Source organism: Marmota monax, unplaced genomic scaffold (genome assembly GCF_021218885.2).
Source record: "Marmota monax isolate L192 unplaced genomic scaffold, Marmota_monax_Labrador192_F-V1.1 WCK01_AAM20220418_F8-fsc00037, whole genome shotgun sequence".
Classification (NCBI taxonomy): Eukaryota; Metazoa; Chordata; class Mammalia; order Rodentia; family Sciuridae; genus Marmota; species Marmota monax.
In genome coordinates this window covers 10,828,999-10,901,087 of record NW_026693245.1, presented here as the reverse complement: position 1 = coordinate 10,901,087, position 72,089 = coordinate 10,828,999, and positions in this window count along the sequence as shown.

The window sequence follows — 72,089 nt, the reverse complement described above, 5'->3', positions numbered from 1 at the left end:
GAAATACAAATGAAAGTTTGTGGGTGCAACTTATCTGTAGCCTTTGTATAGTTCTGCTAGAGCAGGACTGGAATACATGAATGACTTTTCCTCAAATGAGGTCACAGCAGTCACGATGTGCCTCAGAAAGATTCCTTGGCAGGTAGGCTAAGCTGAAAGCAGATATCTAGAACAAGGAGGGTAAATGAAACTCACCAAGGAAGAATCATATGTTATGGAACTTCCCCAAGCACCTTCAAAACCTCCCAACTTCCCCATTACTTCTCCTGCAACCTTGTTTGTTTGGGTTTATTACTGTTTCCTAATCTGTTACAATACTCCTTTTCCTTTTCATTCTTCCATCCTGCTCATTGTCTGTGGCCAGATCATTTGTCCTGCTGCTTCTCTCATGTTATTCTCCTACTCAGAATTGAGTCTCTGTTCTCTACAAAAATTTCACCCACTAATCATTCTCTGTGAGGAAAACAAAGTCAAAGGAAATCTGCTATTGTTTCTAAGCTACAAGTTTGCTTCTTCATCTTCTTCTCCAGGATGCTCCTTGAATCATGAAAGGTAAACCCTGTTCACAACTAACTCACCCCTCTTCTTCCCCCTCCCCACTTTCTATTTTATCATTCTTCCCTACATTTTCTCATTCCCCTAAGTCTTCACATGCAGAAAAATCTCCCTAAGCTTGTAGATGGGAGGAATTTTCCACAGCCTGCTTTCTCCAGCTACCATGTAGAGTCCTCTTTCATTGCCACAATGCTGTGAACTCAACTATTCCATTCCTACTTCTCTTATTTGTCAACGCACTGGACTTTGTCTTTCATTATCAAGCCTCTTCTATAAAAGCTCTTCTTTTTTGCAACTGTCTCATCCTATATAGAGGAATCTCCAAAGTGGAGTGTCAGCACCCAAGAGATGAGCAACAATCAGTTGAAGGATGGGGAAAATGTTAGAATTTTAATTAATATATTTTATTCTGCAAGAATATTAAAGAAATTAGGCTGAGATATTTTATATAAAGATAATATCTGTACACAAAGTGCATATATATTTATTTACACACACATGTCCACATATTAAATGTGAAAGTGTTGGTGTGCAACTTATATGCTCATTTCCACCATACCAGAGATATCATAATTTGTGTGTCCATTAAAGTGGATCTGTAGATCATATAATCTGTTTTTAACATAACCTACTCTCACAAAAATGTAAGCACTCTATAAACACTCTTGATTAAAAAAAAGAAAGAAAAGAAAAAGCACAGATTGAAATGACACAGAAAACAAAATGAGTACTCAAGAAAATGGCAGTGAAAACATTACTATCTTTATTTCCAGCTCCTTTTCTATCAGGTTACAAATTAAAATGCATACCAAATAAGATCCTACAGGGAGTTAGATGAAAATATTATAATTAGGACTATTTGAAATGTGGATTGCTTTTAATCATTGTTAAAAATATTTGAATTTTATGTTTCAAAGGACAAATGTTTAAATTTTTTGATTTACTTATTTTTAAAAAAAATAATTGAAAATATAATTTTAATGTGTTTAAAGTCTTATGTAAAGAGTTTGTTTTATATACATATGTATTTATATGTATTTATACATAAAACATATATATTTACATATTTAGAATCCCATTTCATTAGAATACAAGAACAATTTATTGACAATTTTGTGGGTTGTTGGGGACAAAGTAAATCCACACAGTAAATATGAACAAAGAGCTTCTCTTAAAATTGGTAGACAAGATGGAAAAATCAGATGATTATTTATTTAGTGTACCATTAAAAATTATGTTTGATTTTTAATGTCTAAATTTTTTGTCAGTGCTGGGACTGAAACACACACACACTAAGCAAGCACTCTACCACTGAACTACATCCCAACCCCAATTCTTCTTATCTTTGTGATACAACTTTTACATCTGAACACCACTAAAATCAACTATCAAACTAAAGGAACCCAGGGCCATACTCTGGAATTACTATATCACTATGCAATTTATAAAGGTAAACCAAAATTAAAAATCTTGATTACACAAGACATTTGATAGTCTTGATATAAATAAACCCTCTGCTCTCATACTTGAATTATAAATAACAATGTGTATTCACAATTTATTTCTTTTTCTTTCAGACACACACATACACACACACACACACACACAGTTATAGCTTTTTCAAGTGAAAAGGGAAGCCTTCCCTGAATGGCAATTGTTCCTGCTTATCTAACCTCTCTTTAAAACCCTAAAGCATTTGTTATTTATTTATTTATTTACTTGGTATCAGGAATTGGACCCAGGGGCATTTAACCACTGAGCCACATTCCCAGCACTTTTTTGTATTTTTATTTAGAGACAGGCTGTCACTAAGTTGCTGAGGGCCTAGCTAAATTGCTGAGGCTGGCTTTGAACTTGTGATATACCTGACTCAGCCTCCCGAGCTGCTAGGATTCCAGGCATTTGCCACCATGCCCTGTACACTTATTCTTTTTTTTTTTTTAATTATTTTTGGTCATGCAATACCAGAATACACCCTGACATTATCACAAAAGCATGAAATACAATCCACTTCAATTTGGTTCCCAGCGCTCCCCGCCCCCCACTCCCCTCCCTCCTCTCCACCCATCCTTCTTTAATTCATTTACAGCTTACTAATTTTTAAAAAAATTAGTGTCCTGTGGATACACCCAATGCCAGGACCCGCTGTGTCACATCCATGCATGCCCATACAAAAGTTCAGTCAGATTCATTCTACTGATCTTCCCTTTTCCTGCTCCTTCTTTCTCCTCCTCAATCCTCTTCATCTACTCTACTGGTCTTTTCTCTACTTTGATGAAATTCCCTCTTGCTGTTTTTTTCCAAAGCATTTATTCTTTGTGCAACCATTTTCAAACTGAATGATAGATAAAAAGTATAATTGGTACAATTCTTTAATTTCATCATATTTGTATCATCAATTCCAAAGTGCAATATCACATAATTACTCAGGATGGAAAAGATATATGTGATATCAGAAAGGAAGCTTTGGTTCTCTTAAGTCATGGAGGCATCCATCAATTACATCTGTTCATACAACTGGCCACTTCCAATGCAGAAAATAACTACAATGAATTATGAGTCAAATGCTATGTAGAATGTCACTCTAGTCTCTTTATATGGCTTTTCATATATTATAAGAAAAAATGAGTTGGGAAGAGGATCCAGGTTGATCCATGTGACAGCCAGGTTTTACCATTTTATTAAAATGATCTGTGAGAGTAAATGGTGTGTACAAGTGAAGCATTATCCTGTCTCTTCCTGAGCAGCGTCCTCATCTGGAGTAATTTCCTTCCACTGACATGTGTCACCATTCACAGGAACATGAAGGGCATCACTTAAGTTAACTTCAAAATTTATTATCATTGCTTGAACATAATTAGAATCTTGATCAAATTTTATGATATTCTGTGGACCTTTCCAAAAGTTAATAGTTATTAGGATTTTCTTAACTTAGTATATAATTGAGAATTGTCTTGACATCAAGCATCTGGTTATGGCTAATAAGGAAAATGGTTTAAAATTCTTTTCCCAAAAAGTATACTCATAAAGTTCCAGAGGAATTTTCCCCAATAAAAACTATAAAAACAAAAGACCTTCTAAAACTTAAAACTGCAGTTTTCTAGGGCTGAGTTCATTTCTTTAAGAACAATTAGGGTTTCTCTTTCACAAGGTGTTACATTTCCTATTTATAATTTGATCTTTAAAAACATTTCCACATTAAACTACCAGGATCTAACTGGACTTCCTGTTAAAATGAAAGTATTATTCTCAGCTCTCTTCAATCACTCCTTCCCCTATCCTTATAACACCTCCAAGATACAGTCAGTCTCAGATTTTATTCATCTAAACTTAGCTTTTCATCATTGGATTCAGGAGTTCTCTAAGCCATGGGCTCTACGAGTTCGACTAGCATTAAGCATCTGCTCTCATTGGCATGACCCAATTCCAGGATAAAAAGGTATATGGGGATGGGTACCTTTCAGTTTGACTTTCAGTTTGCGGTTCCAGGGTTATCCCCTGACCTTGTGCCTTCCGAGAATGAAGCTCTATTTGCCACACAAACAGGCTGTCTGGTGGATAACTTGCAATTTCCCTTCTGTGTTTAGATTAAATTGTAGGCTCAAATCTCAGTCAGAGCTGTTGCCCCTGGATCTTGGGAGGATACAGTGAGTGGGATATAGGGAAGGAAAACACAAACTTGACTATTCCAGTCAAAATGATAACACAGTATGTGGATTATCTCAACAGTAAAAATCTGAAGGAATTACTTAGGAAAACAGTACAGTGATAAATGGATACCTTACCACAGAGTTCATCATGATATTCTACTAAATAATACACAATGGATAAAGTTAATCTTCAAGGTTTTAAAGGGTTAAGAAGATAATAGTAACATAATGATTCCTGTCCTGCCCTTCCATTCCAACTAGTAAACTATTACTTTTTTAAAAAATTTTACTTTGGCTTCTGTATTCAATCCAAACACACTCACACTATCTCATAGCTGGCAAGTCACTAGACTCTATCCCCCTACCCCCACCTCCAAAAAAATAACTCAAGTAAAAGTTAACTGGATAGGAAGTTTTTAACAGATAAATTTCTAGGGCTGACAAATGAATAGCTTTGGACAATAGAAAACTGTTATTTAGACTTTTGCCATCTGGCACGTAGACTTTCAGATTCATTTTCTCCCTGTTTTCACGGTGTGCCAAGCCAGCTCTCAGGCTGAACTGTTTTCAGGATGTTATCTTGCCTCCCCAGCACTATGACTCCTTATCTAACGTCTGCTTCTCTGCAAAAGAACGTGCTGAGGCTTTGTCACTAGGCTTGTTCCCCTCCAAGCAAAACGAAATGCTGTCTGCTAGGCATTTGGTTAGCACATTATGTACACATAATAAGATGCTGTTCACTCTACACAGATGTATAAAGCTAAAAAATAGCATTATCATAACATCTTCCAGTTCCGCTATTTTGAGGCCACTGCACTCCCATATTACAAAGCCTTGCTATTTATACAATCGTGCATATGGAAGATTCATCCCTCCTGTGAGATGTCAGCCTAATGTGAACAGAAGACAAAATTACAGGCCCCCAAACTTGAATATACACTCATCCTGGCTGCTTAGCTTCCTTAAATGCAAGCCAAGTTTATTAATAATTTTTAAGTCAGGAAGAAAACAAAATAATTTTAATTTGATACAAGAAAATAACATAAACAAGAAAATCAGCCAATCTCAACCCAGAAGGTGAACCTCCAGGGCAGCAGCAGGTGGGGAGGAAGCCAAGGTCTAAATGTGCTAATTCTGGCTGAACCACAGCTCACACATGCAAAGGGCTGTGTTCCTTTCTAGTCACTCACAAAAGCACAGTGGAGCAGAGGAAAAGTGCATCTCTACTGGTAGAAAAGTGTCTCCTAAGATCATTTAAGCAGTCTGTTAGAAAATCATGAACAAAATGCATTTAGTTGACTTCCCAGGTCAAATAAATGTGCAGAATTTATTTTCCAAATAAATTTAATATATAATCTTTCTCCAAATGTTTTAAGCCACAAGATTGCTGATGAGGTCCACTTTCAACAGTCCAGTGGTATCCAAAATATCAATGTTATCACTATATACCCCTCCAGAAATTACAAGACAGAGGGGTTGTGAGAACTATCATCCAAGTTAGCAAGTGCAGAAAAAATGGTAGGCAGTGAGGTCTCTGGCTTATTTATATGTATTTCACCAACAGACTCCAAAGGAATGACTATTTTTAAAGTGTGCCTTGACTATGATACCAGAGACAGGTGGGAACGCCATCTAACTGGGAGTCAAGGTTTTACCTGTGAGATGCATGGACTCTTTTTCACAGATGGCCCTCAAAAAGACAAGACAAGGAAAGAACACGATGAATTCTGGTTGTAGATTTCATATATAACCTAATCTCTGTTCTACAAACCATGTGGCTTCCCTGTCCAAAGCAAAAGTAAAAATCTCCTTTGACAGGTTAAGCCTGTCACTTAAACAAGATGAAATGTATCACTTATAGCTGAAAGGACACAGGCCTGGGTGTCATCCATGAATGGACCCAGCATGTGTGACCTTGACAGCAGGTCTCAACGTGCTTCTTCTGCCTCCTTTTTGCCATTGGCCACAGTCATCTACCACCTGTTCCAATTCATTCCACACCCCTAGATTTCCACCTCTTCTGGGACTGAACAGAAGACAAAATTACAGGCCCCCAAACTTGAACAGAAGTGATAGTGAGGAGACAGCACCCAAGGACTCCAGCTTGACTAGATTAGGGCACTTTCATGGCTCATAAAACACTAGCGAATAACCTCGGAGAGAGCACCAGATCATTACTTGTTATAGTTTGGATGTGAGGTGTCCCCTAGAAGCTCACAATGCAAGAAAGTTCAAAGGAGAAATGATTGGGTTATAAGAGTCTTAACCTAATCAGTGAATTAATCCCCTGATAGGGATTAACTGAGTGGTAACTGAAGTGGTGGGTGTGGCTGGAGGAGATGGCACTTGGGGCGTGGCTTTGGGGTATATATTTTGTATCTGGAGAGTGGGGACACCCTGTCTCTCTCTCTCTCTCTCTCTCTCTCTCTCTCTCTCTCTCTCTCTCTCTCTCTCTCTCTCTGTTTCTCTGCTTCCTGATCATCATGTGAGCCACTTCTCTCTGCCACACTCTTCCGCCATGATGTTCTGCCTCACCTCAAGCCCTAAGGAATGAAGCTGGTCTTCTATGGACTAGGACCTCTGAAACTGTGAGCCTCTAAATAACCCTTTCCTCCTTTACAGTTGTTCTGGTCAGGTCCTTCAGTCACAGCAGCAAAATGGCTGACAAAACACTACTTAACTACTCAAAGCATGTTCTAGAGTCAGATTTCTCCTCAAATTTCTGGCAAGAAAGAGAGACGCTATCCTGCTGGCTAGACTTGAGGAAGTAGGGACATGGGGATTCCACATCAGAGACTTGTATGTTGCTGTAACTGTTTTCCCCTTTAGCTGAGACATTTTTCTGGTATTTCTTTAGATGGAGAAACTACCTTTTCTCTGGTTACAAAAAAAAAAACAATTTATTCATGTCAAGGGCAAGATGGAAAAAAAATTACAGACTATCAAGATGTCAGAATTCAAAGTGTGTATGTGTGTGTGTGTGTGTGTGTGTATGAAAGAAGTAATCTTTCTTTGCGCTAATAAACTAGTCTCCCCAAAGTTGCAAAAGCTAGAATCATTTTTTTAAGTCATAAACTGTATTTTGCTATGCTTCACTAATAAGGATATCCTCTTTGCCCCATTTCCTTAATTTCTTGCAGGATGGGAAATGGAAGGAAATAAAGATAACCTTAAGATCAGTGAATCTGAATTGACTGCACATTAGAATCACTTGGAAGCTTTTAAAAATCCCTCAGTCAGGCTACATCCCAGACCAATTAAATCAGAAGCTCTGGGATGTGGGACAACAGCATCATATCAGGAGTCTTTAAAGCTTGCAAGGTCATTCCAACAGGCAGCTCATTTGGAGAGCCACTGCCTTAGGCACACCAAAGGCTTCTGTTCTATGTCTCACTTTGAAACCAAGATATGTGACTCAAAAACTAAAGAATGCATCTGACAAACATTTCTTGATACTACCTTGGCTGTTGAGTATTCTGCTTAAGGTAACTCACTAATATTTTTATTAAACAAAAACAATGCTTTTACTGGTATATAGCACACACTTTCCAAATTTAGTTTCACAATAAAAGAAATGACAATTGAATCATCAATGAGGGATTTCTTAATGTATTTCTATGTAAGTGCTGGTTTTATGTGTTTTGCTTTGTTTACTATAAATTTTATTCTTCACATCTATTTTGTTAATGGAAAAACTTTGTCATTTCTTTTACTTTATTCTTTAAATGCCATCCATGGTATTTGACTTTGTTTCAGTGTGTCACACTCCTTTTTAAAATTAAAGTATTCCTTGTAGTAAATATGAATAGTGAAATTACAAATTAAATAAACAAGAAATAGTATTTTCCACTCAAATGGATAAAAATTTTAAAAGACTACTAGGTATCAAAGTTGGGGAGATCATTGAGAATTTGAGATTCTCAAATACTGTAAATGGGGTTATTAACTTCTGCAGTCTTTTGAGAACATAGTCATGAGAAATGGGCAATCCTTTAATTCCATCCTGATGCTGTTAATGTAGCCAGGAGAAATAAAGCACCTGGATCCACAGATACACGCAGGACCATGTGTGTAAATAAGAGAGCTAAAGACAAACTGAACGTTTATCAATCAGAAAATGATTTAATAAAACTAAAGTGCATTTATAAATTGGAATACCATACCAATTTCAAAAATACAAAAGGGGATTTATATCTATTGATCTAGAAAGATATTCAGATGTTTATACTCTTTTTCAAAAAACAACATATAAGAGAATATGTATAATATTATGCTAGTTTTATTTTGAAATTTTGCCTACATATATATATTTACAAAAGGAAAATGGGAGAAGCTATCTTCCAAAGCATTTGTATTGGGACATGGGGCAAAGTTTATTGGGGCCTGAATTAACAAAAGAAAAGAGACGAGTCAGTTTTATGTTCTTATTATTGAAACTTTTGAAATACATATGTATTATTCTATAATTGAAATAACATACTTTGTTAAGAGTAAGGAGAAAACCTTTCCTCCCTTGTTAGCTTGCCTGACTGGCAGGCAAATTCCAATAAGGATTTGTTTACATCCCAAATCTCATTTAAATAGATGAATTCCTTCTGCAAATGTGAACAATGAATCAAAATGCATTTTGTTATCATTTATACCTAATTAAGATAAATAAATAAATTTTAAAAGGAATAAATAGATGAATTTCTTATTGTTTTGGTATATATGCTGAACCCCTTATGCATGTGTATACATAAACACGCACCTACATATATATTAAAAAAAACAGCAAAAGGATGTTTATTCTGTTAAAGCACAGTGTTACTGATTGGTGATATCTTATCTGACTGTAATCAATTTGTAGAAAAGGTTTCAAAACACAAGTAGAAGTCTGTCAATTCAATGAATAAAAAGGAGGGGGAAATCATTGAAGGTGAAGGGAGCTACAAGCCATTATTCAGAACAACAGGAATTCAGGGTATCTAAAATTGCATATCAGGTAAAAACATGCTGGCTTTCTCAAAATCAGAAATGGAACAAGAAGAATCAAATTGTGTATTTGAGTTCTATCTGAAATATTTTTCCTGCTTGGTAATATGCAGTTTTTAGGGATAAATGCATAACTTGAGCTTGTTTTATCTTCCGTGACACATCTTTTGTCAGGATTCTTTTATGGCAAAAGTGTGACCAGAGAATGGGTGCTGTTCTACTTTTGTAAAGAATGATTAGAACAAAACTAAAGAGCAAACAGAGCTCCACATTCATGCAGTGCCATTTTGGACTTGGAGTTACTCATGTTTGCCTGGCCCCTGATGAGTCACCAGCTGAGCTTCTGGCACAGCAATAAGACCACAGCATTTCCATTGGGGGTGGGGGAAATCTAGTGTGGGTCATTCTGAGGTCAGCAGACTGTCAAAAAATCATACTCTCCTTCCCCTGCTACCTCTTCAATATCCTGGGAATGGCTGTCTAGAAGGATTAAGGTCACTTTGATGCCTTATAAAAAAAAAAGAAACAACTATACTTCCTGCAAAAGATGAACTGCGACAGATAGGGATGAGGAGTGAAGACACTAAGCTCCTATGATGATGATTGGGTTTCTTAAATAGGAAGTATAATGTGCTACCAATCCCAACATAGAGAAAAGCACATTAATTTTAGCTTAGGCAAGCCACCTACACACTGATGGGCTCACTTTTTCCTCTTAATAATCAGGAAGGCTGGTTCTCTATCCTTCCAATAAAGTTATTGTGTCTTGGCTCCAGAGACCTGTGAGGTCACTGAGCTCATACCACATTGAGGGCAGCACAGCACTGCAATTATGCTATCCAAGACAGACGGACATTTGTCTGTTTTCTAAGGTACCTTGGGAAAGCATTTGTAGACATTCTTTTAATGTCGTCTAGATCTCAGAACTTGGTCTGCATTGGCTGGAAAGTTGCCTAGTTCAAGTGAAGCTCATTCTTCCTGTGCTCCCAGATGAGAATGGAAAACAGCTGGCATTACATTGGATGAAAATAATTTATGAATTATTGTTATAACCAATTCAAACATGAAAAAATTGATCAACTCATTGTTTAGTTATTCAAGGACCCCATATAATCATTTAGCAAAAATTTCCTGAATTGTTTTCTTTTTAAAATTTTTATCTGGTTTTTTCAGTTTTACATGACAATAGAATATATATTGTCAAATTATACAAATGTATATTGTCAAGTTATACATACACAGAGTATCCTAAATATTCTACTTAGGATCCCACTCTTGTTCATGATGTGGAGTTACCCTTGTCATGTATTCAAATACAAGGCTAGGAAAGTTATGTCCAATTAATTCTACTGTTTTTCTTATTCCCTTTCTTCTTCCCTTTTCTTCACTTCCCATTGTCTAATTCAGTGGATTTTTATTATTCCCCTCCCCAATCTCCCTTGTTTTGGGTTAGCATCCACAAATCAGAGAAAACATTCAGCCTTTGGCTTTTGGGGATTGGCTTATTTCACTTAGCATGATATTCTCCAGTTCAATCCATTTACCAGCAAATGCCATTATTTCATGTTTCCTTAGGGGCGAGTTGTGTGTGTGTGTGTGTGTGTGTGTGTGTGTGTATCACATTCTCTTTTTCCATTCATCCATTGAAGGACACCTAGGTTGTTCCATAGCTTGGCTATTATGAGCTGAGCTGCTATAAACATTGTTTTCTTTGTTTCTTTGTTTTCTTTCTTTGTTTTCTTTTTTCATTGTTTTCTTGTTTGAAATTGTGTTCAAACAAGCATGTAGAATTTGTTATTGGTGGTATTAATATTATGTATTATTATTATATTGACCAAATACTGGAACCATGATGACTCAGTTTAAGAAATACCTGTCCTGTTCCTAAAAGTCATCATCACAATTAAAATGTTTTAGAGTTTTTAAATTAAATCATTCATAGGAACAATGTTAATAAGCTGATGATGGACAGCTAGCTACTTGGCCTTCCTATTTTTCCAGTACTTCTTCTTCATTCTTTTTTCATGACACTTTGCCTAAGCTTTTCCCTCTTTCTCTATCTGTATCTTAAGGTGAAAAGGATGCCTTATAATTGCATATGCCTCCTACCCATATGTTTCCTAATATAAATAAGACATTCAAAGAGATATTTGTTTATTTAACCTATTACCCAATTAAGATAGCTTTCAAATATTTATATGAAAGCCCACTCCAAGTTCAGGGAAATACCTCTACTCACCTAGTTCCTCGCCCAGAAATCTCAAGAGTCTTCCATGAACTCTGTCTGCCTCCCTATAGTCCACACACTGTCCATCCTGCTGATTCTACAAAATATACTTCTGATATTTCCACTTCTCTCTATTTATATCACCAAATGCTTGGTGGCCATCATTATTTCTTTATGAGATTACTACACTAACCTCCTAACTGGCCCAAGGTAGGAGCAGGTTGTTGAAATCCAGACATTAGACATACAGCCTAGAACACTATTTTAAAAACAAGTTTATTCCAACAGCATGTTTAAAGATATGCAATCCACTAGAATTTTTTTTGGTTTTAATATGTTGTGCTTAATAAATTAGGGACAGGATATTACAACCTTGAGGAAATTAATCATTTGCTTCTAAAATCTTTTTGCTACCATAGAAAAAAGCACAGAGAGCCTATTGGCAGTTCACTTAGTAAACTTCAAGGATTTTCTCATTACAATGGAATTTGCATTTTTAAAGGGCCTTTTAGAATTCAAACCTATCATATAATTCTGATTTTAGTCATTGAAATTAAAGAAGGTCTTGTGTCCCTAAGTGATCTGAGAAGACTTTTTACTGAGTCTGTTTAAATAGATAGTTTCCCCCTGGGGAAATTATCATAAAAATCAGATCTTGAAAATGTTCTGTTTTGTTCCACTAGAAAAATGTATAATAACCTGATCTTCACAGAAATTGGGTGTTTTGTGTCATTGAGAGCCAAAATCGTCAGTGGTATAGCACTGAAAAGGAAATTAATGACATCGAAAGAAAAACATATACTTTCAAGGGGAAACCTTGTAAGAAAGATCTTTATATTTCACAAAGTCTTCAAATTACATCTGCCTTGCATTTTTGCTTTTCCTTTTAACATAATAAAAATGAGAAGTGGGTTACAATTTCACATCAAACACACAGAATGACACTTTTTCTTTGAGTAGAAGAGTGTGGTTATTAAGCTGTTATCATGAATTTGATAATGTTTACACCATATGAAGCTTACCCACTAAAACCATTTTATTCAGGGTCTCCTTATAATGTGATTCCTTTGGGTGTAGAGAAGCAATGGTTTGCTCTTTACAAACTATACTACACTGAAAATAAATGTTAATTAAGCCCTACTGTACACAGAGCTCCCGGCAATAGAGAAAAGTGTGGCCAGGTCCTTGTCTTTGCAGGCCCTAAATTCTGTGGGAAGAAATAGCATCTATTCATCAAAGGTAAATGAAACTGAACTGAACTGGAGCTGAGACACAGTAGAGATAATAAGAGTAAGAGGTGGTTAGTGTGGGAAATGAGAAAGAAAAAATCCCAAGGATGAGTGGATTATGGGAAGGGTGATTGTGGAGGGGTGGGCAGCGGGCAACACAGTGCTTGCATAGGGCAAATAATAATGAAGGAATTTCCAAAAGGAAAGTACAAAGAATGGGGTGGAGAGCCCAAGGGGAGCCTGAACTACAGAAGGCCTTTCAGACGAGGCTGAGAAATTTCAGACTTTCCTGAAGGCCAGATGAACACCATGGAAAGCTTTGAAGAATGGTTATATGACATGCATAAGTCAATTGTTTTCCAAGAGACTTATATAAAATAGCTTAAAAAAATAGAACACAGTTTAGAGCAAATTGGTGTACTATATGATACAAAATAATGAATAAATGATTAATAGAGTATTTCATGTTCAAGATACCTCTGCCATTGACTATATTTGTCAATAGAGATCTTGAGTTAGTGGAATTCATATATTGATTTGTAAAGATTGAGGTGTAACAGTATTTTCCCTAATTTTCTGAAAGTAAGGAAGATGCTTTGGGGAACTGATCATTTGAGAAATACACTCGGTAGTTATTCCAAATACTGTGTTTCAAATTTTAGTGTAAGTATGAATTATCTGGAGTTCTTGTGAAAATGCAGTTCTGATTTGCAGACCATGAGATCCTGCTTTTTCAGGATTCTGCTTCTCACCAACTCAGGTGATTTAAGTAAAGTGATTGAGTCTATGAGGGATTTGAACAACTGTTCCATGAACTACATGTAGAATGGAAAGGTACTAGCTCATGACTCCATAGCAGTTAGATAGACTGACTTATTTATCTTCACACTCACTAGTATATCATTCAGTCAGTCAACTAGAGGAAGCAACCTGCATCAGTCACTAGTTAAAAGGAATTGATTGACCACTTTGATCCATCTTATCCAGTATTTTGATCCTACATGTATGAAAACTAAATAAAGAAAATTCTCCATGATAGTTTTATGAACATGACACATAAAACATGCAATGCAATTCCTCTCTTGCTTTCTCTTCTCTCTTTCTCTCTCTCTCTTTCTCTCTCTCTCTCTCTCTCTCTCTCTCTCTCACACACAAAAAAAAAAAAAAACAAAAAAAAACTAAAGATATAAAATTCATCTTCTATTAAACATGGGATTAGAATGAGTGAAGTGCAGTCCAACAAATTTTATTTGAATTCTCTATTTTCTACTTATATTTTTAAATGTGTTTATAAAATGTTTTTGTACATTTTAAATGTATTTATAAAATGTTAGACATCTAGTATTTATATCAATATCTCATCTATTGTGATACTTAGTTTTGTGGATCAGCTTGACTGGATCATAGTGCCCAGATATTTGGTAAAACCTTATTCTGGGTGATTCTACAAGAGTGCTTTTGGATGAGATTAACATTTTACATTGGTGAACTTTGAGTAAGGAAGACTGACCTCCGTAATAAGGGTGAGCCTTGTCCAAACAACTAAAGGACTAGATGGAACAGAAGACTGATCTCCAAGTAAGAAGAATTTCTGCCAACAGATGGTCTTTGTTTTTGTTTTTGTTTTCAGCAGATTGTCTTTGGACTATGAACTGCAACATTGGTTGCTCCCTGATCTCCTGCCTGCCAGTGTACTCTGAAGATTCTAAACTTACTAGCTGCCATGATGGTGTGAGCTAATCCCTAAAATGAATCTCACTACATATACATATCCCATTGCTTCTTTTTCTCTAGAAAACCCTGACTGATGCACCTGTCTTTGAAAAGCTGGTTTTTGCTGTGAGCCTTTGTACAAATCTAGCCATTGATGTTGGTATTCTTACTGTCTTGTTTTAGTTTTAGCTTGTAAACATACCGTAGAGCCATTTTTTCAATGCAGGAATAATGAGGAAGCTTTAAGTCAGGTTCTCACTGGATTGTCAGACCATCAAATTGAATGAACCTCAAATTATCTCATACCTAGACTCTGGATTATTCCTGGCTGATCAAATCCCTGCCAAGCAGCCCAATCTTCTTAGAGGGATTGGGATTCCTGCCCTTTAGGATGAGTCTCCCATGTCTGAAGGCAGCTGATCCAGTTTCTCTGCCTGTCCCTTGAGCTTCTGTTACTTACCCTGAACTTGGACTTATTTTCAACCTCTTACTAGAGGTACTCACATCCTGCTTGTCCTTTGTTCCCCTAGGCTGATCTTCCAGATGTGGAAAGTCTGAGCTCAGTTACCAAATCTTGGCCTAACTTACATTTTCCAGCAGCTGGACTTTGTCAAACTCTTCATTCCTCCCTTTATGTTTAATCAACTCACAACTTTCTAAACCATAGTCTGACTGAGGCAAGCACATCAAGCATCCCATCTGGCCCCTCAGACTCCTTCTACCCCCAGTTGTCTTGCTTGCAACCTACACCTACCCAGCTCCACAAAGGCATTCATGCTGTAGCTCCTGGCACTCTAGTCCTTCACATCCTGGGTCCTTTTACCATTCCACACCTGTGAGTATGCTCTCCTCTATGCCTGGAACAAACTTCTGTGACTGTCTGACAATAACCTACTGAGTTTTCAAGAGCTTTGTTTATATTTTTATGCAGGAACTCTGCAGTAGCATGTTATCCATTTATGTGTGGTTTTCTCCAAGCTGAATTAGTTTTTAATTATTTTTGTGACCCATGGAACTAGCTCATCATATGGTAGAGCTTAATCCCTTTATGGTTCAATTATTAATTTATAAGTCTAAGTACTGCTCAATTTCTCTCTCCCCTTTTGGGCAAAAAATGTCTTATGTTCTAACAACAGTTTTTAACTTACATCGAGTTATTATGGCATAAACTTATTTTCCTTTCAGGTATTAATTTTAAGTACAAATTTATCTATACACCTGATCTCCATTGGATGAAGATATCAAGGACAAATGCATTATCCAAAATGTTATCCTGAGTGCCAGAAACAGAAAGAAAATATCCAATATGCTTATCTCCTACTTAAAACCTTAAGTTATATAGCCCAAAGGGTAAACATTATTATAAAGTCATAAATCTATGAAAAGTATATAGCACATTTAGCAACTTATGCTCTGTATTATTATCTGTATGCTCTGTCTTGCTTTTTCAACTAAATTTTAGGCTGCCAGTCTGTGAGCACCTTACTTTTTGGTTCTTCTTGGTTTGGTGTGCTTAAGTTTGGCTTCAGAGCTTTCTGTCCTTCTGCTCATAAAGAACAGAAATCATGCCTCAAGTGTCTCTTTTCCCTTCCAAGTACCTCACAAGGGACCACTTAACACACATGAGGCCCTCTTTAATATTTGTTGATCTGACAAAGTCAAATATATATATATATATATATATATATATATATATATATTAATCAAGTATGAATTTTGTTTTTTTCTGGGAAAGTTTCCCAGCAAAAGTATGGATAAAATATCCCCATTTGTAATGATTGTCTACTTTCTCAGAAAGTAGATGCTCAACCACAAACAAAAAAGTTCATGACCTTGGCAGGATCAACTAGTCAGTCCCATTTTAGAAGGTTCTCGCTGGGCTGAATACTTTATACCAAATAACCCCCCAAATCAGGCTACTGACAATAAGATTTTAGGATTTTATGAATCCAAAAATTTTTACTTGATTTTATACAAAATTCTATGGAAGCTACCTAAAATAGATGCTTTGCAAAGATGCTTCCTCTCAAACAACTATTTCTCCCATATTTGTGCCTTCTTTTGGTCCTCTCCTCTTAAATCTGGGATGGCCCTATGACTCATTTAATAGGATGTGGAGAAAATCCCACTCCATGACTACTAAAGTTTGAATGAAAGAAACTTGGCAGCTTCCTCTAGAAGCCCTGAGCCACCACACGAGAAACCTGAACACCCCAAGACGGCAAGCTGGGGAGAGAATGAGGGTATTCGGGTTTATGGTCCCCACCAAGCCCAACCATCCATCATGCTATCGAGGCACTGGACCTGTGAGTGGAGAAACCATCTAGGCATCCAGCCCAGTCAGTCCGTAGATAACAACTGATTGTGGTCACAAGGAAAACTTCCAAGAAAAATTGAAGGCATTCCCTCTAAAATCTGGAACAAGACAGGGATGCCCTCTATCACGACTTCTATTCAATATAGTTCTCGAAACACTGGCCAGAGCAATTAGACAGATGAAAGAAATTAAAGGCATAAAAATAGGAAAAGAAGAACTTAAATTATCACTAGCATGGTACTGGTACCAAAACAGGTGGGTGGACCAATGGTACAGAATAGAGGACACAGAGACTAATCCACAAAGCTACAACTATCTTATATTTGATAAAGGAGCTAAAAGCATGTAATGGAGGAAGGATAGCATCTTCAACAAATGGTGTTGGGAAAACTGGAAATTCATATGCAACAAAATGAAACTGAATCCCCTCCTCTAGCCATGCACAAAAGTTAACTCAAAGTGGATCAAGGAGCTAGATATCAAATCAGAGACTCTGCGTCTGATAGAAGAAAAAGTTGGCTCCGATCTACATATTGTGGGGTCGGGCTCCAAATTCCTTAATAGGACACCCATAGCATAAGAGTTAATAACAAGAATCAACAAATGGGACTTACTTAAACTGAAAAGTTTTTCTCAGCAAGAGAAACAATAAGAGAGGTAAATAGGGAGCCTACATCATGGGAACAAATTTTTACTCCTCACACTTCAGATAGAGCCCTAATATCCAGAGTATACAAAGAACTCAAAAAATTAGACAATAAGATAACAAATAACCCAATCAACAAATGGGCCAAGGACCTCAACAGACACTTCTCAGAGGAGGACATACAATCAATCAACAAGTACATGAAAAAATGCTCACCATCTCTAGCAGTCAGAGAAATGCAAATCAAAACCATCCTAAGATACCATCTCACTCCAGTAAGATTGGCAGCCATTATGAAGTCAAACAACAACAAGTGCTGGTGAGGATGTGGGGAAAAGGGTACACTTGTACATTGCTTGTGGGACTGCAAACTGGTGCGGCCAATTTGGAAAGCAGTATGGAGATTTCTGGGAAAGCTGGGAATGGAACCACCATTTGACCCAGCTATTGCCCTTCTCGGACTATTCCCTGAAGACCTTAAAAGAGCGTACTACAGGGATACTGCCATATCGATGTTCATAGCAGCACAATTCACAATTGCTAGACTGTGGAACCAACCCAGATGCCCTTCAATAGATGAATGGATAAAAAAAATGTGGCATTTATACAGAAAGGAGTACTACTCAGCACTAAAAAATGACAAAATCATGGCATTTGCAGGGAAATGGATGGCACTAGAGCAGATTATGCTTAGTGAAGCTAGCCAATCCCTAAAAAACAAATACCAAATGTCTTCTTTGATATAATGAGAGCGACTAAGAACAGAGCAGGGAGGAAGAGCAGGAAGAAAAGATTAACATTAAACAGAGACATGAGGTGGGAGGGAAAGGGAGAGAAAAGGGAAATTGCATGGTAATGGAGGGAGACCCCTATTGTTATACAAAATTAAATATAAGAGGTTGTGAGGGGAATGGGAAAATAAACAAGAAGAGAAATGAATTACAGTAGATGGGGTAGAGAGAGAAGATGGGAGGGGAGGGGAGGGGGGATAGTAGAGGATAGGAAAGGTAGCAGAATACAACAGTTACTAATAGGGCATTGTGTAAAAATGTGGATGTGTAACCGATGTGATTCTGCAACTTGTATTTGGGGTAAAATTGGGAGTTCATAACCAACTTGAATCTAATGTATGAAATATGATATGTCAAGAGCTTTGTAATGTTTTGAACAACCAATAAAAAAATAAATAAAATAAATTAAAAAAAAAAACTTCCAAGCAAGAATCAGTCAACTCATAGAACCATAAGGGATAATATCAAACTACTGCATTAAGATACTATGTTTCAAGGTAGCTAGTTATGCAGCAATAGATAACTAGAACAATGTAACCAGTAGGAAGTAGACTAAGACTCTAGAAACAAAGCCTGAATTCCAAATCAATGGAGAGCTGGACACATAGGTTGAAAATAGCTCTTTATCCACTAAGACCTGGGTCTTTAGAATGGAAACCATCTTTGAAGATGCCTTTCACTTTGGCAAATCATCAGCTTGGTTTTACTTAATTTTACAGTTACTTATCACTGGGTAGTAAAAAATATTCTGCCCATTTTATCACTTGGAACAATAAAGCAGAACACCACTGTCCTCTGAGACTACAGAAAATTACTAAATGAGAGAACCTGCGTTTCCTTCCAGGCTGTGAGTCAGAGCAATGGGACTTGTAATCCAAGTTCTGACAGTGGCTGATCTCGCAGGTATATTTCTCCCCTTCATTTTCTCTTCAGTAACCAACACAAAAATGAGATGGCCAGTAGCATGATGGTGCCATTGGAGGGAGAAGACTCCATGAGAGGGGAGTCTGCAAAGTGTCACCCTGTCTCTCTCCTGCTTCCCAGGAAGTGGTCCATGATATTAATTCATGGCATAAGTACAGTTGCCACTAATTTAAACTGAATTTTAATTAATAATAATAATAATAATAATAATAAATAAGTAGGCACAATTAGGGAAGAGGGATTGGAAAGAGGCATTTCACGTTTTTTCATGATCATGCTAAAGATTCATTAATTGGGGTAAAAGACAGAGGCCTAGACTTTCCAGGTGACTGCTGCCTTTATTTTTGGTCATTCCAGGGTGTTGTCCCAGAATGTCAACACTATGTCAAACTGGAAACTGAAGAGCTCCTTTTTCATGGAATTTCCACAATAAGAATAGTGAACAAGATTTTTTGCCTGAACCAGATGCTGTTGTATGTTTTCTTGTTTCTCTCTCTCCCTGCATGAGATCTCCTTGGTGCTACTTTTAGATCCCTATTTCTTCACTCAGGGCCTAGAATACATACATATTTAATAAATATTTGTTAAGAATAAAAATCTTGAAAGCAACACAAGATGAGCCAGTTTGGGAATATATTATATAGAAATAAATATTTTATATATGCTTATATAAAATATTTATTTTAAACACCATTCTTATATATCTCTGTCCTTGCGAGGATGTGGGGAAAAGGGTACACTTGTACATTGCTGGTGGGACTGCAAATTCGTGCGGCCAATATGGAAAGCAGTATGGAGATTCCTGGGAAAGCTGGGAATGGAACCACCATTTGACCCAGCTATCACCCTTCTCGGTCTATTCCCCGAGGACCTTAAAAGAGCATACTATAGGGATACTGCCACATCAATGATCATAGCAGCACAATTCACAATAGCTAGACTCTGGAATCAACCTAGATGCCCTTCAATAGATGAATGGATAAAAAAAATGTGGCATTTATACACAATGGAGTATTATGCAGCACTAAAAAACAACAAAATCATGGAATTTGAAGGGAAATGGATGGCACTAGAGCAGATTAGGCTAAGTGAAGCTAGCCAATCCTTAAAAAACAAATGCCAAATGTCTTCTTTGATATAAAGAAAGCAACTAAGAACAGAACAGGGAGGAAGAGCATGAGGAAAAGATTAACATTAAACAGAGACGAGTGGGGGGAGAGGAAGGGAGAGAGAAGGGAAACTGTATGGAAATGGAAAGAGATCCTCATTGTTACACAAAATTACATATATGAGTTTGTAAGGGGAAAGGGTAAAAAAAAAACAAGGGAGAGAATTGAATAACAGCAGGTGGGGTAGAGAGGGAAGATGAGAGGGAAGGGGAGGAGGGATAGTAGGGGTTAGGAAAGGTAGCAGAATACAACAGTCACTAATATGGCATTATGTAAAAATGTGGATGTGTAACCGATGTGATTCTGCAACTTGTATTTGTCGTAAAAATGGGAGTTCATAACCCACTTGAATCAAATGCATGAAAGATGATATGTCATGAGCTTTGTAATGTTTTGAACAACCAATTAAAAATATATATCTCAATCCTTGGGCTTCCACCTGTGAGGATCATGTATGTGATTTTTTAAAAGTGAAACAAGATCTTAAGTCAGTCCTGGATTGCTGCAGCCTGATATGTCGCAGGAAGCCACCCGTGAATTACATGAGGATCTTCTCTCAATATGGTAGCCAGGGAGATTTAGGTTTGACATTGCAAACTATTGTGGCTTTCCCATGGTAACAGGTTGCCCAATACATGTGACCTTTATTTCCACTCTACTAGGAAGATACCTCATGGTAGCTCCAGAGATGGGTGTAACCTGTTGGGAACTGGACAGCCCAACTATAATCGTTTTGGGTAAAAAATATTCATTCTTTGGAAGGCTTTTGAGGTTTCCCGATATACATAAAGCAGGCACAGCCTCCATTTTGCAATCTAGGAACTCGATCCATCTGATCAGCTTGCCCATCCTGCCTGGCTCTTAAAATTACTTTTACTTCTTTTGTTTTTCCTAGCTTTTATTTCTCCAGCCAACACATTGCACCTAGGGGGACCCAATTTCCACCTACTGCATGGGACATGGGCGAGAGAATCTTATCCTTCCAACTCAGTTCAGCCAGATCCTGAACCAACGAGAATCAAACCTAATGAACCCCTCCTTTGGGATCTAGATTGAGTCTTGCTGCCTTTCTTTGAGAGGCCCCAATGTTTCCTTAAAGATACATAGTTTTCCCCTAAACTATGGGGCTTCTAATAGTTTTAGTGATGGAGAACTTTTCCCAAAAATAATGATATGAGGAATCTCAAATATAAACATCTACTAAAGGACGGTCTGATCAAAGTAGAAACAGGGATGAAAGATGATCTGCTCAGGCTGACCACTCTGAGATAATTCTGAGGAACCACAAGTAAATAAATAAATATCTTGAAAATAAAACATCAGTTTAGTTCATTAGACCAGTAATTTCTTTTTTTTTTTTTTTTTTTTTTTAGGGAACTTCAATTCTTGTCTTAGGGCCAAAACCTCTGCCCCTATCTTGCCAGATCTCCTCCTCTATTCCTGAGTTTCAGTTCAATCTTTGATCTACAGCAGCTGTTTCAAACCCAAACCTGTAGCTGTAGCCACTGCATATTCTTCCTGCTCCCACATCCTGCCTATCAGATCCAACTCCTTGAATGCTGACACCAGCATGGACCAACCCTGATGCTGCCACATATCTTAGACATGGCATTTTTACCCTCTGAATTAGTTTTCAATTGCTACATTAAAAAAAATAACCACAATCTGCTGGGCATGGTAGTACACACCTGCAATCCCAGTGTCTCAGGAGGCTGAGGATTACCCACAGCAATTTAGCAAGGCCCTAAGCAACTTAGTGAAACCCTGCCTCAAAATAAAAAATAAAAAGAACTTGGGGTATAGCTCAGTGGTAAAGCACCCTGGGTTTAACCCCTGGTACAAAAAATAAATAAATAATAATTACCACAAACTTAGTGGCTTAAAAGCAAATAACATTTATTATGTCACCATGACCAGGTGTCATGAACCGTACTCAGTTTAGTTAGGTCCTCTGCTCAAAGTCTCACAAGAATGAAATCAAGTTAACAACCAGCTGAATCCTCATTTGAAGGTTCAACTGAAAGATTCACTTCCAAATTCTCTCACATTGCTGGTAGAATTTATCTCCTTGAGGATCTAGTACTGAGGCTCCCTTAACTTATTGTTGGTTGAGGACTACTCTCTCAGCCTCCTTCCATTTTAGCAATGAAGGCTTTGCACTGCAAGTCTCTTGACTTTTTCTTTTGCTTTCACCCAGAAAAAAAATTCTCTGCTTTTATACAACTTATATGAAAAATTTAGGCCTAAAGTTTAACTGATCAGTACCCTGAATACATTGCAAAATCCCTTTGGCCATGCAATATAACATACTCAGAGAGAAACAGGAGGCAAAAATCACTGGGGCTGTCACGGAATAGTCCTTCTTATAAGTACACTCTACAAATTTCTCTTCCTCTATAATGATCAGGACAGGTTCATAATTCATAAACTTTAAGATATCAGTACAATCCAGGTTTCTTTCTTTCTCACGTCAGAGTCCCTCTAGGTCAGCAGAGGCTCTGCTAGACATTGTAATCTAGAAACTCAAGTTCTTTTATGTAGTAACATTACTTCTATTCCTCAGGGCCCAGAATCTTCCATTGACTCTCTTGCATTCTGCTGGCAGAAGATTTTGAGGGAATATGTAAGCCAGGCCTGGGAATAGCCTATATGACTTCCACTGACATCATGGTGACCAGGACCAGTCACATGGCTGCCATGATTTGCAAGAAAAGTCTGGGAAGTTAGGTACAGTGGTCATCCCAGAAGTTCAGGAGGCTTAGGCAAGAGAATCACAAGTCCAAATCCAGCCTCAGCACCTTAGTTAGGCCCTGAGCAAATTAGCAAGACCCTATCTCTAAATAAAATATAAAAAGGGGGTGGAGATGAGGCTCATTGGTTAAGTGCCCCTGGGTTTAATCACTTGAGAAGAAGGAGGAGGAGGAGGAGGAGGAGAAGGAGGAGAAGGAGAAGGAGGAGAAGAAGAAGGAGGAGAAGAAGAAGGAGAAGGAGGAGAAGAAGAAGGAGAAGGAGGAGAAGAAGAAGGAGGAGAAGGAGAAGGAGGAGGAGGAGAAGAAGGAGAAGGGGGAGAAGAAGAAGGAGGAGAAGAAGGAGGAGGAGGAGGAGGAGGAGGAGGAGGAGGAGGAGGAGGAGGAGGAGGAGGAGAAAGCAAGCCTGGTAATGTAGACTGTATGCCACAAAGAAAAAGGAAATGGTTGGTGAAGACTAGTCCACTCTTTGACAAATTCTCTTTTTTCTATTAAGCTTCTGGTAGGGCATAGTATGCTTGACAGAAGACAATTACCTTTCTTTGCTGAAAATCTTATCTTCCCTATACTTTACAATGATTCAGTTTCTGAAAATTAGTTTATCTGAAAATAGAAATCTAAATCAATGAGAGTTCCAAGATATATATCTGCTAATGCTGATGCCTTTCTTTTAATAATTTTTAGGTTCAAAATGTCAAAGGTGCATTGCATCAAAGCACATAAACTTCTTTCTCACCACAAATAGAGGGAATGCAATTAATGTGTAATGGATTAATTGGAGAGCTGAGAATAAAACAAAGGTGTGATGGGAGGCAATGTGAGAAGAGAAGGACCCAATCAGAATCACACACACATTTGTGTTATGTACTTAAGCCAGATCCATCTCTTTTCCTATTATCAAGTAAATTCCTATTTATTTCAAAAATGTCTTCTGAAGTTATTCTCTTTAGACACTTTCTGGTGTTAATGAGTTTTGTTCTGCGAGTTGCAAGAAAACAACTTGTTATTTGGGAGTTACAATTCCTGTGCTGGGTCAAGGAGAACATGTATTCCAATTCTGAGCAAGAACTAAGAGTAGTTTAGAGTCTCACCTAAAAGAAGAAAATTATTCTGTTCTTTCCTGTTTTAAAAGATGCTATGAGGAAAAAATTAAAAGATGCTGGAAGCCCTTGAAATGCCTGGTATTTGATACACCCGAGGTTGTAAACATCTTGGAAGTCTTTATATCCATATTTCAGGATTTGTTAGGCTGTTATTTATCTAAGCATCACTTGCTCCATCATTTCTTCATTGATTTCCTACTTACTCACTTTTCCTACTTAATTTTACTATTCAATGACTTGATTTAGAGATTTTCACATGAATGTTTAAAACCTTGTTTGTTTTTAAAATCACACTGGCATGGAGCAGCGTCTAAGTGTAGAAGAGCAAGGAGGCTAAGAACAACCTTCCAAGTCTCCTCAGTGGGATGACAACGAGAGGTCACAGGAGTGAAGAGGAGCCTACAGAATACCTTCATGGAAATCAGGCAGAGCTGTATGAGCAGAGTGCTTTTTATTATTGTTGAAAGACTGCTTCCATGATTCCTCTATAAGACAAAGTAAATTAATAAAGTTAATTTCAAAACAGACACTTTGACTTACCTGGTTGGAACACAATTCCCAGCCATATACTACAATCTCTTTTGTACCTCTGACCTTCCAACGCAGAAATGTGGGGAGACTATATAGAAATAAAATTCTCAAAGCAACTTTCTCTGTAGTAATTCCTAATATCATTTTCTAAAAGTTCCTTCTGAAATCTCAGATTTTATATCCATCCCCATCTGGCCCATCAGGTTTAGGACAACAGAAAAATCAAAACTCAAGCAAAAGATATATTGATAACACTCACACAAGCATAGTTCAGTCTCTTAAACACTGGATTTTAAGAAAGGAAAAATACAATAATCCACACTAGACACTTTTGTAATATGAGCAGTTTATAATGTATGCTATTTCATTATCCCTCATTGTGTTGAATATCTTCAGGTTGCCATAGTCTACATATTTTCCTTTATTATATATGAAACAGATGCTCTGAATTAGCAAGCTAGGGAATTATTCAACTCTTCTCTTGTCATTTTTTTCTGAATATAGATAACTCTACTTGAGATTCTCGATAAGATACTATAAGGTCAATAACCAGTCGTGCTCCTGTTATATTTTTTGACAATAAAGAAGCCACAGTGAAATACATTCACTCAGATGTTCAAGGTTCACTAATCTAGATGCATTACTTTTTATTTTGTCTGATTTGTTTTTGTAGGGTCATCCACCAAAATGATGAAAGGAAGAGATTTTGTCATGCAGCCTAATAGCATTGGCTATTTGTGTATGATGGGGAAAATTGTAATTATCCATCTATGCAATCTTTACAGAAAAGGCATGCAGAAGGCAAGGTCTAACAAAGTTCAGGAGCTTCTAAGCAAGCTTTTTGTCTAGCTTTCAAATTGTCTATTGACCTTTGCCGCGTCCGGCCAAGGGAGCCGAGTCCGGCGAGGGACGGCGAGGTTAAAAGACACACAGGACACCAAGGTTCTTCATCCAGGAGTCAATAATAATCTTTATTGCTAACACACCTTTTTTTATACCCCAAGCAGCAGAAGTGGAAAACTACCCAAAAGCAGGAGGGAGGGGGGAGAAATTTAGTTTCAACATCTATTATTGTCAGGTACCGAAACCTCCCTTAACAATAAGTCCATCAGACCAGAAAAGGTCAAGGCATTCCCGTGGGATACATATGTCTCAGACGGATAAGCAGGAACAGAAAAACCGCAAGTTTGCCATGGCCTTGTGAGCTGGCCACACTGGCATGCAGAACAAACTAGTGGAGGTAGGGCTCCAGGGGCCAAGGTGGACCTGTTGCCAACAAGTCCCCCTCTTTTGTTTTTTGCATGCCAGTGGGAATCAAGTAGCCCCTGTCTTAGGTCGTTCACAGCCCTTGCGATGCTTACCCGTCTCTGGGAAGGCCCCGATTCCCTGGCTTAGGTCGCACAGCAAGCGTGAAAGTTGCCCGTCACTGGGTACTACAAGATCAGCTCAAGGTGTTATGACCTATCAAGACATTATTGCGGTAAACGCTTAACCGTCTCCACCTACGGGACCCACGACCGTCACCGCCGAATGGCAGATGTGATTGGACCAAGAGATTAGACAGCAAAGATCCTAGTACAGGAAGGCAAGAGGGAGAGGTATGCATAGAGAAAAGATATGGCAGGAGTTCTTCTTTTAAGGAGGACACTCATCTTCGGATAGGTCTGAAGTATATCTCAGAGAGGCGATCATCCATCTTCAAGCGTTGATAGTGAACCTGTATTGGCTTAGAGGCTAAGATATTAATTTGATCCTTAATGAATTGTACTATCTTATTTACAATGCAGGGTCCTATTGCCACTACTAGAAGGAGGCCTAACAATGGTCCCAATAAGGGAAGAAGATAAGGCAAAAATCCATTAAGTCCAGTCCAGAGAGGGTTCTCAAATAATTCCCTCCTCCTTTTTTCTAGGTCTTCTTGGAGTTGTTTAATTTTTGTGCGAACTATGCCAGATTTGTTAGCATAAAAACAGCACCTCTCCCCAAGGGCATAACAAATTCCCACTTGATTGGCAGTAAGCAAGTCTAAACCCCGCCTGTTCTGAAGAACTACTTCTGCTAAGGAGTCTATCTGGTCTTGTAAGTCTTTAATCGTTCCCGACAGGGTTTGCACATCATCTATAAGCTGTTGAGATAGGCGGCGGTAAGAATGTATAGCCGTACCCAATCCTGCCGTGCCTGTACCCACAGCAGCTGTTATTCCAAGGCCAACAAGGAGTGGTAAGGCCTGCACAGCTCTCTTGTGTCTTCTAACTAAGATGTCTAGGCTAGGAATGGGTAGGGGTTCATCTCCTGAGATAATTGTGATATCAGGAAGCAGTAATGCCAGAACGCAACCACCAGTCCAATTTGCTGGGAGCCTGGGAAAAGCTAAATGTCCACCACACATAAAAACTGTACCATTAGGGGGACAAATGGGCGGAGTAGGTGAGGAGTAATTCTTTACTAATGAGCAGTTTCCAAAGGAAGAGATTCCAACATCAACATCATAGGTATTATTTTGCATCATGCCCAGAAGGCATGACATAAAACCACCTAGAGGCTGCACCTTAAAGGGCAGCCCAGATTGACATGTGTTGTCATCATCAATGGTATAATTGATGGGAACCGCCAATGGCATGACTGCACCTGCCATCATGCAGAGCCAGCAATCACCAGCAAGGGTAGGGTTGGAACTGTTAAGTAAAGAAAAGGTAGTTTCTAGGATATCTAATGTATTGGCATCTAAATCAGGAAACTGGGATTTGGGCAATATCAAGGGGTGGTATGTAGGCTTAGGGATCTCCGGCTTTAAAAGCTTAATCACCTGAAGGTGTTTGATAGCATCAGTGGGTCCCCCTCCGTCAGAGATTCCGATAGGGGCCTGCATGGGCCAGCAGGAAGGTTTACCCACGACGCCCTCACATCCCGCCTCCGTTAACCGAGTCGTGATGCCTTCCCCTCCCCGGTCACCAAGAAAAGGAATATAATTATAAGTGGTCCCCCATTCTCCACGGGTGTTAGTTAGGATGGCCTCAAAATACTGTTTTCCTTGATTATTAACACAAATTGAGGCCGATGTATAACAGGAGATGTGCATTGCCGGGGTGTAATGACAAGTGGCGGGACAGCTTCCAAGAGTCTCGGTCGGATTAGGGACAACAAGTCCGGGCTTATTAACACATACCCATTTTGGTTGCTTAAATCCTCCGATGTTTTCATTGAGTTCAGCCGCCATGTAGGCTACTTTAGTCCCACAATCAATGCTCTGGATATAACCAGAGGGGGCCGAGTGCCGGGGCCCTCCCTTACACTCACAAGGGGCTCCAAAAAGATATTCATGAATATTCCCAGGTGGGGGGTCAAGCCCTCCTTCAGCAAACCTGTCCAGAAGGAATGCCACAAGAGGGGTCCAGCTCATGAGGTGTGTCTCGGCACTCACTTGAAGGGGTGAGAACAACAGCGGCAGGATCAGCCATCTTGGGAACTTCATTTTGTCTTGAATTTTCATTCACCGGTCTGGTGCAGCGCTCCGGGATCCAAATGGGCTTCTCAGTTCCTGGGGGAAAAACACATACAGCTCCCCTCACTCTAGCTAAGAGTGGAGCCGGGGGTTGCCACTTTCCGGTGGATAAATCTTTCCACCTTATTTGAGCATCTTGTACAGTGGGAGGGGAAAAGTGGCGTTGTGCAGCCGTGCGCCCTCCAGTGTCAGTGAGTAAAAAATTTAAAGTAAATAAGGTTATGCTTAGAAGTGCTTGTGGTCCCTGACAATTCCGGTATATCTCCCCCTCTTTTGTTTTTTGTAAATAAGTTTTTAAATGTTGATGGGCTCGTTCCACGATAGCTTGTCCCTGTGGATTATAAGGGATTCCAGTCTTATGATTAATTTCCCATTGGGTGCAAAACCGTTGAACCGCCTGGCTTACATATGCGGGACCATTATCGGTTTTGAGGCATCGTGGGGTGCCCATGGAGGAAAAGGCTTTTAGAAGATGACTGATTACGTCCTTAGCCTTCTCTCCAGTATGTAAGGTGGCAAAAATGAAGCCAGAATATGTGTCAGTGGAAACATGTATAAAGGAGAGCTTACCAAAGCTAGGGAAGTGTGTAACATCAGTTTGCCAGACATCATTAGGTTGTAGTCCTCTTGGATTAACTCCAAGGGAAGGAGAATGAATAAATGGTGCACAGGTTGGACATAATGAGACAATCTGTAAAGCTTGGTCTCGTGAACATCCTGTGTGGAAGCGTAAAGACTGTGCATTTAAATGAAATTTGTTATGGAATTGTAAGGCCTTATCATATTCGGTCGTCACACAGGAAAGGCCAACAGCATGAGTAGCAGCGTCTGCTTTTGCGTTGCCCTCTGACAAAGGTCCAGGGAGCCCTGAATGGCTTCGGATGTGGCCAATGTATAAAGGATCTCGTCTAGCCCAAATGAGAAGCTGAACTACCTGTAGTTGTTCTGTGATGGTGGATTGCTTTCCAATATATGATGCTGTTTCTATGACTAGAGCCAGATTGGCTACATACAAGCTGTCAGTATATACATTAAGAGGAATAGAACTATAGACTTTGAGAGCTATGATTAAAGCTTCAACTTCTGCCTTTTGGGCCGACTGACCTGACACAGGTTGTCGGAGAATTTGAGATCCATCAAAAACGACAGCAAATCCATTTTTGGCCCCATCTGTATATACAGTTTGGGCCTTTGGAATAGGTTCCCTTTTCATAATCTTTGGGAAGATAATGGGACACCTTTTAAAGCCCTCCAAAAGTCTATGTTTAGGGAAGTGATTATCAATCTGACCCTTGAAGCTGCACAGGAAAAGACACCAAAGGTCATGTTCTTGTTGTAACTTGTGTATCATATCTTGAGTGTAAGGTTGAATAAGTATGTCAAAGGTTTTTCCAAACAATGCATCACCCAAATATTTAGCCTTCCAAATTAAGTTAATAACTAGCTCATAAAAGGGAGTCAATACCCGGGGGTTAGAAGCCGGCAAGTGGACCCAATAAATGGGACCCGTTTGCCAGAACACTCCTGTGGGAGTAATTTTAGAAGGTAGAACTATAAATGACAAGGGCAGAGAATAATCTATCTGCGTAATCTGCATGTCCTGCAGAGCCTCTTCTATTAGCCTCAGTGCTCGTAAGGCTTCTGGTGTAGGTACTCTACACGACGTAGGAGAAGGATCTCCTCGCAAGAGGTCATACAGGGGTTTGAGCTCTCCAGTTGGAATATGAAAGGATGGGCGCAGCCACTGTATTTCTCCGAGGAATGTCTGCCACTGATGTAAAGTTTTGAGCTGATTTATCTGGAACTGGGGTCTCTGGGGAAAGATTCCTATGTTATTAATGATGTATCCCAAATAATTGTAAGGGTGTTGAAACTGCACCTTTTCGGGTGCTATGACCAGCCCTGCCCCTTTTAGAAGGGATTGGAGGACTTCATAAGATTGAAGAAGTCTTTCTTTCTTGGGCCCTGCCAGTAAGATGTCATCCATATAATGAATGAGGTAGAGCTGTGGGAACTGCTGTCGAAAGGGTCGCAAAACCTCAGCTACAAAATATTGGCACATTGTAGGACTATTAGTCATCCCTTGAGGTAGGACAGTCCATTCATACCGTTGGTAAGGTTCCCTAAAGTTTGTGGAAGGCAAGGAAAAAGCAAAACGCTTTCGGTCTCGTGGGTCTAAGGGGATAGAGAAGAAACAATCTTTTAAATCTATGACAATAAGATGCCAATCCTTTGGGATCGCAGTAGGAAAGGGTAGCCCTGGTTGTAAGGGTCCCATGGGTTGCATAGTTTTATTAATAGCTCGTAGGTCCTGAAGAAGTCTCCACTTCCCAGACCCCTTTTGTATAACAAAAATAGGGGTATTCCAAGGGGAGGTAGAGGGCACCACATGTCCTAACTTAAGCTGGTCTTGAACTAATAGGGAAGCGGCCTGTAATTTGTCCTTAGTTAGGGGCCACTGTTCTACCCACACAGGGTCATCTGATAACCAAGTAATGGACAGTGGAGGTGGCCGCACTTCAGTGGCCCCTAGGATAAATTTCCCAGTCCTCTCCGGTCTCTTCCCCGCCGGGTAACCTGTTCTGCTGGATCCACGGGTGATATTCTGCCCTCATGTCTCTTTCCTAGTCCCCTTCCAGGGATCCATCCCATGTCTAGCATTGCATCATTAACAAAGTCATTATTTCCTTTCAAAGTCTGGGTAGTGAGAATAGCCCCCATTTGATGAAGCAAGTCCCTCCCCCAAAGGTTCGTGGGGAGTCCAGTCACCACATAGGGCTGGAAATGGCCACTATGTCCTTCGCCATCTCTCCATTTTAAAAAGGAGGCACTTCTTTTTGGTCGGGTCTGTCCTATCCCCTGTAATATGGCCGAGGGACTCTGGAGGGGCCAGGCAGGTGGCCATTGTTTTTCAGAAATGACAGAGACATCCGCCCCCGTATCTAGTATTCCCTTGAAAGCCTTGTCCTGTATCTCAATGGTCAGGTTGGGACGCGAATCCAAATGAGCTACCCAAAAGGCCTGGGGAGTTCCAGTGGAGCCAAAGCTGCCGTCGCCCCGGGACCCACGGAGGGCGTGCCCAGGAATGGAAGCTAAGGGTAGCAGCAGCAATTGAGCTATACGCTCCCCGGGGGGAAGAATAACAATTCCTTGGGTAGCTTCTACTACTATCTTTATCTCTCCCTGATAATCAGCATCAACAACCCCCGTAAGAATCTTCAAGCCCCACTGAGTTGCGCTACCTCGTCCCAACACTAGTCCCACCGTCCTCTCTGGCAGGGGTCCAAAAACCCCAGTAGGCAGCGTCTGAGGTCCCATTTGGGGAGTTAATACCGCTCGGGAGGTGGAACTGAGGTCCAGTCCTGCGCTTCCTGGTGTTCCCCTGGGGAGTTCCCAGATAGAAAGGGGTTGGTCAGTGGGAGGCGGCGGAGACGCCCACTCCCTGGGGCACTGTTCTGTCCCTGCACTGCCCCGTACACTTTGGCTTCCGGGGCCCGGGGCGGGCCCCTGCTCCCGTTTCCCGACGGTATTGGGTTACCCTGGATGTCAAATTTTGACCTGCACTCACTGCTCCAATGATTTCCTTTATGACATCTAGGACAAATTCTAGGCATCCCTCTGCCAGCACCCTCGCTCCTTTCCGGGCAGTTTCTCTTTATATGTCCCTCTTTCCCACACTTAAAACACCCCTTAGAGCGGGTTCCCCTGTTATCAGCTTTTTGCATTCCAGTCTTAAGGGCAGCAGCCAAAACCTGACCAGTAATATGAGGCCCATCTATATCTTTGCATGCTCGAATCATGTCATCTATACTTTTGGCCCGGGAGGACTTAATAGCATTTTGGCAGTAAGTGTTAGCGTTTTCATATGCCAGTTGTCTAATAAGTGGCATAGCCTGTTCCAGATTAGGGAATATTTTTCCAGCAGCCTGCATTAGGCGGGCTATAAAGTCTGAATAAGGTTCAGAGGGTCCTTGAGAGATCTTGGAAATTTTTGCTTCAGTCTTAGAAACGGGCAGGGCTTTCCAGGCATGAACTGCAGCTGAGGCTATTTGAGCATAAACACCTGGGTCGTAATTAATTTGTTGGCCTATGGTGGCATACTGCCCAGTTCCTGTCAACATTTCAGCATTTCGCCGTTGATGGCCCGCATTCAGGTTAATCTGAGCCAGCTCGCGGCACCTTTCATGATATTCACTTTTCCACAATAAGAAATCCCCTCCAGATAACACAGCCCTGCAAAGTTGCTGCCAATCATTAGGTATCAGTTGACTGGCTGAGAAAGACTCGAAGAGGGTCAATGTGAAAGGGGCATGAGGTCCATAATTAATGACCGCCTCCTTAAGCTGTTTTATGTCCTTGAAGGCTAGGGGGACATGGGCTCTGGCCGGCTGTCCATCAGCATCGGCGTTTTCAATCATTGGAAAAACCTGAGCCGCTCTAGAACCCCAGTGGACCCCCGCCCGTCTAGTAGGGGCGTCCTCATTCCAATCAGGATTATAGGGAGGAGGTGCGGCAACTGAGGGGGCCCTAGGCACCCTCACATTTGCCCTTTTAAGGCGATGTTCTAGTTCCTCTATCTCCCTTTCTAATCCCTCCTCTTCCTCAGAGAGAGAACTGAGGTCCTCAGGATCCTTTTTGGGCTTAGAAATCTGGAGGCGTTTCCTACCCTCCGAGCCCGAGTCCTCAAGAGGACCCTCATCCTTTAAGGATTCTGCCATTTGCTCTTCCTGCACCTGATTAAGGGCCTGTTCACATTCAGCAAGCTGATCCTTGATCTTTACTTTATCTGTTAATAAAGCATCCTTTACCAACCTCCATAAGGAAAAGGTGGCAACTGGGACACTGTCCGAGCCCCGGTCCCTCAATAATTTCTGAAGGTCATGCCTCACCAGGTCCCAGTCACTATTATTAAGAAATCCTCCTGTCAGAAACCAAGGACAAGCCTGGGCAATAATTTCAACGAATTCGGTTGCAGTCTTAGTTTTTATTCCTGTTCCTTGTGTATTTAACAGCTCTTTCAGTTCGTTGGCCAGACGAACCTTCGCTGTTGAGTTACCCATGGTACGTACCCTGTCTCTTTAAAATATCTTTAAACCAATCCTCCCCCTTCTTTCTTAGAAGGTGAGCCCCGTCCGCTTACCCCTGCTTTCCGGATCTCGGTGGGAGCCTCCAATTGCCGCGTCCGGCCAAGGGAGCCGAGTCCGGCGAGGGACGGCGAGGTTAAAAGACACACAGGACACCAAGGTTCTTCATCCAGGAGTCAATAATAATCTTTATTGCTAACACACCTTTTTTTATACCCCAAGCAGCAGAAGTGGAAAACTACCCAAAAGCAGGAGGGAGGGGGGAGAAATTTAGTTTCAACATCTATTATTGTCAGGTACCGAAACCTCCCTTAACAATAAGTCCATCAGACCAGAAAAGGTCAAGGCATTCCCGTGGGATACATATGTCTCAGACGGATAAGCAGGAACAGAAAAACCGCAAGTTCGCCATGGCCTTGTGAGCTGGCCACACTGGCATGCAGAACAAACTAGTGGAGGTAGGGCTCCAGGGGCCAAGGTGGACCTGTTGCCAACAACCTTGTACTAATAAATGGCTTTTTAGTGGAGATCAGCCCTCTGGATTCAGGTTGGAACACTACAAGCTATGAGATCCAGGATGTCAAAAACCCTTCAGGGCACTAACATAGAAGGACACTTCTATGGAAATTAGAAGCCAAAAGAAAATTATAAGCCACTCTTTTCCTTGTGCCCTTTCAACAGCAGCAAAATCATTTGATGCTATTTTTTTTTTTTCATTTTAAGTAAATACCACCCACATCTTTTTTCTACTCCTTCTTGGTTCACTGTTTACTTTGTATGCTTTGCCCATTTAGACAGGATGGGTTTGGAGTGCTTGAGCCAGTCAACTGATACAGCAGATAACAATAGACACACATGAGTCTATTCTTAGACAAAGGATAAAACTAGTAAAACTGACTGCAAAGTATTATGAAGATGGAACATGCTCTAAATGCTGAGACCACTCAATGATACGATCATAAGGGAAGCAAAAACAAACAAACAAACAAACAAACAAACTTCTGCCACTGCAGACACAAAGCCCTAGTGAGGCATTTTCATGCCAAATGATATAAGCTTCGATCTTTCTACTTGCAGGTTTTGTTAACCACAAGGTAAAGAGTCAAAATTATATGTTTGTGTAAATTGCATCTAACCACTTAAGCAAACTTCTAAAATCAATGCAAAAGTAGAAGTAGGGCAAGGGTGTGTTTTGCTAAGCTGCCCATATTTGCTTGTGTTCACCAGACCTCAGGGTTCCTCGAACACAAAATCTACAAGGCTTCTAACTCCAAAGAAGGATCTGTGGAATCAGGGCATGGAGGGAAGAATCCAGGGTCAGAGTTCCCTACTTCAGATTCTAAAATTGTTAGAAATTGAGGAGATACTGAGGTATCTTCCCTGAATGAAACTTGAACAACTAAGGACTATGCTTGTGGTCAGCCACAAACCAGACGTTTTTCTGTAACCAAACTCTAATCCACCAACCCTCTTCTGAAGCCCACATCATGATAGATACAGTTTCTCTTGGATGCAGCCAGTCAATTCACTGACCTCCTCAAGCCAGCCCCTTATCATATGGAACCCCAAAGCCTCTAGAGACAGAAAGCTGATTATTTGAATCTCCAATATTTCTACCATTTGAGTCAGTGCCATGTAGACGTAAACTTAGTATAGGACAACTCAAAGTGTGGCGCACAGACCAGTGCCAGGCTGACAACTGTTATCAGTCTATCATGAGATCACTACAGGCAACAAACATTTCTACTTTGTTATTACAATTTTACAGAATAATTTTATGTCTATTTATTCTAATTATGTAAAATTGAGGCTTATATTTTATATCTTCTATTTCTTTCTCTTTTTTTTGGTAATTGATTTGCCTTGTATGTTATAAAACTATCGTTCTACAATGGACTAGAAAGATCAAAAGAAAGGGTCCTTTGCCATTGTGAATTTGATAAGTTTCACTCAGAAAGCTCCAGTTTCTCTTAGTCATGAGGAATGGCTTTTGATAGAGGCGAACTCATCAAGTGTCATCCTTCCCCTCATATGTATATTACGTTTGTTTTTGGTGACTAGCTTATGACTTTCCTCCTTGAATTTGTATAGGTTCCCAGAGAAGCATAAGACAGGACAGAATTAGAAAGAAAAGACATGTATTGGGGCAATGCCACTGAGGACAAAGGGGGGAAAGAGGAGTTGAAGGAGTCTGGGAGAACATCAAGTTGTAGTGCAGGGCTGATCTTTTGAAGAAGAGAGGGAGACAAGGAAGGAAGGAAGGAAAGAAGGGAGGGAGGGAGGGAAAGAAGAAGGAAAAGAGAGGAGGGAAGGAGGGAGGAAAGTTGGTTTTAGAATGCAGAGCATCCCTCAGAAGGTTCAGCAACACTGGCACAGAGTTCCCCTTGAGTCAAAGTCACCAATCAGAGGAGTCCCCTGTCTTCTGCAAACAGTACTGCTTTTGTATTACTGTACCATTCAGTCATTAACTAGGAACAGCCTTCAGAAAAGGAGACTTAGGCACAGATGTAGTGATGAATTTCAAAGTAGAGAGGATGTGTCAATTGTTTAATTACATTTGCAGCTAAAGGTGTCTGAGGGATGTGTTTTCATTGCTACCCCACTCCTTGTGATTCCTGTGGGGAAGTGCCCTCCTTTCCACCTGCAGGTGAAGAGCACTGAAGTACTGTTAATGTGTCTGATCCCCCATTCTCTCTTCAGTCACCCTTCTGTGTTTATTGGACTGGTGAAACCAAGGAAATTCTGACAGGTGCTGGGCCATTAACCTGGCACCTTTGCTTGGGCGAGGGCCCCCAAGAAATCCCAGGTTTTGGGCATCCCAAAGAATTGAGTGAGAGGTGGGCAAGAAAAACAAAGCTTTATTGAAAGTGCAAGTACACTCTGAGATAGCAGAATGGGCCGACCTGGTGAAGTAGCTCAAGGTGCCATCTACACAGTAGAGACTGGGCTGTGCTAGTTATGCCCTTTCTCCCCTGGGTGGATTTTATTGGCACTTTTATTAACAGCTGAATATGACATAATTATTTTCTAGTGCCCGTGTATAAGTTTCTTTTCCCCTGAAAAATACACAGAGAGAAAGCAGACTGCAAAGCTCATGATATGTTAACTAGCAACAGGTTAACATGAGGTCATTCCCTAGGGCTATTACACATGCCCAAGTTTGGGGACATTTCCTTGAGGGGTTTGAGTTTTCCTTCTGGTCATCTAACTTCCTCATTTAACCTCAAGATGGCACAGTTCCCCCTCAGGAGGTGTTTCAGGCAGAATGTTAGGTGGGGCTGGGGCCCTATGGGCTGGCAACCCCTTTTCTGCCCTTTTTATCCCTTCCCTGTGCCCTACCTTCTACCTGGCAAGACAGGACCACAGCATTATAAAAGGATAAGTGGGTGGTGTCTGGTTAGGCAGAGTTTCTTGAAACAGGCCCCAGTTGTCCTTTTCAGTTAGCCAAGTAACCGTTGGCTATGAATATTCAATTCTGCCCTAGGTTTAGGACAAGAACTAACTTCATTCTGTAACTCAACTTTTTCAGGAACTTTTCACTTTAAGGATTTTGAGGAAGTTACCTAACTCATATATAAATCTAACTATTTTTTATTCTTCACTCATATTCCTATTTCTATTTCTCATCGAGAAGAAAGAAAGGTAAGTGATTCATATCCCCTAATTTTCAGTGCATGGATGAATGTGAGTATATTTACCCAAAGCATCTGTATTTTCCCAAATACAGTGTATGATCTCTGCATTGTTCTTAGGTGTTCCTTGTCACTTAAAACTGACTGCATATAATAGCAGCTGCTAAACAAAGATGAGTGGTGACAGCCCTCATAATTATAATACAACCATTTACCAATAATCCACAGAGAACCGTGCTTGCTGTTGAAGACAGAGTATCTATAATTGAAGAACTCAGGATCTTGAAAAACAAAGATCAAAGCATTCATTTTTGGTTTCTTAGGAAAGCAAGGTAGATGTTTTGATAAGCTCCACTTTGTGGAGGTATCTGTAAAAGTGCAAGTCTCAAAAACACAACTTAACCTAGAAACAAGGAGAATGTTTCATTAGTGAGACTGGTCATTCCATGGAGAGATATCAGGAATAATTTCATTAAAATTCATGAAGAGAAATAAATCTACAGAGGAGTTCAACTGTTCTTGGTTTTCATCACTGGTAAATTGGAAAGTTTTTGCTTCATAACTTCTACAGGCAAAGATGTTAGGCAGAGAAACATAAGTAAGAATTCAGGCATTAACTCACCATGGAGAAATTCAAATTAATATATTGGTATTTATTATTGTTGTTGTTTTATCTCTAGATTGATTGTCTTTAAATGGTAAAGAAATTTGTTTGTACTATTAAAAATGTAAAAAACATGTTGAATCTCAAGAACATACGTATGGAACCATTTTTTTTAATGGTAACAGTATTGTGAATATAATACAAAGTGTCACCCATAGTTCAACCATCATTTCCATCAACATTGAAGAGAATATACAGGAAGCACTTTGAAAAGAGCTTTCAAAGCCATCTAAAATCAGTCTTTTTTGAAGAAAATTATCCTGGAAAATGGAGCATAGCCAAAGCCATTTTTTCTATTCTGTTTAGAAATGATATAGTGATTTCAAGAGGACAAATACAATATTACACAATCAATGGAACATATATCACTGAAAAGTCTACATCTTTGTGTGGTTACAGTTCCAGCTGCACAAAGAGAAAAATATAGTTTCTTTTTATATCAGATCTTCTAAACACAAAATGTTCCCATGAATTCTAAATCACTAAAAGAATTCTTTTTAGTGACCAGCAATTCACCCCAAAACCTATATTTTCATGGGTTAATTAAGATAATTGCTCGTAAATTATCCAGTCCCCAAAGAGACGTTTCATTTGCATAAATGGATTCCCACTCATATGTAGAGACTCACTGAATTCTATGTCCTAGAATTATATGCAAATAAGGCAAAGCCAGGAAAGTAGGTAAAGACCATAAAATGCAAACTTTTTTTCTGAGCCTTGATCCCCTCAATTTAACATGACTGCAAGGACTCCATCAGTGTCATGTTCATGTAAAATGGCTCAGATTAAAAGTCTCCTATAGCACTCCCCTCCCTAGGGCTCTAGAAGAAACAACAGATCTGATTATTCAGCTCTTATGTTTTAATCTGGCCTTGTGTTTACATGAATTCATCTGCTTGAAGAAAAACATGAGGGACATATGCTCATTTCAATGGCTATGGAAAATTCCATCTACTACTAATAAATTATTTAAGAAACTTCATACTTTGTTCTTAAGATGGTACTTTGCATGGACTCAGTGCTCATTATAAATGAATTAATGTAAACTAGGTTATGTGGGCTATCATTCATGGTTATGTCATGGGCATGTAACATACATTCACATTTGACTCTTCAAACTCTACCTACAAATAAAGGAGAAAAGTTGTGTGTGTCATGTTTCTGTAAGTACCACTCTAATTTTTAACTTTACAATTCTATTATTTTTCTCTCTTTGATAAAAGTTTCTCTCCCTTGATAAAAGTTAAAGTCACTTACTTGTGTGATTTTTTTTCTAGCTAAACTAAATGTAATTATAGAAAAAAAAATAAATCAATCTAACCTAAGTTCTTCACATGGGAGAGTTCTCTCTTTAGGTATCTGCCAAACTTCAAGATACACAGAAACATTGAGAAGCTAAACAAAAAAACGTCACTTAAAAGCAGAACAGAAATTGTCAGTAAAATTTGAGCAAGCTGAATCCAACAATACCTTAAAAGAATAATGCAGAATAACCAAGTGAAATTTACCCTCAGTATGCAAGGGAAGTTTTACATTTGAAAATAAATCATTACCATCCACCATATTAACAAATCAAAGAAAAAAAAAGTCATATAATCAAATCACTTGACTCAGAAAAGGTATTTGACAAAATTCAAAATCTTTCCATTATAAAAATTCTTAGTACACTGGGAATAGAGAAAAACTTCCTTTGACTCATAAACAGCATTTACAAATCAAATAAGCAAACAAAACTGGTATTACACATAATCATGAAAAGCCAGATATTCTCCCTTTAAGGTTAGGAACAAGGCAAAGAAACCTACTTTCACCTCTAGTTTTCAGCATATTGAAGTTCTAGTCACTGGAGTGACACAGAAAGATCTTTTTATCTGTGAATTGTAATTATACATAATAATGGAATTTATTATGTCTTATTTGTACATGCACAAGCCATAATTTGATCAAACTCATTCTCCAGTGCTTTCCCTTTATCTCCCCTTTTTCCCTCCCCAGATCTGTTTCCTCTGTTATACTGATTTCTATTATTGTTATTGTTATTTTAATTAGTGTATGGGTAGATCGAGCTACAGATATAAATTTATCTATAGATGTAAGTCTATAGATATAAATCTATCTATAGATTATCTATAGGATCCATTGTGGTAAATTTGTACATGGACATAAGATACTTTAGTAGATTTCATTCCTCACTGCTTCCCCATTCCCTCTCTCCTCCCAGTGTCTTGATCTCCTTCCTTCTACTCTATTGGTCTCCTGACAATTTTTATGAGGGTTTCCCCTGAAAGAAAAAGGAGTTTAAAAACTTCAGATTGGAAAAAAAAATTAAACTGTATGTATTCACAGATGGCATGAGTAGCTATGTAAAATATTCCAAGGAATCTGCAAAACAAAATAAACAATATTCTTCCTGGAAATAATATGTAAGCTTAGCAAAGAGACAAGATACACACACATACACACACACACACACACACACACATACTGCATTACTACATGTTAGAAACAAAAAAAAATTGGAAGCCAAAATTAATTTAAAAACTAAAACAATTTATAATTTCTCCCAAGAAATTTTGCCTATAAACTTAACAAAAATGTAGAAAATCTAGATAATGAGAATTACAAAATGTTGATGAAAGAAAAGAAGACCTATATACTTAGAAAGACATGCCATGTTCATAGATTAAAAATCAATGAATATATTGAGGATGTCAATTCTCTTGTTTTATAGGTTTAACATAATTCCTATTGAAATTTAGCAATATGTTACAAGAATTATTATCATATGAATGTGACCAATTAACATTGACAAAGGTACAAATAAATCATCAACTTTTCAATAAATGGTGCTGGAGCAATTGGAACTCCTAAGGCAAAAACATAAACCTTTTAGCACACCTTATACAAAAAAAGTTAATTCAAAATGAATCATGTACTTAAGTTTAAAGCACAAGACTAAAAAACTTCTAGAACATGGTGCAGTGGCACACATCTGTAATCCCCCAGAGACTTGGGAGTCTAAGGTAGGAGGATCACAAGTTCAAAAGTAGCTTCAGCAACTTAACAAAGCCCTCAACAACTTATCAAGACCCTGTCTCAAAATTAAAAATTAAAAAAGGAGCTGCAGGTGTGACTCAGTGATTAAGTGCCCCTGTGTTAAATTCCTCATATCAAAACAAAACAAGTGAAAGACAAAGAAACAAACAAATATCTCCTAGGGGCTGTGGCTCAGTGGTAGAGTGCTCGCCTAACATGCATGAGGCACTGGGTTCGATCCTCAGCACCACATAAATGTAAAGTAAAGATATTGTGTCCACCTAAAACTTAAGAAAAAATATTTTTAAAAATATTGCAGAAGATCTTTATGATTACTTGGGATTAGGTAAAGGGTCCTTAAGTTTGGCATCAAATGTTCATATGCACATACAAAACACACACACATAATAAATTTTAATATGTAATTTTTATGAATAGATGTAAGGTTATTCCCTTTGGTTATGATGAAAGGAAAGTGTCTTGTAGGTTCCAACAGAAGACAACAGATCCTTTTACTCTGAAAGAGACAGGACCTTCCATTAATAATGCTGGTTTTGAATATCTAGAATCTTTAACTGCAAAGCTACCTGACCCTGGAAATGAGTGCCAAGAAATTCATGGAAATATGACAGAAAGAATCACTGAAAGTGATAATGACTCATGGATTTTAACATTTTTCACACCTAAACATGCACATATTAATCAAAGGATGTTTTTTATGTTATTAATCCCAGTACTCTTCAGTTTTTTGGTTACTCATAAGTCCTCTTTTTCCCTAACAAGACACTCTATGTCAAAGCTTTATTTACTGGAGCTAACAACTATGAATTATCAAGGGCTTACTGTGCCTAGTATTATTATAGGCACTTTACATACAGTATTTCATTTGATTATTTTTAAGAGTATAAGACAGATACTTTCAATCACTATTACATATATGAAGAAATGAAAGCTAGATGAGGTTTAGTGACCTAAAATGACACAGCCAGTATAATTGAGATTTGAATCCAGGTAGGTCTGGTTTCAAAGTCAAAGTTCTTTACTCTGTGACATACCTATACTAAAATTCATGAAAATGTATTAGATTAAATCATATGGCATTATCATCTTTTTAAGTTAAGCAGTGAAATATAATAAATTTTATGTAATTCAATTTAATGATTAATTTCTTCTCTTACTCTGCTTAGTATGAAAAAAAAACTAACTACCAAAACAAGTTGATAGTATTCCAGTCAAAAGCAAAGAAATTTCTTTTAAAAAATTAGTTTAGCCTTTATTGACTTGACAGAGATTTTATTTTTTAAAAACTACTATTTAAATTAATTTTTTTAAACACTGAAATAACTCAAGGATTCCAATCCCATACTTAGGTTAGGAATAGCTCATCTATTCAAATCCCCAAATTCATAATTTTATATTTAGGAAACTGAAAGCCAAGATGACAGAGCTTGCAAGTGACAACACAGGATTAGAGCCATTTTCTCTGACTGCTTCATTCAGAGAAACACTCATGATAATATCAAAGATCTGCTTACTTAGGTAAATATAGTTCACCAATTACAAACAATTACCAAGGCAATTATTTGCTTAAATTCCTACATACACATAAAATATAGACCTGTCCTCTAAAATCTTTAACTTATATTAGTTCACTTTTATTAAGGAAGTGAGGCATAGAATGGAATGCATGGCTATTTTTGTATTTAGATGAAGAAAGGACAATATTTCAAAGGGCATTTTTCTTTGCAATTTCAGATAATTTGCTTATTCTTTAAGCACAAAATCTTAAAAAAAAACAGCAGAAAAGTCAAGATAATAAATTTAAAGGAGACTATTAATTGAGGTTGCTGTGAGGTATGTGAAAAAGACTTGCAGGATATTTGGTTTGGCATGGAGTAATTTATTTCTATTTGGGTAGAATTGTCAAAAGATGCAAAAGGCCACCCAGCCTTCTGTCTATTTTTTTTTTTTTCAGGAGTCATCTGTTAGGCGTGAAGTGTTCTGTGACATATTATTTGGGAACAAGAAGATGCCAATTATGGATTGCTCCGATTACTGAGTTAACCTCCAGAGAACATTGCAAGGTGTTTCAGTTAATAGAGGACTTAACAGTGACAGCAAAGAGCAATTGCAGCACCAAGTATTGGAACAGAGAACACTGGAATTTATTGATGGCAACGTTTCTAAAAGTGACAAGAACTATTTTGCTTGAGCATTATTAGGCAAAATATGCAGCCTTCTTCAGGAGATAGTCAACCGTTTACAAAAGCTTATAATCTTTGACTCCTGTTGGCCTGTCAATCACAGAGTGCTTCAGTGCTAAGTCTGGCATTTGAGGAAGCCAGCAGAACCCATGATTCAAAGCCTCTGCTCCTTGGCCTCCAAGATTAATGTGTTCTAAGGATTATACCACAAAATCTTGTGTTTTTATAATACCTGTCTCTTGGGAATTGTGAAGGGCTTACAGACTTTTACTCTAATCCTCCCAAATAGTTCTAGAGATAAAGTAAGGGGTAAGAATTCTTCTACTTACTTTTCCTGAGAAGCGAGAATGACAGAGTTTAGTCCTCTGCATCTGGCTAAATCTTGTCCAGTGAGGGGAGCAGTTAGCCTAGCAGCAATAACCAGAGTTCCATTCATGTCTCTGGCCCATGCCTCTCCATAACTGGGGACTAGTCACCTAATTGTCTCCAATTCTTCATCTCTAAGAACAGTTTAGGGAACACTATCAAAGAGGGAAAGTTCTTAACATTTATAGGACCTACAACACAATAAAAATTGGACACCTGCATATGCTCTGCTCTTCTACCACCACTCCACACTGTCCTCTGTATAAAGGGCCTCACGTGGATGCTTGTGGATACCCCACTACACATACCTCCCCTTCCCTTCCAAAGAGCTGCCCCTCCCTCATCCATCCCTGTGGCCTAGGCTTGACAGATTAGGTGTTTTCTAGGGTCTTAAGAGAGCAAAACACATTCAGGAGGGATATAGACTCTGGATAAAAACATCTTTTCAGCCATTCAGATTCCTTGATCCTTGAGGAGTGGCCATGTGTAAGGAAAGATAGAGTGGAGCTCAATATTTAAGGATCTAATTACCCAGATCTGAGGTGTCTTGGACACTGATGCACTGCCTCAAATGGACCTATGCTGAAGATAGCTGCCTAAAACAAGTTGCATTCCTTTCCTGGGGCTACCCTCCACCCAGTGGCAGACTGACACAGCTGGATAAAGTTCTGAGCCCCTCGTCTCAACTCTGCAAAAGTTGAAGCATCATCCTGGCCTCAGAATAGTCCCTGGGGCCAGCTGAGGCCTATCTCAGACTGCATTCCAGTCCAGCTTTTCTCTGCCCCATCTTGCTTCCTTCCCTTCTCCCACAAACCTCGATTCCAGTAGCACCCCCAATAAACTTCCTGCACACTATCTTCTTCTCGGAGTCTACCTCCTCAGGTGTCTGACCTTCAGCAAAAGGTGGCACTGACAACACCCCCTAAATGTACTATTTTCATTATGTATTTATATAGAGAGATGATAAAAAGCAATCAATTCTACCAGCTCTGATTTCACTTACCTGCCACACGTTGTACGGGGTGTCAAATGCAAAGGTGAGAACCAACAGATATTCCCATCTTTGTAGCACATGGCCCATCACAAGTTCAAGACTAGTTCTCCTACCCTTCACCCTCAGACTGGTTGTGCGATATGCTTTGTCCAACAGAATTTAGCAAAAAGTGATTCATGATATTGTAGGCTTAAGAGATCAAGCAGCTTCTCCTTTCCTTTGGTTTTGGATGCCCGAACCACCATATAAAAAGTTTGACTACTCCTCTAGACATATAATGTGTAAAAAGAAATCTTACCCCACAGCCCAGACCAACCAAACCTGTGAATAAAGCCATCACACATAGCTGCTGAGCCCCAGAAGAATGCAGTCACCTAACTGACCCCTGCCGACACCATGTGAAGCAGTACAATGGAGCAGCTGAGCCAGGCCAACCCATACAATTATAAGGAATAATAGTCACTAATTTATGGTGTCATTTATACAGTAAGTGGTAACTAAAATATGTGGGTTCATCACGGTTTTTGTACCAACTGGCAACAAAGCAAAAATGTACCTATCTTCAAGAGGCCAGATTATAGTACATACATTGTGGACACTGCAGGCAATGCTAGCCAGTAACTAAAGGTGGGTAGGAAGAAGGAGAACATTCTGGCACCAGATTTCTCTATATCCTTACAATGCATTGACTATAACCAACTCATTAAACTTTTTAAGAAGCAGCACTATGGGCCCTTTGGATCAATCAATCATATGGCTCTCTTCTGTGAACATTTTCTGCAATTCTTTGGACCAAAAATAAAATTAAAAAGAATGTCAGGAAAATCATTTTCAAAGCTATTGATTGTTAATTTATTTGTTAATATAGGCTTGAAATCTGACTGTATAGAGCCCAACTAGTCAGCTACCATTGCCATCCCTAGCCTCCCTTCAAATAGTCTCAGATAGCAGTTCTTCAACTCAGAAAGAAGTACAAATAAGTTCTGCTCACTCTTATCCATTTTTCTCCTTCTTAGGAGAGAGAGAACTTCACTATCTCTATAAGAAGGAGAAATGTTTTTTCCCACCTTCCTAAGATGCAACCCCTTCCTAAGATACACCACCAGCCAGGGGTGTGATTGAAGGGAAATATTTGTCCCTAGACCTACTTGGCCCTGGTCACCATGTATAGGAATGCAGACAAGATTCTCAATACCACTTCATTCAGAGCCCTTCTAAAATATCTTTCCTCATTGTGTTCTAAAGAAGCTCCATTTTTAACTTCTTCAGAAGATAAATGATGTTGAAAAAAAGTTAAAATCTTGTTTTATTCAGGCTTTATAAATTCATAAAGTTTTTAAAATCTTCCTTGAACAGAAAAGCAATTTGCAAGAAAGAAATGAGATGTGCAGAAAATAATGAAACTCATTCTATAGAGAACAAATCAACCAATTTAATTTGGAAAGAGAAGAGAAGGGAAGACTTCATTATAGGGAAGTCAGTTCTGAGGTCAAGTTACCATTGGAAGAAAGAGCTTTTGCCTGCATCTTCATGATGGTGGGCAGCTTTGGACTTGATTCTAAAATAAAGGAAGAAGGGCGTGAGCAGAAAGAGAACAGCCTTATGTGGAAAATCCAAGCAGAGTCAGAAAGTCATGACTGTCAAACTTGGGGCAAGGAAGCCAAAAGTCAGGGTGAGAGGGAAAGTACCCGAATCTCTGAGAAGAAATAAAAAGAGGAAATTAAAGTGGGAAAAACCCACTCTCCGGGTCCAAGAAAAAGTATTCCTGGTACTAGTCCTCAAGAATAGTCAGGAATTACTTAAACAGAAATACTGTCTGTGTGAGAGATTTTAAATTGTGTCTTGCTATTTCATATTCTTTAAAGTTTTGAGATTTATGGAAGTTAATTATATTTTAATAAAGATCTGTTAGTAAAGTTTTTCATAAAAAGAAAAGGAATTATCTTTTCTATGTTGATTAATTGTCTCATTACATTCAGAAGGCTTGGGCCACTTGAGCATAACTATGCCAAAGGCTTATTGGGGTGCTGTGTCAGAAAGGAAAACTCCTCCTGGGTTTAAAAGAGTCTTGGAAGAGAGTGACAGCTGTACACACTCTCTGCACCTGATCCTCAAGGCTCTCATTGTTCTAGAAAAATTCCCTGGGTCAGCAAAGTACAGTTTTTCCTCCTCCTCTTGCTTCTCTGTTCCTAACCTTCACCCTGTTCCAATACCTCGGTGCACTTCTGGGTCTCAGTTTCCACACACTCCAGGAAAACTGGGATTTGACTATTTGTGTTGTATTATAGACCACAGAAATATCCATAATTAATCATTTCCTGAAGAAAGTATATATCCCCTCTGAAAGCCCATTTTCATTGTTAAAAAGCCAACATTTTAACAGAAGTATCATTTCCTTATTTAGAAAATGGTTCTCTGATGTTTGTTGGCAAGATTCCCCAACTCACCCAAGTTAGAATATCTTAAATTTAGGGAACATTCACTTTGTGCCAAACACTGCTAAATGTCTATAGCAACCCTTTGAGGAAGTATGATTCTCTTCCTCGGTTCAAGATGAAGTGGAGATGATCTAGTGCCCCCAGCTATGTCCTCACAAGACACAGCACCAGACATCAATCTTTCATGCCTGGACTGCAAAGACTGTTACTTTCTAGAGAGAAAAAATAGAGGCCACAGGTTACCAATCTCCTCAGACAGGCTGTCAGAACAGTTCCCACAAAATGCTCTCATATCAACAAGTTCAAATTTCTTGTCAATAACTTTATCTACTTCCACTAGTTTATTTTAAACTATGTTCTTGATTTATAGCAACTCTAAACCCAAATCTTGAATAGACTAAGATTAAGGAGAATATTTCTCCATTCCTTTGTGCAGAGGAAATACATAACTTGGTCCTACCTCTTTTTCTGTCTCATTGCACATGCTAGAATAGACCATGCCCATCAGTAAGTTTCCTCCCACATAAGGCTTAACAGAAAGATGCAGAACAGCATAAATGGCAGTCAAGAGCCTCCTCCACCTTGAGCATGATGTTTGTGCTGGACATCCTCCCTTTATCCTTCCATATCATTCTCCACCCCAGGATGCACCCATGTTTGAAGGGCATCACTATAACCTTGTGCTATTGCCTCTGGTCAAATTCGGCCAGTGGGGAGTAGTGTCAGGAGACTAGAGGCAGGAAGAGAGTCAGAGTCGCTGATTGTTCCCCAGGTTCAGTTGGGCTGTGAGGTGACTGCATTCCTCCACTGAAGGCCATGGTGCCTGACAGGCAGCCGGCCAAGACCACTCTTTCTCGGCATTCCTTCCATTCATCCCTTCAAGACTAACAGTGTTGACAGGAACTCCTATTGGCACAGGTTTACACACCATCCCTTGTCACTTTTCTTAAGCCATGCCTGTACACTGTGTAAATAGTCCTTTCATCACAATCTCCTCAAATTACTCGGTCTTGATGTGCCATCTGTTTCCTGTCACAATCTTGACTGATATAATACTTTAAATACTGGCAAGAACCTACAAGACTCATAAAAAATATTACTATTCTATAAAATCCCTAAAGATACAATCTCAAAAATTGCAAGAGATAGCCCTTTCCTAAGACTAGACTTTCATTTATGGAGAGCAGATTACTCATTGACTCTGAATTAGATGAAAAGTGAAGGTCTGTTTCTTCCCAATAAGTAAAAACATTGTCAATACAATGGAGAAGAAAAGAAAGGAGGAATCTGGTTGATTTTTTTTTCTGGTTGATTTTTTTTTATTTTTACTGTTTTAATTGAAGATGGACACACTATTTTTATTTTGTTTATTCATTTTATGTGGTACTGAGGATCAAACCCAGTGCCTCACACACGCGAAGCAAGTGCTCTGCTATTGAGCCACCACCACACCCTGCTGATTGATTTTTACAAGTGTCAAGGTGAAGGTGTCTTAACCTGCATTACTCTTTTGAATCCAGAATGTCTGGCAGCACCAGGAATCCTTCTTTCTTTATTTATTTCCCTCTTGCCTTTCTGACACAGAATAACATAGAAGCTCCTATACCTTCAGAAATCTAGGATCCTATCTTTGCTCTGCCAGCTAATAAATAATCTGGACCTTGGCTATTTTACATAATCTCCCTAAGCCTTGGTTCCTATTGTAGACTGAATATTTGTGTCTCTCTACCCCATCCATAGTGTGATGGCATTTGGAGGTGGTCCTTTGGGAGGTAACTAGGGCCATCAGAGTGGGACCCTCATGATGGGATTAGGCCCTAATAAGAAGACACACTCCTTCATGTAAGGATATACTGAGGAGAAAAGCCCTCACCAAAACCAAATCCTGTCTGACCTTGGACTTTCCAACCTCCAGAACCATGAGAACTAATTTATATTGTTTAAGCCAAATAGCCCTTCTTTTGGCAACCCAAAAAGATTGAGAGTTCCTTACCTTTAAACTGGAGGTAATGACTCTAAACTGCTTACACTGGGATTCTCCTATTTAGTGGCTGCACAGCCATGGTCATATTGGTTAACAGAAACTTAGTTTCCCTATCTGTAAAATTAGAATAGTAGTAGTACATATTATTAGGCTTGCTGGGATATTAAATGAGAGGATTTAACACAGAGTCTGGCACTTACTAAATCTCAACATTAATTATCATTATTTCTGCTATAGAAAGAATTTACATCAGAGATAGAGGAAAATCAGCAAAGCCTTATTAGAAGAAGTAATGAAGAAGGGAAACAGGATCATAACCTACAGCCAGCCTTATTTTGCACTCCCCAAATATCTAACACAATGTTAGCCATGCAATAATAAGTGCTTATTACCTGCTCTTTGATTAATGTGTTAATACTTGATGATCCAATTGCAATTTACTGAATAATAATGTAGGAGTTACAGCATGAGCAATTGAAGAATAAGTGTGGGAAGTGAACTAGCTTAGTAAGAAGGCAATTAAGTGTGCATTTTGTGTGTTTACCGATAGTCCCTTTGGACAAGGTGTAGAACATAGTGATAATACGGGGAGCCAAAGAGAGGATGCACTTAATCTCAAACCTCTTTACATCTGGATGAATGGCCTTGCTGAATTTTGTGGTTGTGTATTCCATGGACTGAATTCCCTAGCTAGCTGTATGTTCTTTAAGTCAAAAATCACAACTCATTTTGCAATTGACCTCCACTTCACAGCAGCCTCTCAGAGTATTGAGCACATAGGAGATTTTGACGTAAGTTTGCTGGGTGAAAGAAATGCTGAGCATATTGCCCTGTGCACTGTCCGTCCACTGAAGAAGAGTTCTTGAGGAACAAAGAGTCTGAGGAGCCCTTTCAGCAACAATACAAGATGGTAAATGAGTTCAGGCACAGGAGGATTGCCAAGGAGAGAAATAACTTGGAAAGGGTTGGGTTTATAATTCATTTTTCAGGAATTTGGGAAATCTTGGAAACCTTGCTTTGTAATGTTGTTCTAAAGAATTTTATAAAGTTAAGAATTTTTCTCTAAAAGCTTCTGGGAGAAACCCAGACACAGGCAGGGTTGGCACTCCAGAAAGTACAGGAGGCCTTGTCCTCTTGTGTGGGAAATGTGGGACACTGAAGCCAACTGCAGGGTGAGGTGGCAGAAGCACACCTGCTCCACAATCCAAGTCTGGTTCATGTGAAAAAACAAGACCAAGAATTGCAACATTATTAACCCCAACCTGGTGTTTCTTTGCGTTTGACAAAGTGTGTTCAGTCAGCATGGGTAGAGTATTGGAGTCAAGCATTCATTGCTTTGCTAGGCTCTTTGCTGCAGAAGGTAGAATGGGAGGTAGAAGAAGGAACTAGAATAGCTATCTGGTCCCAGTGGCTTTTCATCTTGAGGGACATGAAATACACAAATTGGACTAGATTTTTTAAAATTACATGTAGGAAATATTGGCAGAAACAAATCATGGTTAATTAATTAATTATAAGACTGACCAGAGAGACTACTCTAAGATTTCATCTCACTTCAGTCAGAATGGAAGCTATCAAGAACACAAACAACAATAAGTGTTGGCAAGGATGTGGAGGAAAAGGCATACTCATGCATTGCTGGTGGGACTGCAAAATGGTGCAGCCAATTGGAAAGCAGTATGGAGATTCCTTGAAAAACTTGGAATGGAACCACTATTTGACCCAGCTATCCCACTCCTCAGTTTATACCCAAAGGACTTAAAAACAGCATACTACAGGGAGACAGCCATATCAATGTTTATAGTAGCACAATTCACAATAGCTAAATTATGGAACCAATCCAGATGCCCTTCAGTAGATGAATGGATAGGCAAACTTTGGTATACATACACAATGGAACATTACTCAGCATTAAAGAGAATAAAATCATGACATTTGCAGGTAAATGGGTGGAGTTGGAGAATATAATGCTAAGTAAAGCAAGCCAATCCCAAAAAAACAAAGGCCGAATGTTTTCTTTGATATGTGGATGCTGACCCATAATGGCTGGGAACATGGGAAGTATGGAGGAACTTTAGATGGGGCAAAGGGGAGGGAGGGGGAAGGAGTGGGTAAGGGGGTAGGAATGATGGTGGAATAAGTTATACATCATTACCTTAAGTACATGTATGAAGACACGAATGGTGTGAAAATACTTTGAATACAATCAATGACTTGAAAAATAGTGCTCTATATGTGTAATACGAAATGAATTACATTCTGCCATCATGTATAACATATTAGAATAAATAAATAATTTAATTTTAAAAAAGACTGACCAGAGGGGAAAAAGGTGAGCAAAAGATTTCTTATATGATGTGAGTCTGTCCTGAAAGAAATGTAATTAGGTAAAATGTAATAATGTAATATGTGATAAGTATAATATGTAAATGTAAAATGTAATAAAATCTAATCTGATGGGGGTAGGTCAGAACATTCCAAGATAGTCTTAGGAGAATTATCTCAGAAAAGTTAAATAAAACTAGACAAGATTTACTTATCACTTAAAAATTACATTGCAAATCCCCCAGATGGTATGTTGAGTATATGTGGAGTTAATTTTATTCTCATACAAGAGAAATCCAGAGGGTGCTGATCTAGGTCTAATGTGGTACTCTTTGATGTCAGTAGAGATCCAGGATCTTTCTAGTTTTCCTTCTACCATCCTTTAGGCATGATCCTCATATTTTTGCATCATGGAAGTGGCTGCTGGAGCTCTAGCCATCATATCTTATGTTTCAGACAAAGGGAAGGAGGAAAAGCTAAGGCAAATAGCACAGGCTTCCTTTTTAAGGACCCTCTCTAACAACTTACATTTGTATCCCTGTGGCTAAAATCTGCCATCGACTATCTACTAGGAAGCTCAAGAACATAGCTGTTTAGTTGGTATTTTGCTAAAACAATAGAATAGAATATTTACAATTCTAGAGTTCAGTAAGAAATACAGTAAAAGGTTTCTTCACAAAAATTTACGGTTTCATGTAAGAAACTCACCCTATTATTTGTGGTCTGTGTCAAAGGCTTTGAAGCCAAAATGAAAATTGTTGCTTTCATATAGTAGGCTGGTTTTGAAGAGATGAATTTTAAAAAAAAGCTTATCGAGGAGCTCTTAAAAACCACAAGCAGAGGAATTGAATGCAGAACTTGTTCCACTGGATATTCAATGCCAATCACTATGGAAATAGGACCATGACCAGTCAACTACACACTAGCACATAGTAATAATTGTTTCACATGAAGTATGATACTGTGATACCTCTTTTAGGATAAACAACCAGCAAATATCTCTTTTAAGACATTCAAACTTTCCTCATGTTGGTACATTTTCAAATTGTCCTCATGTGGTTTTGACTTCCCATCAGTTGATTTTAATATGTAAATCAAAAAGTATCCATGCAAATTTTTAAATTTTTATTCTTTGCTGTATTTTAGGACTTATGAATGTAACATTCATAAACATTAGTCAAAAGTATCTATTTAAGACATAAATATGCCTTAAAAGTTTGCAGTCTAAAAGCCAAGAGGCATTTTATCAATACAGAACTTTCCAAGCCAATATTCTAAAGAGCATGCCTACATATGATACAATGTACATACTGTGAGCCCAGCAAGAGACAAACACTTAACAGGGTCCTCACAGGGCTCAAAGCCCATAAGAGCACCATTTGCACTGTGGCCTGTGCTAACTGCACTCCTGAGCACACCTCCAGAGACCACCTGTGTGGTTGTCCTGGTGACAGGTACTTTTAGAAGTACCACATGGTGATTGCTGGAAACAATTTGGCACTTTATTCTCATAAATGTTTTGCAGGTTTTAAATCTTATGTATGAACAAATTTGACTTTTAACAGAAAAGGAAACAGTTTCAGGAAAGGTTGAAGACTTATGCAGGGTTGTATACCCATGGCCCACTGAGTATACCTTCATTTACTTGATTACAACTAAACAGATAGGATCAAGCCTCTCTTGAAGTTGCTCAGATCATGTCATTCAAATTTTGTTTTTAGTAATATTAGTGGTGAGTGTTAATAGACTATAAATATTTTTTCTTCTTCTTCTGGGTTATACATATAACACAGAAGATTTAGAGATAATAAAATTATTAGCTTATTTAATCGTATTCGTTTAAAAGAAAAACTAATTTCATCTCCTTTTCATATCCCAAACTTACCAACCCCCAAACAAAATGAAATAAAATCCTTCACTTCAGTTTATGATAAAGGCACAAGAGACCTGAGCTGTGTTTCTAACTCTGTAACTATATAGGTTTTTAATACAAGGGTCCCTTGTTAAAATGATTGAGTTTGACTCGAAACACCACTTTCAGTTTTACATTGTAGGATGCACCACTGGCCTGGTTAAAGACCCTTCCAAGCTTACTAAAAGGACTTGATCTTTGCTAAAGTAAAGCTCCACAACACAGTAGAGAACAATGCCAGGCAACGTGGCTTGCCCACATGACAAACGGCCCCTATAAATAGGAATCCCAGAATATCTGTTCCTAAGACTAGCGCTGGCAGCTCATCTTCTGCCTGGAGCCCCTGTAGGTTCAGAAGGAATGTCTTTGTTTGGCTCTCCTCCCCAAGTTCTAAAACTCCAGTAGCTAGTTTGAGATTTAGTACTAATAGATCAATGCTTTATACCACCCAGTACAGTGACAAACTGTGGATCTAGGTCTTTTACCTGTCCATGCTTGGTTTGTGTTTTCCAGAAGAAAATTTAAGAGACAGTCCTGCACCATTTTCTAGTTAATTAACCCTGCTCATAATAATCTGAGATCATTGTTTGAGGGCAGAAAGAGGGCAGAAAGCTGGGCACAATAGTGCACACGTGTAACCTCAGTGACCTCAGGTTGCTGAGGCAGGAGGATCATAATTTTGAGGCCAGCCTCAGCAACTTAGTGAGGCCCTAATGGCTTAGTAAGACTCTGCTAGAAAAAAAAAATGAAAGAGGATGTAGCCCAGGGGTAAAGGACCCCTGGGTCAAATCTTCAGAACAACAACAACCAAAAAGACAGTAAATTGTAACTATTCCAGGACGCAGAGGAGAGCTCTGAAAAATGTGTAAAGGGAAGGGAAGGTCACTAAACAGTGCTAAAATGCATTTTCAGATTTTATGTTTCCCAAAGCCTGAGGTACGTGTTGGCACATGTTAGTTTATTATGAAGGAAAGATTAGCTTTGAAGAGAAAAATGCTGATATCCTATCTACCATTACCTACCAACGCACCCACATACATGCGCGCACACACACCTCCTCCTTTTTAATGCTTCTCCCCAAGACCCTCTAGTCTCCATTTCCATCTTAAAGCTACCTATTTCCTCTACTTTAATTATAGTTCTCTTCTCACTCTTTAAGTTTCTTCACTTATTCTCACTTATCTTTTCTTCCTTAAGAACTTCCTAAAAATCTCATCTTCAAAAAATGTCCCTCCCAATTTTTAATTACAGCCTAATTTTTTTAAGAGAGAGAGAGAGAATTTTAATATTTATTTTTTAGTTTTTTGGTGGACACAACATCTTTGTTTGTATGTGGTGCTGAAGATCGAACCCAGGGCACACACATGCCAGGCGAGCGCGCTACCGCTTGAGCCACATCCCCAGCCCATTACAGCCTAAATTTTTATTTTATTTTATTTTATTTTTGGTGATACCAGGAATTGAGCCCAAGGTTTCCTGCATGCTAGACAAGTGCTCTACCCCAGAGCAACACCCCCAAAGGTGATAGTTAATTTGAATTATCATCTTGATTTGATTGAGAGACCTCTAACATTAAGAGATTTTTGGTTGTGTCCATGAGGGTGTTTCCAGAGACACTGGCATGAGAGACAGCAAATTGAGTGGGGAGACTCACCCCAAATGTGTGTGGTACCGTCCAACAGGCTGGGGCCTATGGGGCAGCAGAATAAGGAGGAAGCTGCTGCGTTCCTCATGAGCAGGTGAGTTTATGGCCCCAAATGTGGGACTCCAGCTTCTTCACTCTTCTAAGGTCAACTCTCACTAGCCTTTCTCTGGGGAGTTTACAGGCCTTCGGTCTCAGACTGGGGTTGCATCACTAGTTTCTCTTGTTCTACTGCTCCAGCTTCTTGGACAGCTCTCCATCCTGCAGATGACCATTGTGGGAATAAGGAGCTTTCTGATTGTGTGATCCAGTGGAATCAACCCCTTTTATAATCTTACACGAGCACACCCTGTTGGTTCTGCTGCTCTAGAGAACCCTGACTAATGTACTGGCCCCTGAATTTTTTAATGATATAAATAAACCTTGAAATGGTTTGGCAAAACACTTTCCTTTTTTAAGTAAATAGTAATTCACAGAAAACTTAATAATATGGACATGTGAGCAACATAATTATTTCCATTCTGATGCAAACCCATAGAGACTTTATGAGGGCAGGATTAGTTTTTTTTCCTCTGTGTTAAGATAAAATAATGAAGAAGCCCAGGGGTTTTTTGTGTTTTTTGTTTTTTGGACAATAAAAAATTCCCCAGTCACTTTTAATTGCAAGAACTGTCTCATTTCTCTAATTTCAATGCCCAGGTACATGTAGTAGTTGAAACATTGAAACTTTAAAGTTCATTTATATCACTAATTTCCAAGTTTTAAATTCTGCAAATATTTCAATGTGACAGATGCATTAAAATAGGTTGATAGTTGTTGCTCAATTTAAGTTTTAATAAGTGTTCCACATCTGGGACAATGGGGAAAAAATGAGATGTTAAATCTTACCCCCACATACACCACCACCCACCACCTTGGGACTCCCGGGGATTGGGAGTTCCAGTCTGAATTCCTTTTATGATATCCATCCTGCCCATGGAAAAGTAAAACTCTTTCACCCAATGGTACAAGTGGCTCTTCTTACTCTGCCTTTGTGCATGGCTTTAGCCAGAGTCTCATTTCAAATCTGCCTTGCATGATTCCTCTAGCAGTAGTCCTGCATGTCCACCCAAATTCAGGGACACATGACCAACTTTCTGATGAGTCTCCTTAAAATCCCTCTTCCCAGGTTGAAGGGAGGGAGAAGCAACCCACACTCTCCAGCATTGGGAGTGAGGGGCAGATGCCCATCATGCAGACAATTTGCCAAATATATATTTTAGATAATCAAGGCCCATCACATAGAATGAATTTCATTCTAATATCCCTTTCATTACATTTGCAACTATTCCTCAAATCAAAATGTTTTTATAAACACACAACTGGACACATACTGATTCCCCCTTAATATAAAGAAATAAAGTTTTAGTCCCCTCTTCTCATGGACCTTTCCCTCCTGAGCAATGTGCTTCACCCCTTCAGGAAGTTACTTTTCTTACCTCTCTCATCATTATTTACTTCGGTATTTTGATTGTCCCAGAGTCTTTATCCAAAAACAAGTATATAGAAAAAAGGAACAACCTCAGAGTTCACCATGCACAACTGGTTAGAATGAAAATCATAAAACCAAAGCTAAAAAGGACCCAAAGTCATAAAGATGGTGTCCAAATTGAGAAAAAAGTACAAGTCTCCTATCTTCTAATATATGGCTGCCTCCATTTCAAATAAGTGATTCCCTCTTTGTTCTTATTGTTTCTCTTTAAAAAAAAAAAAATACTTCTCCAGACAGGATCCAATCAATACCAGCTGTGGGTACACATGTGAGTGCTACATACTACCTAAATTCTACTTTCCCCCTTTCTCTCTCTCTCTCTCTCTCTCTCTCTCTCTCTCTCTCTCTCTCTCTCTCTCTCTCTCCCCCTCTCTCTCTCTTTATATCCTCTCATTTATCCCATTCTCACTGCTAAGTAGCTTCCAAATTGTTTTAATGTTTCCTAAACCCCTTATTTAATAAGGTAGATAAGGTCAAGTGGCATACAGAATTCCAAAAAGAGATTTCCTTGATCTTCTCTGTGCTTCTCCAAAGAATTAGGATAGTGAGAATGATGACTAAAGTCTTTGTTACAATGATAATGTTATAAGGCTGGCTGTGTGCACCAAACTGAAGGAAGAGAAGCTAACCTTCACAACCCTTTTGGCTACTTCTCTGTATAATAAGCTGTCATCAGTCACAACAAAGTTTCTTGTGCCATCTTGCCGCTCTCTCACCAAATGAATCCCTCCCATCCCTTACTTGCCACAAAAAAGGATCTGTCCAAATCCCAAACCATGATAGACATACTTTCTCCTACAGCCTGTAGAAAGCTATCATTCACCAGGTCATTTGAATATAGGGTCCCTCTAGCATCCACTGGGATGATTTCCACTCACCTCTTTCTTTTGTGGTCATCCCTGCAATGGGATGAAGAGTGGTGGAAGTCAATGTCCACTTGAACCTACATGTCAACCCTGTCCCAAGCTGAGCCTTTGCTATCTTTAATACCTTCTCTGAAGAGACTTACCCACCCCCATGGTGATGTGAGCTGACAGAAAAGCAGAGGTATAACCAGTAAAGCCATAGTAAATGATAAAGGATCTGGACCAATTGTTCATGCAGCTCATTATGTCCTCTGTCCTATTCTACATGTACCAATTTTATCCTACAGTGCGTTGCTTCTGGGCTTTCTTAAGCCTATTATTTGGTGTGTCTGTCAGAACAAAGCTCAAAATACACAGTTTGGGCCACAGAGTCACTGCATGTTCCATATTCAGTCTCTCTTTTTCTACCAAGGCCTTATGATGCTAAAAACTATTCTTCAAATAGTAACTCTCTGCTGCAGGTGGTGAAGTCCTGTCCTAGAAGCCTAGGATCTGTGTTGTGCTTCTTCCACTGGAGCTTGCTGTAAACTCCACACATCTGTCCCACTTCAGACATCTCCAGCACAGTCATCTGCCATGCATACCACCAAAGAGGCAGAGCTATGGGCAGCACCTACTGCCCCTAATGCAGAACCCTTTACTCATATCTGGAAGTCTCTCTCTCTCTGTCAATCACAGGTCACCTTCAAGCTTCTACCAGGGAATATGTTGCCTCCAGAACCCAAGGAAGTCTACCAGGTACTGTGCCTTCTTAGTAATGATGCAGAAAATATGATGATTTGGGCTTTATTTTGAAAGGGACATCTTTTCAGATGACACCCATGGCCCCTAGAAAATGAGAGCACTGCAAAGGAAGGAGAGTCCACGAGGCACAGCTCAAGCAATACCTTCCTACCTGAAAGAGTCCAGGCAGCCATGTGAGTGAACAAATCATTCAGCCCCAGAGAATCTCAATCCTTGAAGATTTCTGTTATCCCTATCACCCAGCATCTACCAACACACTTTGAAACCCTCTGCATGCAACTGAAGGATGCTGGTACACTGTTACTTCTATCACTCCTCTACCCCATCTCCACTCTGATGTGTAATTACTCTGGACTCTCTCACAAGCTGAGCAGAACCAGGAAGCAGCCTGCTGTAGGAACAACCCACCACCCTGCAATACCAAATGCTTAAAGTACTAAGTCCTAGACTTCCATGCCGCCCACCTAACTACATCTGCCCACTCTCACCCCCACTATAAACCAGGAGCCTGAGGCCAAGGAAGGAAATAAGGCATACTTTATGAATTAAAACAGGGCTTAACATTGCAATGATTTATGACTGCATGTGGCTGAATAAAAAATAAAAATCCAATTCTTAAGCTATTGGGTGTTTGGGAGCTACCTGAGAATTTTTTAAAAATATATTTTTAGTTGTTGATTGACATAATACCTTTATTTTATTTATTCACTTTTATGTGGTGCTGAGAATTGAACCCAGTGCCTCACATATGCTAGGCAAGTGCTCTACCACTGAGCTTCAACCCCAGCCTGCTACCTGAGAATTTGACTGTGCTCTGTGTGCTTTGTTTTGTCAGCTACATTAAAAAGAGGAACACCTTTACCCAGACTGGATTTCATATGATACTACATGTGAAGAAACCTGGGAATTAACCACATTATCAGTGATTAAAAAGGAGAAGAACAACAACAATGGAGAAGTTCAGAAAAATAATCCTGAATTTCCTGTATCTTCTTTATATGCCTTGTTTATGCAAGAATGCATGTCCCACTCTGTCAACTGAACCAGAAATAGCCTTTTCTTAACCATCTCTCTATGGTCACCAAAAAACTGTGCATCATGAAGATTCTCAGGTCCCTCGGTACCTCTAGCTAAGGTAGCATCTGACTTCCTTCCCTGCCTTCTTGCACTTCTTGATGAACAGATCTATAATACAGAAGTGGTTGGAAGGAAGATGCCCCCCCACACATCAGGCTCCTCCCCCGACATCTTCCCTCTCCAGGCTTCAAGGCTCAACCCAGACCTCCTGCTCACTGCCTACTTCATTGCTGTCATGTGAAATAAAGGAAAAGGGAAAGGGAGGCAATCCCCATTCTAATAACCTATAGGGCCCCTAGCTCTGCTTCTCTATCCCAGAATAGAGACAGAATAGGAGATGAAGGGAAGGAGGTCACAGAAGCTGGAAGCAGAGGAAGAAGAAAAAATGCAACTTGCTCTTTAGTCCCCTATCTGGCTCCTCACCCCTTTAGGTTCCTTCATAGCTAAACTTACCTCTTCTCTTCTCACAGAGGTGTTCTAGCCTTCTCCCCTAATTTCTGGAAACCATGCACCTCTCCCCTGCCTCTCACAACCAGAGCCTTTCTGGAGATTCTATTTTTAAAAACCTGTACTCCCTCTGTTAGTAGATTTGAGCTGGGGAAGTTCAAATTTCTCAACTCTAATCAAGAGTGGGAAGAGAAGCCTGTGGGCAAAGAGGGACTCCCACCTCAAATGCTGTTCTATGTGATAATAGGAGCCATGGAAACATGAAAAATAATTTCTAGGCATCACTAAAATCATTTGTGGCAACAGTAGGGAGGATGATTGTGATCCATGCAATGATGACAACCAGTCACACAAGGTCCTGCTGTGACAAAATGTGCTGGGTCCCACAGTAACATGCACATTAAGTGCAAAATGCTGTAGAATATAGCAGTACCACCAGGCTTATAAGAATCGTGGACTCCTACCTATCCACTTATATTTTGACTTACAACCCCAGGAAGCAACTGATTTCAGCTCTGTCAGCTTCTTTTTGTTTTAGTAATTACCTCCATACTACTAATGTCTAGGTTCTCAGTGATGGTGCTTAATTTAGCAATTTAGACATTTATTTTGACTTCTTACTTTAGAAGACAAAGATTTGTGGTTTTTCTCTCTCTCCTTCCTATCCCAGCACACAAAAATGCATGCATTCTCTCCACATCTTCTGAATATGATTTTGGCACAGATTAGTTATTTTTGTTGTGTCAATCTTTAGTTTACATTTGTGCATAAATATGCATACTTATATATAATAATACCTAAATATTACCAATATTTGAGCCTGGTGATGTAGAATGGCTATATTTCCTTTCTTGTACAACTGGCTTGTTTTTTCTGAAGTTATTAGTTGCCTATCATTTTTGTTATTGATTTGTTTTTCCATATATCTATCCCTACATTATGCCCAAATTATCTGCCAAAAAATATGAGTCTTTTCAATACATTTAAACACATCACTCTATGAGTTTCATCTCTTACTTGGAGAGATATTCTTTCTAGAAACTTTTATCCTGCTTCTCCAGTTTGGAACATGTGCTCTCTAGGTGTGCTGCACAGCTGCCACTCAAAGCTTGCCTCCACCAGCACCCTGGAGATTTTTTTTACCATGTTTCCTACATTGCATAACTTTTTATTTTTTTGGATAACTAATCTTCTCTCATTATTTTAGAAGATCACATGCTTAAGTAGCTGAGAAAAGTGCATTGAAGGCAAATTTTTGAGGTTTTGCATGTCTGAAAATGAATTTATTTTATTCTCATACTTGATTAATGGATTGGCTGGACATATTTTTCTTGTCTGCAAAACATGTCCCCCTAAATTTTGAAAGTACTGTTCTACTGGCATTTGGTTCCATTTTTATTCATTATCCTTTAGGTGAGGACTTTTTTCTCTGTTTTATAAAAAATTATTCTACTTTTTATTATTATTTCCTGAAAATCTACAATAATATACTCTTTTATAAATTTATTCATTGTGCTAAGCATACCTTAATATCATTTGAAACCTCAAGGTTCATGTTTATCTGCTTTCCTAAATTATCATATTCTTTAAAACTCTCCCTTTTTCTCTCTTGATATTTTTTAGAATTCTAATTCATTGAATGATAGACAATCAAGATTGATCCTCTAATTTTCTCTACTTTGTGCTTTACATTCTGGGAAATATTCTCAACTTTATTTTGCAACACTTGTACTAAGTTTTTGAGACATTGTGTTATTTAATTTAAAAGTGTTCTTATTTTTGAATATTCCTTTTTATTTCCTATTGTTCTTGTTCCATGGATACAGTATCTTTCTCAGTCTCTTAGAAGATATTAATCAAAAAGATAAATATTTTTAGTCTGTTCCATTTTTTCTGTTTTGATTTGTTTTATTTTGTTTGATTCATATCCTGTCATTCATATTAGAGGTTTCCCTCTACTATTAATTTTGAGCTGTCCATTTATACATAAGCTCTCTCTGGTTTTTTCAGGAGTAATGATGTTGATTTGCATAGCTCCCTGGAGATGTCTTTTACTGATTTGGGAGGGATGGAAAGTTTAAAGATGAAGCTACCTGTATGGGATTTTGTCTGAAATTATACTCTTTCGTGGCTTCTTCCCCTTCCCTGGTCTATTCTCCAACTTCCTTATTTGTCTCCTATGAGAATACTTCCTTCATAAAACATTTGCTGCATACAAGCTCTTGACCCAGGACCTGCTTCTCAGCGAACCCCACCTGTACTTTTAAGTATGTTATACTTCAAGAAGTGTCAGCCCAATCTTCACTGATAGTGTCAATAGAGTAGATACTTAAGACATTCTTGGTAACAAATGAATGTTTTGCAATAAAATTTAAGAAATGCCATACCCTTTCAATAAAACGGATGGGAAATAATTTTCTCCTCTCTCTATATATTTAAATATATTAATACATAAAACACTTTACAATAATTTGCTAAAGAGTTTCAAAAAACGCATGCTTCTGAAGATGCAGATAATGCAAAAATTGTCACAATATAATTTGTTAACACATGAAAAATCAGAGTAATAAGTATTAAGTCAAAAATTAATAGGCAAAGACAAATTCTAAAGTATTTGAATAGCACATAAGAAAGCTAAAATTGGTCCCCATAATAAATGTCATAACACTGAACATTTGCATCTACCTAATTTTATAAATGTAAGATTTCTGAAAAAATTTTAAAAATATGCTCTCTTGGGTTCTCTGAATATCATACCAACACACACATTATATACATGTCACCAGCACATACACATTCTCTTCATTATGGAGCAAAACACAGTGGGAAAATATTTGATAATTTGCAATATCTACTTAGAATTTATTTAAAAGGATTCTCAATAGTTGCCCAAACCATTTTAGAAAAAAAAATGGCTGATCATATTTAGCTGTGGCTTGAGCAAAATCAATTGGGCCACACCATCAAATAAATAGGAAAGAGTTAAAAAAAAGGTATACCTTGAAAAAGGCTCAGAAACAACAGTCTCCTTATTTATTGAAGTTACAGAGTAGACCCTAATCATATAATGAATGGCCTCTTTCCAGCCGGCCTGGAAAGAAAACACCTGTTCTCCAAAGAGAATTACTTAAAATGAAGCCAGAAGTGGAAGTCATGGACTCTGGAGTTTTGCTGTTTCTGCTGGTTCCCAGAGGGCCTAGCCTCAGTATGCCTGCCAGTGCCCAAAGTCCCCTTACTCTCTGACTTGCACTAGAACACTTGTGTGACCAGGGCAGAGCTGTGTACTTCTTGGTTTGTGCCATATCCTAAAATACTGCTGCCAAGTCAAGCCCAAAGAACTGATTCCCAGTCTACCTCCACCTGCGGCCTTTACCAGGCTTGAGCTCAGACACATTGCTGGGTCCTCCTGACCTATGTTAGGACCTCAGTCTCTGACTCCTTTCTGGTGCCAGCCTGGTATTCTTGGCCTTCTATCCTCCCTTCTGCTGACAAGCTGGCCGTCACAGATGATTGTGATGAGCTCCGCCTCTATCCTCTCACCTGCACCACAATTTGTCCTATGTTTTTGGTAAAATATTAGGGATTGTCATGGATTTTAGTAGAAAAAAACCTTCAATCTTCAACAAGGAACTGTTTTCTGGGGATAAACACTATTTAAATTAGCTTAATCAAAAATAGAGGGATTTTCTGGAAGGATGCAGGGTATTTCATGGTACCCAAAGCAGATATTTCAGTAGAGCCTTCAGGAAGGAGGAAACAATCAAGTTCAGCTCTCCAGATTCATGGGCCTTGGTTTCCTCTATCTCAGTTTCTCTCTGAGGCTGACTTTCCTTGCTTTAGCAAAACTTAGCAGACCCAGACCCATCGTGTCTAATTCCAAGCTCTTGGGGAAGTGAATTCAATGGACTCCGCCTGGTAAAATCAACCATAGCAACAAGAGAAGAATCACGTAGCTCCTCTGGCTGAGTTCTGTGATGCTGTGGGAGAGACATGCTCCTTGAGAGTGGGAAGGAGTGATACATATCTCTAACAGGCCTTGCACTCTGGAAGCCCAGAGGATGAGTCATTCTGGAAAACTACTTTGATAGTGCTGAGATTTTGTTTAAACCATAAATTATGTATAATTGACAACATATTTGTTGGAAATCTTTTAAACATACATTTCAAGCTTCTCTGCCTTCCTAATCAGCATGCTCTGGGCATCTAAGCCTTTTTTTATGACTCAGCTGTCCTTATCATCACCGTGTATTGTACATTCTGCAATACAGAGAGAGCGTCAGATGCTTTGGAGGCCATGGGTTATTTTCACCCACATAAAATGGCACACATTGTTATATTTTAGGGTCATTTGTCTGTTGCCAATAGCTTCCTGTTGTTTTCAGTGTACCTATTTCTAAAAGCCCTTTTTCTTATGTTTAATTTACAATTGTTATAATCCCTATAGCTTTGCAAATTAAATCACCCAGGCTATTTGTTACAATCCATTAATTTGCAAGGAACAGTCATGTTCTCAGAATCCACAGTTAGTAGAGGATAATATAAAAATACACAAAATATTTAAGAAGAGTCGTCATTCACAGAGCTAGTTTCCATGGAGAACTAGAACATTGTTCAGGGTACACAGACCAGCTCTTCTGACCCAGTTAGATTGTTCACTATGGTAGAGGCAGAACGGGAGTGGGTGGGATGAAACTGAAGCCCTTAGTGCAGTTACCACCAGGTAAAAGATTTTGGAACATGTTTACATTTAGCTTTCTGTAACTGGATAGTCTGTTACACTTTAACGTGTACTTTATATTAGCTGGGGTGCTTATTAAAATGCAGATTCTGATGCAGTAGAGGCAGTGGGGTTTCAGTGTCCACATGGCCAGCAAGCTCCCAGGTAGTGCCCATAACAGACAATACTGATAACAAGGCTGTTGGGCATGATTGGCTGTGGCCTGTTAGTGTCTCACATCCCTTGCCTGGACTTCAGGTCAGCCTTAGGGACTAGATGAAGCCTCCACAGACCACACAGGTGTGGGATAGATTTGCAGCACTGTCAGGATATTATGAGTGGCTTTTCAAGCTGCCAAATATCCCTGGAGAGCCTCTTCCTAGGTCTCCGATCCCATGCTTTTTAAAGTGAAATCAGTCATATTTTCCAGCCCAATACTGACTGAGCTCAGAGAAGTGCTATGCCTTTGATCCAAGGTACTTCCAGTCCAATCCTTTGGCAGCTAGTCTTCACCATCTTAACTCACCCAGGTGCCCAGTTGCTTTCTTTTTTCCTCTTTCACTTCCCTTTTACAAGTATCCACTTCCTCTTTCTTCTTTCTCTGATTCTGCTTGTACATGGCTTCTATTGCCCCACATTCTTGCTAATACTTACCTCTTTGTATCTGTTCCTTTATGTGTATCTGGGCTTCTGCAAACCCCTTATGCCTGTGTCCCTCTCTGTGTCTCATTTTCAACACCCCCCCAGCCCCAATTCTGGGGTCACCTTAACACAGAGAATCTGGGTGTACTAACCACCACCCAGTTTGCACCATCCCATCTAAACAGAGATATTGCACAAGACTACCTGCTCAGTCACTGGTTCTCTGTACATGGGTGCCCTCGCTGCTAGTCCTGGTCTCTAGATAAGTGCTAATCAGCTATGGTTGGTACCAAATAGCATCACAGAAAGTGTGCATTTGAAAAATGGAAAGCCTAATTTTGTAATGTGGTTATGCAATCATTGTGGTTTGGATCTAAAATGTCTTCCAAAGTGTCATATATTCAGAAGTGGGGATTTGATTGGAAGTGATTGGATAATGAAGGCTCTGATATCATAAGTGGTTTGATCCATTAACAGCTGAATAGACTACAGGGTGGTGGGCCCCAGTTGCAGGAAGTAGGTCACTGGCAGCCCTCAAAGAGTTTATCTTCTCTCTGGACTCTCTCTCTCTCTCTCTCTCTCTCTCTCTCTCTCTCTCTCTCTCTCTCTCTCTCTCTCTCTCTCCCCTTCCTGCCATGAGCTAGGCACCTTTCCTCTGTCATGCCCTTCTGCCTTATGTTCTAGAAGTCTCACCTCATGCTCAAAGCAATGGAGTCAGCTGACCCAGAACTAAACCTCTGAAACTGTGAGCCAAAGCAAATCTTTTCTCTTGTAAGTTGTTTTTCTCAGGTATTTGTCACAACAACACAAAGCTGATTAGCACAGCCATTTATCATGGCCCTTTAGGCAAGTTACCAAACATTTCTGGGTTCCTATTTATTCATTTACAAATTGGAAATATCATTGCAAGGAGTAAAGGAGAATAATTTACTTAAAGCATGATGGCTTTTTGATGTGTCAACTTGGTTAGGCTGAACTATAGCACCCAGTTATTCAATGAAACACTCATCTAGGTGCTTCTGTGAAGGAATTTTGTGATATAATTAAAGTTCTTGATCAATTGACTAGTTAGAGAAATTATCCAGTTCAGTACTGAATTATCAGTTGGAAAGAAAATTGTCCTATGTAGGAGGACTTGATCAATTGCAAGGCCTTAAAAGGAAACTCGGGTTTCCCTTGGGAAGAGAGAGAGACTTTGGCCTGTGCACAACAGCGTGGGTCTGTGCTGTGCGTTCCAACCTGCTCAAGTTAGAATATTCCCCTCCTGATCACCAGCTGTATAGTCTCTGTACTTGCTTAGTCAGACCCTGCAATCATGTCAATCAATTAATTGAAATTATCTTTGTATTTTATATTTATATTCTCCTACTAATTACACTTGTCTGGTTGAACCCTGACTGATCCAAGCACTAAGAACAGGGCCTGAAGCGTAAAGATAAATGATCAACAGATTTTATCCATCATCATTGTTATTAACCATGCATAAGGAGTCATTGGCATCTGTTTCTCTGAATCATTAGCTATGGGTGTGGTGAGTTCTCAGGCTGCCTTATTCTGAGTTAGCTAGTCAGATTCTAGGGATAGTGGATTAAAAAAAAAAGAAAAAGAAAAAGAAAAAAACACAGTCCTCGGAAAGAAGATCAGAGAGTATTATCTATTGATAAAACCCATTCTATTTATGTCTACTTACTGTTTGGTTCTTGAGCTTCAGTGGGATAGGCAAGTTGTTAGATAATAGCAGTGGCATTGCTATGTTTTAAAAGTTGATCTTGGTTATTCTATATATGGGTATCCTGTTTGCCCAGCGCCATTTGTTAAAAAAAGGCTATCTTTTCTCCAACATATGGTTTTGGCACCCTTGTCAAGTATCAGATGCCTGTATTTATGTGGATTTGTCTCTGTTATCTATTCTGTTCCATTGGTCTTTATGTTTGTTTTGATGCCAAAAGCATGCTAGTTGTTTGTTTTACTATAGCTCTGTAGTATAATTTGAGATCAGGTATTGTGATGCCTCCAGCATTTCTTTCAATATTGCCTTGGCTATGCTAGGTCTTTTATTCTTTAAATGAATTTTAGATTTTTTCAAGTTCTGTAAAGAATGTAATTGGTATTTAGTAGGGATTACATGGAATCTGTGTAATACTTTTGGTTGTATGACCATTTGGAAATTATTAATTCTGCCTGTCCAAGAACATAGGAGATAATTCCATCTTCTAAGGTGTTCTTCAATTTCTTTCTTAGTTTTCTATTGTTTTCATTGTACAGATCTTCCACCTCCTTGATTAGATTTATTCCCAAGTATTTTATTTTTCTGAGGTTATTGTGAATGGAATAATTTCCTTCTCAGCAGGTTCATTATTGAAGTATAGGAAAGTATTGATTTTTCTATGTTGATATTATATCCTTCTACTTTGTTGAATTTCTTTATCAGCTCTAGACGTCTTCTGATGGAGTTTTTTAGTTCTCCTAGATATAGCATCTTGACATCTGACATCTGAAAACAAATATATTTTGATTTCTTCTTTTCCTATTTGCATCCCTTTAATTTCCTTCTTTTGCCTAACTGTTCTGGCTAGAGTATTAAGAACTATGTTGAATAAGAATGGTGAAAGAGAGCATCCTTATCTTTTTTTTTCTTTAAACAAGCATCCTTACCTTGATCATGATTTTAGAGCATCCTTATCTTGATCATGATTTTAGGGACCAAAATGGAACCAATTATATATTCCATGCATGTGTGATTATGTCAAAATGAACTCCACTACTATGTATAGCTATATGCACTAATAAAAACATTAAAAAACTGATATTGAGAATTTTTAATGTGTCAGTTATTTAAAGTGATACATTCCTCTAAATGGGTAGCTGCAGATGAACAAAATCAGAATCTATTTGTATATTACACTTGATCCCACCTATGCTAGACATCTTTTATTTTTCTCCTCATCAGCATCCCTAACCCTTCTTCTAGCAGCAACATCTTCTAGCAGCTAGAAGGATGAGGACATTAGGTCTCTCACAGTACATTTGGTTGGGACTGGTAACAACAAAAGCTGGTAACAATGCAGCCCCACATATGTCCATAAGGATAAGCACAGGATCAGACTGAAGTAACCCTTCTATGATAGCTCCCTGGACAGAATGGGCATGTGGTATGTACCTGACTCAATAAAGTCAGATAAGAATTCCCTCTTAAGATGTTATGCATGGACCCTTGGAAAAACAACCTGTGTCCTAAATCATGAGTCATAGGATGTGAATTTACGATTTCCTGCAGCCATCTCTTCTGCCATACACATAAGAACTGGCTTGAGGACTATCATTAGGAAAGCAGAGCAAAACACAGAATGGCATGTTCCATTGACTTGCATTTGAGTCCCAGGATCACTCCATGCCTGAAACTGTATACTACTTTATTAAATAAGTATTGCTGCATAAGAAATTACTCCAAAACTTAGCCAACTTAAAACAACAATGCATTATTTTCCATAGTTTCTAGAATCTGGAACCTTGGTGGCTAACTAAGCAGGGTGACTCTAGTTCAGACTCTCATGCAGCATGGCCAAGGTATGGGTCAGGGCTATAGTTTGTCTGGGGCTAGAGGATCTCTTTGCAAGATGGCTATTGGAAGAAGGACTCAGTTCATTGCCACAGGACTCTTCCAAAGTGACTGGTATAAGACAAAGCAGGCAAGAAGAAGCCTCGGTGCCTTTTATGACATGATCTCAAGTCACACACTATACTTCCTCTGCATTTTGTTCATTAAGAGGGAGTCATTAGATCCAGCCTCACACAGAGGAATTAGGTTGAATGGACATTAAAACTACAACACCATCCCTAGACCTCCAAATTATATGGTCCTACAATTTCCATTTTTCTTGAACTATATTGTACCAGATTTCTATCACTTGCTGTTAACACTCAGGGATTTGGCAGCATGACATTCATTCCTCTGCTAGCTTCGACCTTGATCCCTCATTCTAATAAGTGGTACATTCTCCTCAGGCTGTGTCACCTGGTATACTTGTTTCCAAGCTTATTTGACAGAGCCTAACCCCCAATGCTGATAACTTCTTAGAAGTCAGTTACTCCTGATCCTGGTAACTGCAACCCAATTACCTTGAATGAATACATTTACCTGAAACTTCAAAGATCTACCTACTGATGTTCTAACACATTGCTTGAGAAATTCTTTATGCTACCTGCTTGCCTGTTATCAGTTACTATCCTTCTACCTATCCGGATTTCCTCTCCTCACAAAAGCAAGGTCTATGATTCCTTGCTATCTTGCCAGTACCTGTCTCTTCCCCAAGCAATGACTATTTCTAGATCATACTCCTAAAACTCTCTTGCCTCCCTCTGCCATTACCTCTTCCATACCTGTTTGATATATAACATATATTTTCTATAATTCTTTTCAAAAGAAGTTTATATAACTTTATTTCATATACCTTGACTTAAAAAATATTGACAAACTATCCCAAAATTATAAAGTCCCACTACCAGAGTTGCAATACTGAAAGTTAATACCTAGTAGCAAAAGTAAATGTGCAGCAGCAACATTTTTTAAGGTGTTTAGTGTGCTAGTTATATATAATAAATAGTGGGGTGGATTTTGACACATTCATAAACACATATAGCATAGTGTTCTCCCTTTCATTCCCCAGTAATTCCTCTCCTCACCTCCTTCCTCCCCCAGATTCCCTTCCTAATCTCTTATTTGTATTCCTTCTATTTATTTTTAATTGACGCATCATAGTTAAATATAAAGTTGGAATGCACATGGTATAGTCATACATGCATCTAGTATAATTTGGTCAACTTCATTACCCAGTTCTTCCCCTTTCCCTCCCCTCTCCATGGTCTCTCTTTTCTACTCTACTGATCTTCTATTTTCTCAAGATACCATATTTCTTACTTTTTTCTCTCTAGCTTCTGTATATGAGAGAAAACATTAACCATTGATTTTCTGAGTCTGGTTTATTTCACTTAGCATGAGGTTCTCCAATTCCATCCACTTCTTGGCAAATGACATAATTTCATTCTTCTTTATGATTGAGTAAAACTCCATTGTGTATGTATACCACATTTTCTTTATCCATTTGTCTATTTATGGGCATCTAGGCTGGTTCCATAACTTGGATATTGTGGGTTAGGCTGCTATATTTTACATTGATGTCTCATGAGCAGGAACCAGGATCAAAGTGTGTTAAGGCTGACATTATCAAGTCTAGTAGTTTTCAATCTTGAGCCAATGAATGCAGTAACAATGATCAGGAGCCTTTTTAATGTTATAATAAGTATGTCAGATTGACTAAAATGTAAAAATCTTCATCTTTGCTTTAAATTTTACCAAATTCGTATAGTACTATGTAGTACAGTAATGCTTTGCTTGTTATCTATCAATGACCAGAAGCTTTAACTAGTTATATATGATAGCTGTTTATACTCCTAAACATAGTTTTATACCAAGAGATCTCAAGACCCAAACTGAACTCATCATGTATATAATGATGCTGAATTTAAAAAGAGCCCAAGAACAGAAGTCAATGATCAGTGGTAGTCAGCAGTACTAAGAAATGATCCTATACCATCATAGACAATATACCATAATTATCAAGATTTTCAAACCTGGACCACTATTATAGTGGAAAAACATTGATGACAAAGATGAAATTAATATTTTATTTCTTAACGAATACAATACATTAGGATGATTAAAAATGCAAAACATGAGGTTAAAGAGAGAAAATTAATAGAGGTAATTATTGGTGATGAATTGTTTGAAACCATCTAGTTTAATGCCTTTCTTTCACACATACAGGAACTGGTATTTTCAGAGAGTAGAAGTGAATTATCCAGGTTTACACAAGTATGTGGAAGTAGGAGCAACCACCTCTTACTCAAGGTTCTTGTCTCTTAAACATGTTGTATTTTTTCACAACATAGAATTATGGCTTTATGGAGCCACATTCTAATTATTCTGACTTTCCAACTCATATATATCTAATTGGCTGCACATTTGAAATCCACACAAGATTTCAAACTTAATAGATTAAAAAGTGGACTCTTAATTCAACCCCCAAACTCACTTGCTGCCCATTTTCTTTATCTCATTGATAAGCAGACCCATTGAGTCTCAAGATGGAAATATGAGAGTCCAGCCTAATGCACCTCAGTCACTGAAAGGTCTTGACATTTCCACCTCCAAAATATGTTTCAGTTATATCTGCTTCTTTTTACCTTCACTTCTATCACGTTAACTCAAAGTCACTAATAGCTCCTGCCTGGGACTATGCAATAGTACCCTACCTCGTTGCTACTTTTCTCCCTTCCTCTGCACCAATCTACTTTCCTTACAACAGAGTGCTTTTTAAAATACAAATCAGGGAATGCTTTTTTTTAACATTTTGAGAGAGAGAGAGAGAGAGAGAGAGAGAGAGAGAGAGAGAGAGAGAGAGAGAATTTTAACATTTATTTTTTAGTTTTTGGCGGATACAACATCTTTGTTTGTATATGGTGCTGAGGATCGAACCAGGGCCACACGCATGCCAGGCGAGCGCACTACCACTTAAGCCACATCCCCAGCCCAGGGGGATGCTTTTTTATAGCTTAAAAATCTTTTAGTAGCATCTCTTCACACAACAGTTTCACAACCTTCTCACTGTTAGCATTTGGGGCCAGATGATTCTTTTCCGTGGGTCCCGTCCTATGCATTGTAAGAGGTTTAGCAGCAGCCCTGGTTTCTGCTCACCAGAGGTCAACAGCTGCACCTATACACACAACAGTGAAAATTAAAAATGTCTCAGGCCTCAACAAATTTCCATGTAGAGAAAATTCATCCCTGATAGAGAACCACACCTTTATTTACATGATAAACCTAAACCTCCATATTCAGAATGTAAATTGGGATGACTCTCCATCTTCTCATGCTCAACCCATTCTTTGTCAAAGTTTTTCCAGATGTCTTTCTCATTTTATACCTGTCCTAGATTATCTCATCCACTTTCAATGACCTCAGTAACTATCTAATGCTGATGAAATGCAATTTCATATTTGCAGCTCAGATCTCCTCCCTGAACTTCAATCATATGCTTCCAATTTCCAACAGGTACCCCACTTGTAATCTCACAGATGCCTCAAATCTACATGTGTAGAATAACACTGAAGCCAGATCGGTTTTCAAATTTAAGTCAATAGCCAAAAATTTGGAGTGGGGTGTTATGAGAAACAGAGTGGAAACTATTCAAGAAGAGAGAGATAAGTGGAGTTACAAACCTCCTGGGATTATAATCTGATAAACACCAGTGTGTCTCTGACCTGCCTTCATGAGGTTGTGGGCTCACACAGTGTGTGGGTGGTTTGGCCTAATAATAAAGACCAGATATGAAATGGGCAGGAATCATGCTTTGAAAATCAAAGTTAACCCTGTGAACAAAGGTTCCATTTCATTTCTTTAAATAAAACAACAAAATCAGGAAATAGACTTAACATTTTTACATTAAAAACAAATGGTACATTTTGATGTATTTGATATCAAAACATAGTCTCATATTCCTAGTAATGACTCCAGAAAGTCAATAACTTTGCATGCTGTGATGCCAAGTTCTATACAGGTCAGACCACCCAGCTTGACTTAAAGACAGTGTAACCTCAGGTCCCAGCTCTGATAGCATGCATTCTTTGCCAAGTGAGCCCTGTGTTCA